The sequence below is a fragment of the Mesoplodon densirostris genome, chromosome 12, assembly GCF_025265405.1.
Source record: "Mesoplodon densirostris isolate mMesDen1 chromosome 12, mMesDen1 primary haplotype, whole genome shotgun sequence".
Lineage (NCBI taxonomy): Eukaryota > Metazoa > Chordata > Mammalia > Artiodactyla > Ziphiidae > Mesoplodon > Mesoplodon densirostris.
In genome coordinates this window covers 13305080-13377168 of record NC_082672.1, presented here as the reverse complement: position 1 = coordinate 13377168, position 72089 = coordinate 13305080, and the positions used below count along the sequence as shown (strand labels likewise).

Genomic DNA, 72089 nt, shown 5'->3' with positions numbered 1-72089 from the left:
ACGTATAACTTAATCACTTTGCTGTACACCTGAAACAAACACAACATTGTAAATCAACTGTACTCCAATAAAAAAATTTTTAAGTAAGAAAAAGAATAATCTTTATGTTCTTGAAAGATCACTCTAACTTCCATATGTATAACAGATCGGAGGAAGCAAAAGTAGAAGCAAAGATATCAACTAAGGAGCTAATGCAGGAGTCCAGATGAGAAAGATAGTGAAATACACTGAGGTGATCGTGGTGGTGGAGATTCAGAGAGTGGGTGACTGCATGTTCGGATAGAGAATTTGTTTATAGATGGATATTTGAGGGTAAGGGAGGGGAGGAATAAACCTTAAGTCTCAAGTTTCTGATTCAATGATTAAATCAACAATGATGTTGTTTACTGAGATGGGAAAAGTCTAAGTGAGAAAAAGTTTTAGAGGTAAAATCAAGAGTTCATTTTTGGGCCATTAAGTTTGTAATACCCAGGGGTTATCAAAATAAAGATGTTAAGTAGCCAGCTGAATAAATAATTCCGAGGAGGAGTTTGAAATGGAAATACAATCTTGGTAGTTATTAGAATTTAGGTCATATTTAAAGACGTGAGATTGGCTAAACTAGCTAAGGAGAGAATGTAATCAGGGGAACCTAAGACTTATCCTCAAGTATGATAGCTAATATTATATGTCAACTTGACTGAATCATAGGATGCCCAGATGTCTGGTTAAACTTTCTTTCTGGGTGTGATTGTGAGGAGATTTACAGAAGCGATTAATATTTGAATTGGTAGACTAAATAAAGTACATTGCCCTCCCCAATGTGGTTGGGCATCACCCAATCCACTGTGGACCTGAATAGAATAAGGAGGAAGAGGGGAATATTTGTCTTCTCCCTCTGTCTGACTGTTGAGTTGGAGCATTGACCTTCTCCTGCCCTTAGCACTTCTGATTCTCAGGCCTTCAGACTCAGAATGGAATCTACACCATTGAATCTCTGGCTCTCAGGCCTTCAAACTATATGACTGGTCTTCCTGGGTCTCCAGATTGCAGATGGTAGACCATGCGACTTTTCAACCTCCATAATCACTTGAGCCAATACCTTTTTGATAAATAGATGATAGATAGATAGATAGATAGATAGATATAGAGATAAGTTCTTTTTCTCTGGAGAACTCTAATACACCAATAAACTCCAACATCTAGATTTCAGGCAGAAGAAGAAGAGTGCCATAGAAGAAGGGGGGGAAAGAGGACAGAGTGATATCATAAAAGCCAAAGGAGGAAAGTGTTTTAAGGAATATAATGTGAGTAGGTTGAGGAAAGGCATGTGTCAATTAGTTTCAAGTGTCAATAACGCTCTTGTGAAGAACAGTTTTTATGAAACATTAGAAGTAACAGCCAGATTGAATAGGTTGAAAAGAGTTAGGAAGTGAGGAAGTAGAGACTGCATGTGTGACAAATAACTTGGGAAAAAATTATTTGGAAGGAAATCAGTAAAGTGGGGTGGTTAAGAGAGGGTGATATGGGGTTAAGGAAGGAGTTTGTAAAGACATATATATCTAGATATAGATATAGAGGTAGAGGTAGGTATAGATTTAGATATAGATAGATATATCCTTTCTCATTTTTCTTACTGAATTAGACCCTGAATATTTGTCCTGGTGCCAATTTGAAACATACAAATAAGTTAGGGGAAAAAATCAAAGTTACATAGCATCATCAAGGATGGAAGGCTTCATGGCAGTTCACTGTCCTGAAAGGTATGTGGAAAGCCACTATGTCTATCAATATTTGTACAAAGCGACGCATTTTTAAAACTTATTAGTATCAACATAATTTTACAAAACAACTATCCAACCAAAAATAGCCTTTCTGTTTAACAAGAAGAAATATTTTTGACACAGATCCTTGTAAAATTGCAGTAATTCATGTGATGTGTGTAGCTATGAAAAGTTTTCTTTCTCTGACTGTATAAAGCTAAGCACTACCAGACTTAAAACAGAGGGTTTGACCTCAAATTTAACTTCAAGATTTGCTTTTCCTGCAATTTTACTGCAAAAAGAGCTAAACTCACAGGATATTTCCAGCAAATATGAGAATTTTTCAGTTCTTTCCCCACATATTGTGTGAGTTATGGATAGGTGAAGAGTAGATAAATAAGCATAGATGAAGAAATGAGCAAAGCCCCTAATTGCAAGGGAGCAGTTTAGAAATTAGTCTTATTATTTAATATAAAAACATATAAAGTTTAAGGGAAGGGATTGTTTTTTAATTTAGTAGTTTCTATCCAAGAATGCCCAGCATAGTCCATTCATTCTTGCTGATCACAATGAGGTTGACCTTATTATTTTAATTTTACAGATGATGAAACTAGGTTTTATGGAAGTTAAACATCTTATCTAAGTATATACAACTAGTAAGTATCAGAGCTAGTGTCCAAGTCCAGCCTTTCCAAGTCCAAAGCCAATGTTTCCAAAGATATAGCATAATGATCTGCAGCAGAAGGAAGTGGTTAGGAATGTAGGCTAGGAACCAGACTGCCTGAGTTCAATACCTAATTCCACTCCGCTTTAATCTGTGAATTTGTGCAAGTTATTGTTATTTCTTCTGCTCTATCTCAGTTTTCTCATTTATAAAATGGGGATAATGATATTTACCTCATAGGATTTTTGTGAGAATTAAATGAGTTTAAACAGTGCTTGAACCATATACCTCAGTAAATGTCAACCATTAACACACTAACATTCTTTTAAGAAAAACGGTTCTTCTCTATTTGGTAAGGTTACCCTTTTATGAAGAGTGTTCTTAGTAACTAGTGAGCAAAGATGCTTCACAGTCAAATCACCCTAAACTATTTTTGATCTTATATCTGAATACAGACAACCAGAATTTTAATTTCAAAATTCTGACAAAATTGTCTTCGGTCCATCACTGCTTATGTATTTGCTTTTTGTTCAAGCTTTCGCTACCCCACCCTCCAGTAAGTCTTTGTTATCTTCCTGTAAAAAAAAGGACAGTAACTAAATCCAGCAGCACCAAAGCTGGGAAAGCTTCCAAGTTCATTTGCAGAATACTCCACAGAGCTAGAGATATGTGATCTGTCACAATATAGTAAGTTTGCACTAAGTCTGCATTCTAAAAACTCACTGGGTAAAAGGAAAGCAAACAGGAAGGAACAGCTGGGTCAGCGGGCTTCTCCACTCATTGCATGGTAATGACTTTGCCCACACTAATTGCCCATTTCTCATACAAACAATAGAATTCAGATGAGTAGATGTGGCAGAACTGGGTTACTCTAAGATGACAGAAAAGGACTCCTGTCTTTTATATAATTGTAGCCTTTTGGCCTTGTGGTTGTTACATGCAATAACTGTCGTTTTAAGAGGACTAGCCCTTACATCCCATCAAAATCTTTCCCGGAAACCTGGAGCATAGAACTCTGGTATTCTCTCATATTGTGACAGAAAAGCAGCAGTACAAGGCACATTACCGAAATAGCATGGTCCAAGGGAGGTAAAGCTGATCTGTTTTGTGGTAGAAAGCTTTTCCATTGAATTTGCTGGAAAAGCAGGAGGAAGGGCTACTTAGCACTCATCTTTTGAATATTATGCATCCTGCCTTGTCCCTGTGATGGAAGAGCAGAAAAATGAGGGAGAGCAAACAGAAAAAAGGGAAACAACAATCTGAGGATAAAATGATACTGGCGTGTATGTGTGCATGTCCGTGTTTTCCTGGAGTGGTTAGGGAATAAATGATATTTATGCCAAAGTATGGCTTTATAGAAATTATTTCAGAGTTCTTGTGGTTACTCTTAAATTTTATTACATATTTGGAAGTTTGATAAACATAGGGAAATCCAAAGCTCCTAGCTATGAGAATTAAATACTCAGAAAAACCAGCTAAAGAGAAAAGCTTCAACAGATTAAAAGTTTCACAAAAGTGTCATTTTCCAGTATAAATATAAACTACCTCATAATTGTCTGTGTGTTTACCCGTGTGCATATATGTGTGCATTCACACATGATCACACGCACAAAGAAGTTAAAGCCAAGCAATTTGAATTGAAATAATACATATGTCTCAATTATCTGGATGCTACAAGAAAAAGTAAAAATGATTCTGACCAGAATAACTTTTATAATTGTTTTAGTTTCCCATTTCAATCATGTGTAGACTACTTTAGAACAGTTTTTTTTTCTTTTTAAGAAATTTATTTGGCAACCATTGGAATGGAGAACAAAATAAGCCCATTTATTTATTTTTTTCAGATAGACTACTAATACAGATGGTGTTATTAAATTATGTCAAAGTAATGTTCACAGAAAAGTGAGATTTAAATTCAAATATTTTAAAAAGTTCATTCAGAAAGAAAAAGAGTGATACTTTGAGTCAAGATAAGACAACCTTCCAAATAAGTTATGCAATACTTCAACTATCAACAAAATAATTTACATTATTGAACTTCCTCTTCCAGATGTAAAAATTTAAGTATCTCCTACAATTCTTTTCATTATTCCATGGAGTCTTCATCTCAAGAACACTGGTAAAGGAGAGGAATAATTGCATTGTTAGCACTTGTTTGATGGGGTCTACTCAAAAATACCAGTGGAACTGACTATTTATAATGATTACTTCAGCAAATGGTTTCATATGGGCTAAATAATAAAAAATATAACAAGCTAGGATTTCTTAGAGATGGGCTTGAATATTTGACAAACTTCTGAAATAATCTCAAGCAAGTAAAACTCAACAGAAATAAACATTTGTCTTCTAAGTGCTGTCATGATAAAAAACTTTCCATAACTTATAAATTATTGAATTATACTGCTCAGACTGGAGCAGTAGGTAGATAAACAACCTTTGGTCTAGATCATAGCTTGGATACATCGCTTTCCTTCCTCTGAGTTGTTAGGTAGATTAAGACAGAAAATACAAATTTGCAGAGCTCCCACTGTTGGCAAAACAATGGCATATATGACAACATCTGATTTCCAGAACCCTTCTTAGGTATCATACTTCCAAAGGGTTAAAGTGGCAAATAATGCCACATTCTAGCACCTGTGAGCCAAGCTGGAATCTTACATTCAAAGTCAGATTTTTTAGTCAAGCTGGGTGTAGGTTTTTAATTACATTTCAATCAAGTTAAAATGTTTTTTTCTTTAAACTATTCATCCTCAGCAATAATGTTTAAAAACAAAAATAAGCTCTATGAAATATTTTCTAGAAATATATGAAATATGAGTAAACTTGTTTAGTAAAATTTATTGCTCAATATCCTTAATCATCTACACCTTTAAAAGAGAGAAGGAGAGTTTTCCAGTGTGTTTATCCTTGAACTCTAAACATTTTGGTTCCTGCCTTTTTAAGGCAGCCAAAAATCCAGAGAAAACAAGGACGATGAAGAGAGTTATATAAAGAGTCAACAACCAGTTGCAGTCAGAATACTTTCAAAGAATTGTGTATGAAATTCTAAGGAGAACTGAGAGACAGCTATGTACATTTAATTTAAATCACCAGTGCAAGTGTTTGTGAGAGAATAATTAGTTTGAAAAATTCTATTAACAATGTCATCCAAGTGCCTGAAATAATCAATGCATGTTGGCAAAGCTTATGAAAATAAGTTTTATGAATTTATTCATATAACAAATATTTATTGAGAACTCACATTATGCCAGAAAAATTCCCTGCCTTCATGAAATTAATATTAAATAGTAAAAGCCTATATATGTCCAAATAAAATATATAATAGGTTGGCTGGTGATAAGTGCTAAATAAAACTTTATTTTATGTAGTAAAATAAAGTTGCAATGGTGTGTCTGTTAGTTATCTATTACCACAATATTGCAGCATTCAGCAATAGGTGTTTATCACCCGTGTGTCAACTATGCTGATCTGGCTGGGGTTGGCTGGCTGTAGGATGATGAAGTTGATCTCAGGTGAGGTGATTGGGGCAACTCAGCTCTAATCCGCGTGCTTCTCAACTTCTGGGAGGCCAGTCTGAGCAGGTTCTCAGGGACTTAGAAGGGGTGTGAGGGAGCAAATGCAGACAGTCAAGGCTTCTTGAGACCTAGACTCAGAACTGGCACACTGTCACTTCTAATTCATTCTACTGGCTAAAGAAAGTCATATTGTAGAACCTAGACTCAAAGAACAGTGTAGGTCATCCCACCCACTGGGAGAGAGAACTGGAGAGTCAAGAGTAAACAGTATGGATACAAGGAGAGGTAAAAATGGGGCTAGTGATGCATTTACAGTGTGGAGGCTACTTGAAAAGAGTGGTCAAGGAAGGGGTTATTGATCTCTTTGATCCAATTGATCAGACACCTTAGGGAGGTGAAGGGGTGAGCCACTGGGATATCTAGAAGAAATACTTCAAGTGAAATGGCCAAGAAGCAGAATGGAGAAAATGAGAGGAAGTGGTAGAATATGGGGTTACAGAGGTGGTAAGGGAGGTGAAGTGGAGCAAAGATCCTTCAGGGCCTTGTAGGCCCTTGAAAGGTCTTTGATTTTACTCTAAGTAAGATAAGAAGCCATTTAAAGATTATGAGAAAAGGCAAAACATAATTTTATATTTAAGGGATTTACTGCAACTAATGAAATGCTGGGTAGGCTAGTGGTTGTCATGAAAATTGAAAGATTACTTGAGAGCCATAGACAGATATGCACTTATAGACAATAAGAGGAATTGGTAAATTCTACATGTATGATCCTGTATACAAAACTATGTATATAATACCTTAAAGGAAATTTAATGGTTATTGAAGGTAAAGTGATTTACAATCTGCTTATGCTGAATTTAGAAAATAGCCCAGCTAAGCAAAGACTTCACTATAGCTATGACCTTGGATGTATTACTGCTAGGCTTATTGAGCACAGATGTGCTTTACTTTATGTAGTATATGCATTTCTGAAAAGTTTTCTGGAGTTTTGGATTTTTAAAGTGAAGTAATTTCCCAATTGTTATAATTTAAAATATGTAACTGCATGCAAAAAATGAATTGAAATTCCCCAAAATAAAAAAAATTGCCATAAACAATAAGAGAATTTAATAGAGTAGCAGGTAAAAAAGTTAACATACAAAAAGCAATATCCTATGTGTATATAAATATAATCAAATAGAAGATTTAATGGAAATAGACCACATTTGCAACAGCAAAAATAATAGTAACAATAATATAAAATACCTAGGCTAAACTTTAAGAAGAAATATCCACACCTCTATGCAGAAGTATATAAAACACCCTTAAATGATGCAAAAGTAGATGTAAACAAATGAAAAGATATACCATGTAATTAGATAGGAAAAATCAACATCATAAATAGATCAGTTTTCCGCAAAGTAATCTAGAGATTTAATACAATACCACATGTTAACTAGAACGAAAACTAGACATGTTAACTATAAAGTTCATTTGAAAAGATAAACAAACAAAGATACTGAAAAAGAAGTGGGGGACTGGCTAGTTTTCTCAGTTATTAAAATACACTATAGGGTCTCATAACAGTGTTTCATAAAAAGACAGGCAAAAGGAACTTCTCTAGGCAAGAAACACAACAGAAGGAATATACCTACAATAACGAACCCAAAACAATTAAGAAAATGGGAATAGGAACATACATATCGATAATTACCTTAAATGTAAATGGACTAAATGCTCCCACCAAAAGACAAAGATTGGCTGAATGGATACAAAAACAAGACCCATATATATGCTGTCTACAAGAGACCCACTTCAGACCTAGAGACACATACAGACTGAAAGTAAGGGGATGGAAAAAGATATTCCATGCAAATGGAAATCAAAAGAAAGCTGGAGTAGCAATTCTCATATCAGACAAAATAGACTTTAAAATAAAGACTATTAGAAGAGACAAAGAAGGACACTACATAATGATCAAGGGATCGATCCAAGAAGAAGATATAACAATTGTAAATATTTATGCACCCAACATAGGAGCACCTCAATACATAAGGCAAATACTAACAGCCATAAAAGGAGAAATCGACAGTAACACAATCATAGTAGGGGACTTTAACACCCCACTTTCACCAATGGACAGATCATCCAAAATGAAAATAAATAAGGAAACACAAGCTTTAAATGATACATTAAACAAGATGGACTTAATTGAGATTTATAGGACCTTCCATCCAGAAACAACAGAATACACATTTTTCTCAAGTGCTCATGGAACATTCTCCAGGATAGATCATATCTTGGGTCACAAATCAAGCCTTGGTAAATTTAAGAAAATTGAAATTGTATCAAGTATCTTTTCCGACCACAATGCTATGAGACTAGATATCAATTACAGGAAAAGAGCTGTAAAAAATACAAACACATGGAGGCTAAACAATACACTACTTAATAACAAAGTGATCACTGAAGAAATCAAAGAGGAAATTAAAAAATACCTAGAAACAAATGACAATGGAGACACGACGACCCAAAACCTATTGAATGCAGCAAAAGCAGTTCTAAGAAGGAAGTTTATAGCAATACAATCCCACCTTAAGAAACAGGAAACATCTCGAATAAACAACCTAACCTTGCACCTAAAGCAATTAGAGAAAGAAGAAAAAAAACATCCCAAAGTTAGCAGAAGGAAAGAAATCATAAAAATCAGATCAGAAATAAATGAAAAAGAAATGAAGGAAACAATAGCAAAGATCAATAAAACTAAAAGCTGGTTTTTTGAGAAGATAAACAAAATTGATAAACCATTAGCCAGACTCATCAAGAAAAAAAGGGAGAAGACTCAAATCAATAGAATGAGAAATGAAAAAGGAGAAGTAACAACTGACACTGCAGAAATACAAAAGATCATGAGAGATTACTACAAGCAACTCTATGCCAATAAAATGGACAACCTGGAAGAAATGGACAAATTCTTAGAAATGCACAACCTGCCAAGACTGAATCAGGAAGAAATAGAACATATGAACAGATTAATCACAAGCACTGAAATGGAAACTGTGATTAAAAATCTTCCAACAAACAAAAGCACAGGACCAGATGCCTTCACAGGCGAATTCTATCAAGCATTTAGAGAAGAGCTAACACCTATCCTTCTCAAACTCTTCCAAAATATAGCAGAGGGAGGAACACTCCCAAACTCATTCTACGAGGCCAACATCACCTTGATACCAAACACAGGCAAGGAGGTCACAAAGAAAGAAAACTACCGGCCAATATCACTGATGAACATAGATGCAAAAATCCTCAACAAAATACTAGCAAACAGAATCCAACAGCACATTAAAAGGATCATACACCATGATCAAGTGGGGTTTATTCCAGGAACGCAAGGATTCTTCAATATACGCAAGTCAATCAACGTGATACACCATATTAACAAATTGAAGGAGAAAAACCATATGATCATCTCAATAGATGCAGAGAAAGCTTTCGACAAAATTCAACACCCATTTATGATAAAAACCCTGCAGAAATTAGGCATAGAAGGAACTTTCCTCAACATAATAAAGGCCATATATGACAAACCCACAGCCAGCATCGTCCTCAATGGTGAAAAACTGAAACCATTTCCACTAAGATCAGGAAGAAGACAAGGTTGCCCACTCTCACCACTCTTATTCAACATAGTTTTGGAAGTTTTAGCCACAGCAATCAGAGAAGAAAAGGAAATAAAAGGAATCCAAATCGGAAAAGAAGAAGTAAAGCTGTCACTGCTTGCAGATGACATGATACTATATAGAGAGAATCCTAAAGATGCTACCAGAAAACTACTAGAGCCAATCAATGAATTTGGTAAAGTTGCAGGATACAAAATTAATGCACAGAAATCTCTGGCATTCCTATATACTAATGATGAAAAATCTGAAAGTGAAATCAAGGAAACACTCCCATTTACCATTGCAACAAAAAGAATAAAATATCTAGGAATAAACCTACCTAAGGAGACAAAAGACCTGTATGCAGAAAATTATAAGACACTGATGAAAGAAATTAAAGATGATACAAATAGATGGAGAGATGTACCATGTTCTTGGATTGGAAGAATCAACATTGTGAAAATGACTCTACTACCCAAAGCAATCTACAGATTCAATGCAATCCCTATCAAACTACCACTGGCATTTTTCACAGAACTAGAACGAAAAATTTCACAATTTGTATGGAAACACAAAAGACCCCGAATAGCCAAAGCAATCTTGAGAACGAAAAATGGAGCTGGAGGAATCAGGCTCCCTGACTTCAGACTATACTACAAAGCTACAGTAATCAAGACAGTATGGTACTGGCACAAAAACAGAAAGATAGATCAATGGAACAGGATAGAAAGCCCAGAGATAAACCCACAGACATATGGTCACGTTATCTTTGATAAAGGAGGCAGGAATGTACAGTGGAGAAAGGACAGTCTCTTCAATAAATGGTGCTGGGAAAACTGGATAGGGACATGTAAAAGTATGAGATTAGATCACTCCCTAACACCATACACAAAAATAAGCTCAAAATGGATTAAAGACCTAAATGTAAGGCCAGACACTATAAAACTCTTAGAGGAAAACATAGGCAGAACACTCTTTGACATAAATCACAGCAAGATCCTTTTTGACCCAACCCCTAGAGAAATGGAAATAAAGACAAAAATAAACACATGGGACCTAATGAAACTTCAAAACTTTTGCACAGCAAAGGAAACCATAAACAAGACCAAAAGACAACCCTCAGAATGGGAGAAAATATTTGCAAATGAAGCAACTGACAAAGGATTAATCTCCAAAATTTATAAGCAGCTCATGCAGCTCAATAACAAAAAAACAAACAACCCAATCCAAAAATGGGCAGAAGACCTAAATAGACATTTCTCCACAGAAGATATACAGACTGCCAACAAACACATGAAAGGATGCTCAACATCTTTACTCATTAGAGAAATGCAAATCAAAACTACAATGAGATATCATCTCACACCAGTCAGAATGGCCATCATCAAAAAATCTAGAAACAATAAATGCTGGAGAGGGTGTGGAAAAAAGGGAACACTCTTGCACTGCTAGTGGGAATGTGAATTGGTACAGCCACTATGGAGAACGGTATGGAGGTTCCTTAAAAAACTACAAATAGAACTAGCATATGACCCAGCAATCCCACTACTAGGCATATACCCTGAGAAAACCATAATTCAAAAAGAGACATGTACCAAAATGTTCATAGCAGCCCTATTTACAATAGCCCAGAGATGGAAACAACCTAAGTGTCCATCATCGGATGAATGGGTAAAGAGGATGTGGCACATATATACAATGGAATATTACTCAGCCATAAAAAGAAATGAAATTGAGCTATTTGTAATGAGGTTGATGGACCTAGAGTCTGTCATACAGAGTGAAGTAAGTCAGAAAGAGAAAGGCAAATACTGTATGCTGACACATATATATGGAAGTTAAGAAAAAAAATGTCATGAAGAACATAAGGGTAAGACAGAAATAAAGACACAGACGTACTAGAGAATGGACTTGAGGATATGGGGAGGGGGAAGGGTAAACTGTGACAAAGTGAAAGAGTGGCATGGACATATATACACTACCAAACGTAAGGTAGATAGCTAGTGGGAAGCAGCCGCATAGCACGGGGAGATCAGCTCGGTGCTTTGTGACCGCCTGGAGGAGTGGGATGGGGAGGGTGGGGGGGAGGCGCAGGGGGGAGGGGATGTGGGAACATGTGTATATGTATAACTGATTAAATTTGTTATAAAGCAAAAAAAAAAAAGACAGACAAATAGAACAGAATCAAACATTCAGAAATAAACCCCATTACATATATATACACAGGTAAAATATAGAACACAATAAAAGGGACATCTCAAATCTGAGGAGAAAGATAAACTGTTTAGTAAATGGAATTACAATAACTGGAGAGCCATATGGAAAAAAAAGATTAAAATTCCATTCCTTATAACATAAATGAGAATAAATTCCAAAAGCAGATTGTAAAAATAAAACATCATACTAGAAGTCAATATGGCTAAATTCCTATAATCTGGGAGTGGGAAGTTTTTACTCCTTACTACTTAAAGTCCAGAAGTAATACAGGAAAATATGGATAAATTTGAATACATAAAATAAAAAGACACTTTTTGCATGGCAAAATATACCATGAGCAAATAAAAAAGATGAATGACAAACTAGGAAAAATATTAACTAAAGCGTTAACATCATTAATATATGAAGAGCTCCTAAAATAAAGAAGAAAAAAGACTAACAACTCTATTTTTTAATGAAATAGAAAACTGTACAGAGAATACAAAGAGAACTAAAGGCAAATGACTGAACTTTAAGGAAAGATGTTCAACCTCGCTGATAAAGAGATACAAAAATTAAAACTCCACTGACATATTCTTTCTCCACTACTAGAATATCCAAAAGGTTGAAACCACATTCTGTTGTTAAATCAATGAAGAATCAGGCACCCTTATATATTTCTATTATAGCTTAAAAATGTAAAATTCTTCAGGAGAGAAATTTAATAATATCTGGCAAATTAACATATGGATTTACCTTTTTTGTTGTTAACATCTTTATTGGAGTATAATTGCTTTACAATGGTGTGTTAGTTTCTGCTTTATAACAAAGTAAATCAGCTATATATATACATATATCCCCATATCTCTCCCCTCTTAGGTCTCCCTCCCTCCCACTATCCCTATCCCACCCCTCTAGGTGGTCACAAAGCACCGAGCTGATCTCTCTGTGCTATGCTACTGCTTCCCATTAGCTATCGATTTTACATTTGGTAATGTATATATGTCCATGCCACTCTCTCACTTCGTCCCAGCTTACCCTTCCCCCTCTCCATGTCTTCAACTCCATTCTATAATAGGTCTGCATCTTTATTCCCATCTTGCCCCTAGTTTCTTCATAACCTTTTTTTTTTTTTTTAGATTCCATATATATGTGCTAGCATACGGTATTTGCTTTTCTCTTTCTGACTTACTTCACTCTGTATGACGGACTCTAGGTCCATCCACCTCACTACAAATAACTCAATATTGTTTCTTTTTATGGCTGAGTAATATTCCATTGTATATGTGTGCCACATCTTCTTTATCCATTCATCAGTCAATGGACACTTAGATTGTTTCCATGTCCTGGCTACTGTAAATAGAGTTGCAATGAACATTGTGGTACAGGACTCTTTTTGAATTATGGTTTTCTCAAGGTATATACCCAGTAGTGGGATTGCTGGGTCATATGGTAGTGATATTTTTAGTCTTTTAAGGAATCTCCATACTGTTCTCCATGGGGGTTGTATCAATTTACATTCTCACCAACAGTGCAAGAGAGTTCCCTTTTCTCCACACCCTCTCCAACCTTTATTGTTTGTAGATTTATTTGATGATGGCCATTCTGACCAGTGTGAGGTGATACCTCAGTGTAGTGTTGATTTACTTTTCTCTAATGATTAATGATGTCGAGCATGCATTCATGTGTTTGTTGGCAGTCTGTATATCTTATTTGGAGAAATGTCTCTTTAGGCCTTCTGCCCATTTTTTGATTGGGTTTCTTGTTTTTTTGATATTGAGCTGAATGAGCTGCTGGTAATTTTGGGGGATTAATCCTTTGTCAGTTGCTTCATTTGCAAATATTTTCTCCCATTCTGAGGGTTGTCTTTTGGTCTTGTTTATGGTTTCCTTTTCTGTGCAAAAGCTTTGAAGTTTCATTAGTTCCCATGTGTTTATTTTTGTTTTTATTTCCATTTCTCTAGGAGGTGGGTCAAAAAGGATCTTGCTGTGATTGATGACACAGAGTGTTCTGCTTATGTTTTCCTCTAAGAGTTTTATAGTGTCTGGCCTTATGTTTAGGTCTTTAATCCATTTTGAGTTTATTTTTGTGTTAGGGAGTGTTCTAATTTCATTCTTTTACATGTAGTTGTCCAGTTTTCCCAGCACCACTTATTGAAGAGGCTCTCTTTTCTCCATTGTATATTCTTGCCTCCTTTATAAAAAATAAGGTGACCATATGTGCGTGGGTTTATCTGTGGGCTTTCTATCCTGTTCCATTGATCTATATTTCTGTTTTTGTGCCAGTACCATACTGTCTTGATTACTGTAGCTTTGTAGTATAGTCTGAAGTCCAAGAGCCTGATTCCTCCAGCTCTGTTTTGCTTTCTCAAGATTGCTTTGACTATTCAGGGTCGTTGTGTTTCCATACAACTTGTGCAATTTTTTGTACTAGTTCTTTGAAAAATGCCATTGATAGTTTGATAGGGATTGCACTGAATCTGTAGGTTGTTTTGTGTAGTATAGTCATTTTCACAATACTGATTCTTCCAATTCAAGAACATTGTATATCTCTCCTTCTGTTTGTATCATCTTTAATTTCTTTCATCAGTGTCTTATAATTTTCTGCATACAGCTCTTTTGTCTCCTTAGGTAGGTTTATTCCTAGGTATTTTATTCTTTTTGTTGCAGTGGTAAATGGGAGTGTTTCATTAATTTCTCTTTCAGATTTTTCATCATTACTGTATAGGATTGCAAGAGATTTCTGTGCATTAATTTTGTATCCTGCTACTTTACCAAATTCATTGATTAGCTCTAATAGTTTTCTGGTAGCATCTTTAGGATTCTCTATGTAGAGTATCATGGCATCTGCAAACAGTGACAACTTTACTTCTTCTTTTCCAATTGGGATTCCTTTTATTTCTTTTTCTTCTCTGAGTGCTGTGGCTAAAACTTCCAAAACAATGTTCAATAATAGCGATGAGAGTGGGCAATCTTGTCTTTTCCTGATCATAGTGGATATGGTTTCAGTTTTTCACCATTAAGGATGATGTTGGCTGTGTGTTTGTCATATATGGTTTTTATTATGTTGAGAAAAGTTCCCTCTATGCCTACTTTCTTCAGGGTTTTTATCATAAACGGGTGTTGAATATTGTCAAAATCTTTCTCTGCATCTACTTAGATGATAATATGGTTTTCCTCCTTCAATTTGTTTATATGGTGTATCACATTGATTGATTTGCATATATTGAAGAATCCTTGCGTTCCTGGGATAAACCCTACTTGATCATGGTGTATGATCCTTTTAATGTGCTGTTGGATTCTGTTTGTTAATATTTTGTTGAGGAATTTTTACATCTATGTTCATCAGTGATACTGGCCTGTAGTTTTCTTTCTTTGTGACATCTTTGTCTGCTTTTGGTATCAGGGTGATGGTGGCCTCATAGAATGAGTTTGAGAGTGTTCCTCCCTCTGCTATACTTGGGAAGAGTTTGAGAAGGATAGGTGTTAGCTCCTCTCTAAATGTTTCATGATAGAATTCGCCTGTGAAGCCACCTGGTCCCGTGCTTTTGTTTGTTGGAAGATTTTTTATCACAGTTTCAATTTCAGTGCTTGTGTTTTCAATGCTTGTTTTCAGTGCTTGTTTTCAGTGCTTGTTTCAGTGCTTGTTTTCAGTGCTTGTCTGTTTATATTTTCTATTTCTTCCTGGTTCAGTCTCAGAAGGTTGTGCTTTTCTAAGAATTTGTCCATTTCTTCCAGGTTGTCCATTTTATTGGCAAATAGTTGATTGTAGTAATCTCTCATGATCCTTTGTATTTCTGTAGTGTCAGTTGTTACTTCTACTCTTTCATTTCTAATTCTATTGATTTGAGTCTTCTCCCTTTTCTTCTTGATGAGCCTGGCTAATGTTTTATCAATTTTGTTTATCTTCTCAAAGAACCACCTTTTAGTTTTATTGTTCTCTGGTATTGTTTCCTTCATTTCTTCTTCATTTATTTCCGATCTCATCTTTATGATTTCTTTCCTTCTGCTAACTTTGGAGGTTTTTTTGTTCTTGTTCCTCTAATTGCTTTAGGCATAAGTTTAGGTTGTTTATTTGAGATGTTTCTTGTTTCTTAAGGTAGGAGTATATTGCTCTAAACTTCCCTCTTAGAACTGTTTTCCTGCATCCCATAGGATTTGCGTCATCATGTTTTCATTGTCATTTGTTTCTAGGTATTTTTTGATTTCCTCTTTGTTTTCTTCAGTGATCTCTTGGTTATTAAATAGTGTATTTTTCGCCTCCATGTGTTTGTATTTTTTACAGATTTTTCCCTGTAATTGATATCTAGTCTCATAGCATTGTGCTTGGAAAAGTTACTGGATATGATTTCACTTTTCTTAAATTTACCAAGGCTTGATTTGTGACTCAAGTTATGATCTATCCTTGAGAATGTTCCATGAGCACTCGAGAAGAAAGTGTATTCTGTTGTTTTTGGATGGAATGTCCTATAAACATCAATTAAGTCTATCTTGTTTATTGTATCATTTAAAGCTTGTGTTTGCTTATCTATTTTCATTTTGGATTATCTGTCCATTGGTTAAATTGGGGTGTTAAAATCCCCTACTATGATTGTGTTACTATCAATTTTTCCTTGTACAGCTCTTAGCATTTGCCTTATGTATTGAGGTGCTCCTATGTTGGGTGCATAAATACTTACAATTGTCATATCTTCTTCTTGAATTGATCATTTGATTATTATGTAGTATCCTTCTTTGTCTCTTGTAATAGTCTTTGTTTTTAAGTCTATTTTGTCTGATATGAGAATTGCTACTCCAGCTTTCTTTTGATTTCCATTTGCATGGAATATCTTTTTCCATCCCCTGACTTTCAGTCTGTATGTGTCCCTAGGTCTGAAGTGGGTCTCCTGTAGACAGCATATATATGGGTCTTGTTTCTGTATCCATTCAGCCAGTCTATGCCTTTTGGTTGGAGCATTTAATCCATTTACTTTTAAGGTAATTATCCACATGTATGTACCTATTACCATTTTTTTAATTGTTTTGGGTTTGTTATTTTAGGTCTTTTCCTTCTCTTCTGTTTCCTGCCTAGAGAGGTTGTATTTACCTTTTGAGCCAGAAATAACTCCAGGAATGTATCTAAGACACTCTGACAAAAAAAACATGTGAAAAGCACAGGGCTTTTTATTGCACTAGTATTTGTAATAGCAGAAGTTGGAAAACTCAATGTATTTAATGGACTGTAATGTCCAGTTTTATATATATAATTGTTTATGTAAAAAATTTATGGAGAAAACAACATTCTTAAAATTATTGTCTTTAAGTCAGGGAGGAAGAGAAAGAAGTGGTGGGTAGAGAGTTGTTAAACTTCTTTAGAATGCGCTTGACTTTGTATAATTCTTAGAGTGTATAAATCACTCTAAGAATTTAAATTGCTGGGCTTCCCTGGTGGCGCAGTGGTTGGGAGTCCGCCTGCCGGTGCGGGGGACACGGGTTCGTGCCCCAGTCCGGGAGGATCCCGCGTGCCGCGGAGTGGCTGGGCCCGTGAGCCATGGCCGCTGGGCCTGCGCGTCCGGAGCCTGTGCTCCGCGATGGGAGGGGCCGCGGCGGTGAGAGGCCCGTGCACTGCAAAAAAAAAAAAAAAAAGAATTTAAATTGCTGATAATACATATTTTAATGTTTTAGAACTGAATTGAAAAAATTTGTACCTAAAGTCATTTTCAAGTCTGTCAATTCTAATTCAACTTTTGTAACATAAAATTAAATTATATTATGCAATTAGTCATACATAACATATTTTGGCATGTGTGAAAGCAAAATATGTGTGGACCATATTTTCACTGGGATAGGTGCTGTATTTTACAGTGGAGAAGCCTCAGTCTGGTGGAGAGTTTCTCAACTGGAAATCAGGTTATCAGACAAAAATTTTATAAAGACCTTTAGAAATAAAAACTTTCATAGTTAATAATTGTATAAGAAAATAAAATTATTATTGGAGTTTATTCTCTTAATGGCTCTGTTCTCAAGGCTCAAATAGAAATGAAATTCCATATTTTAAGAAAGATATTTAGGCTTATGAATCACTTAAGCTAAATGCTTGGATGAATTATTTGAACGAGTTGATTGAGTTGGACTCATAGACAGCACCATCAGTTCCTTAAAAGAATCAGATTCTTTAGGGTTAATTCTATGATATTAAATAGAGCATAATAATTTCAATAATTCTTCTTGCTAATCTCCAAGCTACATACAACAAGACATAAACAACCAAAAGACAAAGGACAAATTCTTTCATACACAAGGAGTCCTGCAAAGACCTCTTTGAAATTGATTCTCATATTTTTATTTTACAGAGGAGGAAACCCAGTATCAGGAAGCATAAGTACCTTAACTAAGTCACAAGGAAGTAAATAGCAGAGCCTGGATTTTGAGCTGTTTTCTGATTTATCCCAGATGTCTCTGTCTCAGATGTCTCTCTCTTAAGTTTATCAAGCTGAGGTAGTTTTGAAATTTTTGTTTGTTTGTTTGTTTTATTTTTACCATGTAAATAAGGATATCTGTTCCATTTCACTGGATGTTTATGCAACAATACAGAGATCAGAATAATATTGTATTAAAATGCATTTATAGTCTCATTAGTTATACAAATTTCAACATTAAATAACAGAAAAATCTGTAAACAAATACATAAAATGTTCTTCTAGTGAAACCTTGGATGCCCCTTCTTTTAATGAGCTTCAAACCACTGTAAAAGTTTCATGTGTAGTATTTATGTCTGTATTCCTCATTAATAGCTGTTAATCATGTGTTCCATTAACAGCCACTCTCCAAAATATCAGGACTAAGCTATTAAAATAAGTGTGGGATGATGATGGAAGTTATATGAATAACTAAAGCCAATATATTTTGAAGTTCAAGGAAGAGGAGGGACTTTTAGTACTTGCCTAAGATCCAGCTAAGCTTTTACTGAATGCATTGCTTTGAAGCAAATATTTTTATGAAAAAATGTACGATATGGGTTTTATATCAATGGTAAATCTTGACTGATAGATAAGTTTTTCTTTCTTCAAATAGAAAATATAGGCTAAGCAAAAAATATCAACAAATTCGCAGATATTGCTAGTATACAGGTAACATAGTAAGGCTCAAGGAAACTAAAGGCTATATGGTTAGAATCCATGTTATAGAAAATAAATAGGCTTGTAATAAATTGACTTATTTATTTACAGTTCACCTCCTTTCACAAGAGACTTGAGGTTTCACGTAGACTTGAGACAACTCAGCTAGGAAATGTGCAATTATGGAGAAAAGGAAGAACACCTCATAAGAGTAACTAAGATATAATGTAAACTGGAGTTTCAAGTCTTTTTACAGAATATACCAAGTGGTATTTTTTTCTATAAAAGCTCTTTTCTGGGTTTCTCAAGGTTGTCTTGATATTTGAAAGAGAAATTAAATTTGTTCTGCATTTTCTCAAATTGGATATTGAATAGATGGTACATACTGAGATATAGATGTTAATACAACTTCAGGGAAGCCTTGTAATTGTGTCCAGAATATCCTGCATTCAAAACTGAGATAATAATTCTCCTTAATGAAAATTGAGAAAAGTAATAGAAAAGGAAAATATCAAATTTCAGTTAAAAATATATAGTTAAAGCTCAAATTCCTACTCCATAGGACAACTACAATTTTATAAAATAGAATGAAAAACAAAAATGTTTCTGGAGAAGGACAATGGAAACTGGATTGCTCTTTGACACTAGTTCTAGAAGAAAAGTCACATGGCCAGTTGATTTGTCTACATATAAAGTCCTGGCTGGTTGACAAAATATACTGAGTTAAAAAAAGATTAAAATGTTATTATTAGAGTATACCTGAAGCTTTTAAGCTGTGCCATTTAAAAAATCACTCAAATTATTTTAGATGACATTATTGTCTTAGTCATTTGGGACTGCTATAACAAAATACTATAAAATGAGTAACTTATAAACAACAGATATTATTTCCCACAGTTCTGAAAGCTGGAGGTCTAAAATCATGGCGCCAGCATGGTCAGGTTCTGGTAAGGGCTCTCTTCTGCATTGCAGACTGCCAAACTGCTGTCTTCTCATTGTACCCCCACATAGCAAAAAGGGAACTAGGGAGATCTCTGGGGTTTCTTTTACAAGGGTAATAATCCCAATCATAAAGTTCCCACCCTCATGATCTACTTATCTCCCAAAGACCCCATCTTCTAACACCATCACTCTGGGGGTTAGGATTTCAATACATGAATTGGGGGGGGGCACAAACATTCAGTCCATAGCATTTATGAAACATGCTAATTATTTTACAACTTTTTTTTCCACTGATGGGAAAACTGTCACTCAGCCAGGTAAAGTAACATATCCAAACTCCCTCAGCTAAAAAAGTTTTTTAAACGTACAAATCTAAGGTTCACAAAATGATCTGACTTCAAGGCAAGGGCTTATCATACTGTGCTTATTTGTCTTTCACATGAAGTAAGTTTAGACTGATTCTGTGAGTCCTCAAGAGATTGAATAATGGCAGACAAATTTCAGCTCAACATGAGTGAATTAATGTGCTAGCTCATAGGAGAATATGTGGTAAGGCATTTTTATTCATCTTTAGGAGATCTCTGTAGCTTTTTTTTTTGCTGAAATTATACCCTTCAACATAAAAAGATAAAAATAATACTGAACATTGGCAAAATCACCTATGATTAGTAGAGTTTACTGGTGCTATCTGTTTTCAAGACAAAAGATAAAAATAATATTGGAATTAAATGTTCTTACCAAGCTCCCTACCTCACCCCCGTCCCTGCTCCCCAAGAATATAGCTTTCTACAACCAACTGGGGATATTTAATGATAATGTTTTTGTTAAGATATATATACATAGACAAATATTCCCATGTATGGAAATGAGAATTGCTTCAGAATTCGTGTTAACTTTACCAAAACAAAGACAAACAAAACAAAACAAAACCTTACTCCTGGTTGATTTACAAATTTATTTATAAAGTAGAAACATTTGTAGATTTAGAGTTGAGTTATCAAATTTTAAAATGTATCCATAATCCTCAGCCTTGTGTGAGCCGTTCCAGTTCCAGATGTCTATGTATCAATAGTTTCTCCTGGAATGTCTACACTCGAAAACTCTGAAATAGTGCAAATGTTTGGTTTTCACAATCTTCTACTGAGAAGCACATGTAGGAAGTCTGGAGATAAAAACAATAGTTAATCATTCCAAACGTATGAGATTTATATATGGAATGTCACCGTTACCTTTCTTTGACTTTTCTGGACACCACAACTCCCTGATTTCTGTACCCAGTTCCCATGCCTCTTCCTCACCAGGATAAAAATCAGATGCAAATAAAGCTCCTACTCTAGGAGAAATAAGAGAATGTGGAGTAAAGGGAATAGGTTTGCTCTCTAAAAGTTTGTTTTTCATTTCTTTTTCAGAGAAGGAATCACTCTTGTTCCAGGCAGGTTTGAAGGGTTGGACATTCTCACTTGGTGTTAGGAAACACGCGGTTACATTTTCGCGGACAGGCGGGTCTGAGGCAAGGGGAGCTGAAGAAGAAGGTTTTGTGTACTTTGCCCCCAAATGACTGCTTAGGCAGAAAGGATGGAAGAGCGCTCAGAGTTGCATCAAGTCAATGTCTTTCCTGTCATGTTATACTGAGAAAACGGCGCTGGAAAAAGGGGCTGATGTCAGCCCCCTTTCTTATGCTTTACAGCCTCCAAAAACGAACTCTCTGGTTGTCTCACTCCCAACCCCTTCTCTCCGACTCCCTTCCTGGTTCTGCCCCTCCTTAGAGGTGTTTGCACAGACGAGCGCCGAGTGAGGAAACCAAGTCGTTGGATCCCTTTGCGCAAAATCCTCTTCTCTCTCCTCCCTCCTCTCCAGCCTCTGGATCCCGCACAGCCCTCCTTCCCCTCCCCCCAGCGGTGTGGGGGTGACGATGTGTCTGTGTACTTCTAAGGTGGGAGGGGGCTACCAGCAGAGGATACCGTCAGATGCTTAGCTCTCTCCTTCTGCCTGACGCTCCTCTCTGGCTCCGCCGGGGCTGGTCTATAAGAAATAGCCGGAGCTGTGGCAGCGGCGAGGGGAAGCAGCGGAGGCGCGTGGACCCTGAAAGTCCGGGCGCCCGCGGTTACTCGCAACGTGGTCCCAGCCAGCCGGCCGGCAGCACCATGGACAGCAGCACCGTCCCCAAGAACGCCAGCAATTGCACTGATCCCTTCACGCACTCTTCAAGTTGCTCCCCGGGACCTAGCCCGAGTTCCTGGGTCAACTTCTCCCACTTAGAAGGCAACCTGTCGGACCCATGCGGTCCGAACCGCACCGAGCTGGGCGGGAGCGACAGCCTGTGCCCTTCGACCGGTAGTCCTTCCATGATCACGGCCGTCACCATCATGGCCCTCTACTGCATTGTGTGCGTGGTGGGTCTCTTCGGAAACTTCCTGGTCATGTATGTGATTGTCAGGTAAGGAAGGCTGCAGGGCTCCGAGTGGAGATTTCAGTGGCTAATAGGGGCATAAGGGGTGTCCGGCGGGAGGGTTAGAAAAGGGAGGTAAACAGGGGGGAGTATGGAGGTGACAGTGGATGGAGTGGTTGCTGTTTGAGTACAAAATCCTACTTTTCTATTCTTCGCTCCGTTGATAAAGACATAATCCAAAATTTTGGAAACAGAGAAGTTGCTCTGGTAAAACTAGCTCTGGCAAAAAATAAAAATAAAAAGTCTATCTTCCAGCTTGCTTATACTGAGCCAAGAGGGCTCTTGAGCACAGTGTCCCACAGTCCCTTCCAAAGGAGCTGTGGAAACAATAATTTGTGAATAATTGAAGAGAAATTCTAGTTATTTCACCCCTAACTGGGGGGACCAGGGGCAGGTTTCCTGCTCAGTTCTTTTCAGAGATGAACCTTGGCAACTTTCCTACTCCTGCTGGTCCCAGGGTATTTTGCTGCACCACTGGCCCACCTTCCTCTTCCTTGGTCATAGCAGCCCTTATTCCACTCTTTCTTCCATCCTGAGGCCACACTCATAGAGGAAGTTTTTCTGGTGTCTTTCCACAGTAAATAGTGTCGTTTTGCTGTAACAAACATGACAGCTGTGTTGTCTAGACCAGTTTGCAGCTGGCAGCTGCAGATCTGCTAGGAGAGTCACAAACTGAATGGGAATAGGTAGGGTGGTTCAGAACTGCAGGACATGACAGTTTTTCAATGCCTCCAATAGCTGAAACTAGTTAGAAGGGACCAAAGGCAGCATAATTCTGGATTATAAACTATTACATAAGAAGTTGTAATGGTTGCTCTGGAAAAATTAAGAAGTGTCTTTATCCAATGAAATTATTTCAGAAGAGTTTGTGGCTCACTTTCTATTTGCCCAGATGTTCCAGGTTTATCTAGCAGAGTGTGCAAACTCTCAGCATTAATTGAGATTGATGTAAATAGATTGTGTTAGTGTTGATGTGCATATTCAAATCCTACATGTTAATATGGAATACTATATTTTCACTTCTGTTGAAGTAGATCATTATTTTAATACTTCAAAATGGCTCCTGATTTAGGATTTTCTTTCTACTAGGGGTTCTATGTATATAGCGAGCATGGCATTTTCATATTTGGCTACAATATTGGCTTCATCTATTCAGCAGGTATTGCAGGTTTCAATGGAGCTCTTTAATCATTTAACAATCATTTTCTCCATTATGCTTCCATTATCAGCATGCTGCAAGTTGCTTGTAATCAATTCTTTCTACTTTTATGTACGATTTCTTTAATTAATGATTGTTAAAGAGTAAAACTAATTTTCCTGATCTTTTGATGAGGAATAAGATAAGTAGTTTCTCTGAGAAAAGAGCACCATCTATTGCAAAGAAGGCTAATAACAAAAGGAAAAATGCAGGGAGAGAATCAATGGAAGAATTTATTTTTTAAAACATTACTTTATGTAATTCAATATAAAGCTTCATATCAAAGATAAAAACTATCTCTTTTGCATTTATGATAATAAAAATAACAAAGGTCTGCTTCGTGAAGGGAAAATGTTTCTCATTTCTTCTAAGAGAATTCATAGAATCATGAGTTTATAGGGCTAGAAGGGAAACTAGAGCTTTTCTAGGCTAGGTGATTAAAATGTGGCAGAGAAAATATAAATGATTTCTCCAAGGACAGATAATTCATTAGTTCAGTACCATGGAATTGCTCTTAGCCAATATAATTTTCTGTTTATTAGAGTGGCAAATCATGATTTGAGTTAATTCAACTAAAAGATTGACAGAGTAGGTTTAGATAATAATGTGGAAATAATAAATCAGTCCAAATTTATGTCTGTAATCCTGGAGAATGAAGGATAAATAGAAATTACCAAACCATCTTGATACCCTGCCATCTCAAACATAATCTTTTATGCTCTGTTATTGCTTCTCTTGGTATTTTCCTTCCTGACTTTTCTCCCCTCTAGTTTATGCTTTTCTATAAAGCGAGAGCCAATAGAGCAGCAGTTGGCTGTGAAATAAGCAGATTGGTTTTATTCTAATGTTTAAGAGATTACTACTTGGGTGAGTTTGTTTTAAAGGTATTAAAATGTAAAACCTCTGAACTTTTGATGACTTGGAAAAGGATGGTGACACTGTCTCTGAGAACATGATATTATGCTTTACTTTTCTGTGCTTAAAGTTTTAACAAAATACATTCACTTTGTTATACAACAGAAACTAACCCAACATTGTAAAGAAATTATACTTCAGTAAAGGTGTTAAAAGAAAAAAAAAAGGCACCCCAAACACCCACCTGTGGCAAGTCAGGTGTTTAATTCCAAGGTCAGGTAATCCTCTGGGTATATGACTGTGAAACAGAAAAATAGTTCAGTGACAAATGAAGTGATGAGGAAAGCCTCTGGGGAGTGAAGAAACTATATCTATTTAGCTGAGAAATTTAACTGGACTGTCTCCAGGCTGTGGTTATTTCACTACAAAATGATCAGTTTGGAGACATTATTGCCTCTGTTAGAAAGATGAATATAATGCTGCATCTATTAAAGTACTGAGGTGAAATGCTTACTTCCTGCTATTATTTAAAATTCAACAAATACTTTTGAATTTTCAAGTAGTTACGGTTTTCTAACCAGATTAAGATTACATTTATTAGAATGTCTTAACACATTGAGTGAACCATGAGGTCCGATGACTATGGCAACAAAAAACAACAACAAAATTAACAGGTAATATAGATGCCATGAATGATTAATGATTTTCAGTTCTGTATCTTAACTCCACCATCATCATAGCTTCATCAACAACATTATTAAATAATATAACTTAAGTAACATTCTTACACAGTGCTGTTCTAAGGAACATAAGGGAGGAAAAGACATACTGCTACATGATCTAAAGTTTTAAAATTCAGATGTTGAATGATAGACTGTTATAACTGTTCATTATCTGAAAGCTTTTTTGGTTTTAAAGAAAAAAAATGCTTGCATGGTAACTATATATTAAAAATTACCACAGTTATTCTGGAAAAATAAGGTGATAAAATATTACAATATGTGGCAATCATTTAAAATGGGATAATAGTATATTATTGTCAAGAATGTTTTAAAGGATAAAAATCAGTCAAAATAATACATAAAGTTATAGAAACCAGGAGTGTTTCACTTATTGAAAATATTTGACCAAAGCATAGAATTAACCATAACTGTAAAAACTGATATAGTCCCAGGTGTATTTATTTTGTGAGTTTTTTTAAGAGATTTGTCCATTTAGTTATGGTCTATGCAGACACTGTTGGAAAAAGTAAAGGGTTAGAAACTGTTAGATCTCTGGGGGCTCTGTAAGCCATCCAAATAAAGTTCCAATGAAGAGTGCCAAATTATATGGCCTTATTTTTTAAGATTGTTTCTTAACTTGACAAGATGAATTCTCAATATGACTAGCTATCAGATAAGAGCATTTAAATATATGCAAGATGTTATTATCTTTGATTTCACTAAGAAGTATTTCTAATTTTAAAACATGTCCTATGATCTCGGTGTATTAAATATTATTAAATATTTGATTCAGGTTTAAAGTACAGAATGATCAGTGGAGAGCTCCTAGTAACATCTATCACAATGTGAACTGTAACTGCTGTTTCCCGTACAGGTGCTAATTCTGTTGGGAACACCTCTTTCTCAGTGTGTCCTGACAACACTAAATGGTTTTTCATTTCCTCCGTTGTAAGCTATGTCTCTGTCATTTGCATAGAGTTATCACTGAGTTTCTTTTCCTTCTCTCCTTTCATGAATGAGCTATCTTATACTTTATGAAATATTTCCAACATAAAGAAATGTATAGAGAATAATATGATTCTTCACCTTTAAACATTATATATAATTATGATAATTATATATACCTCTAATAATATATAATATATGTTCTATTATATATAATAATATATATTTATATATACATAATACACAATTATATATAATTTACATATTTTATACAATACATAGTGTAATATATAATACATAATTGTATATATATAATAATATATAATATATATAAGAAGCCATCTCTCTTCTCCCATTATACTCCCTCCCCTGAAACTACCACTATTGTAAATTTGGTGGTTATTATTCATATACATATTTTTAAAATTTTATTTCATATGTGTGTTTCCACAAAAGAAGGGTAATCATTTAAACATGCTCTTCAAACTGCATATATTATTTATATTTTAGATTAATGTTGATATACATAATTTCACTATTTGCCCAGAGTTGTTCTAGTTCCAGCAGATCAAGGATAGAAACAAATGTCAAACAAAACAACATAGGGGCTGGCCGTCCCTGGTGGCACAGTGGTTGAGAGTCCACCTGCCGATGCGGGGGACACAGGTTCGTGCCCCGGTCCGGGAAGATCCCACATGCTGCGGAGCAGCTGGGTCCGTGAGCCATGGCCCCTGAGCCTGCACGTCCGGAGCCTGTGCTCCTCAATGGGAGAGGCCACAACAGTGAGAGGCCCGCATACCACAAAAAAAAATACATAAAAGCAAACAAACAAACAAAAACTCAGATCATTACCTCTCCTATGTCCTTTTAATTTATCTTTAAGGATGTGTTTTAAATTAATGTAAAGATTTCTTTGTGTTTTCCCATAGTGACAAATATTTCCATGTTACTTATCTACAATATTCAAAAAAATGTTTTCAGCAGCTGCTGCAACAAATATATCTGTTCATGAATATAACCCAGGCATAATTTCTCCACTTCTAAGAAGGAAATAGAAATAATTTCTGACTACTTCAAAATGTCATTCAAGATAAATACTGGCAATATTTACTTTGGGGTTTTGTAAGCCTTGGAGGACCCCTTACACATAAAAGCTGAAATGTTATTTCATCTAGTAATGCACTTTAGTTATGGATTGAAACCAAATTGTTTCAGTCAGCAGGAAAAGATAAACTCATTTCAATAGATAATAGCGGATTCACTTTGTTATAAAGCAGAAACTAACACACCATTGTAAAGCAATTATACTCCAATAAAGATGTTAAAAAAAGAATACATATTTCTTAAGAATCCTGTCTTATAACTTCTATTCTAAATCTTAGTTATAGAATTGTCATCATATAAATTAAAACAAGTTGCTAAACACTAAAAAAAAGTAGTATTTTAAAATATATTGATAAATATGAAGACTAAATGTTGAGTGGAATTTTAAAATATGAGACTGTCGTTTTCTCCTAATTCACAGAGAAATTACCTGAATATTTGCCTTCAGAAATTAAACACATTCTGGATGTTGCATTGCAAAACTGATCATAGAGATAGTGGCTCTACCGAAACTAACCAAGTGAAACTTTATAAGCCAATGGGTAGGGCAGGTAGGGCTTTTACACATGATGAAACACGTGATGGGTTCTATCAGATGAGAGAGAGAGATCAATCTATTCTAGATATCAGTTTCTGTCTAGGCAAGAATATTATCAAGTACAGTTTGCTTTTTTAATTCAATCATGTACTAATTTATCAGTTGCATATATTTAAACTTCTGTTTTTAGAAATACAAGGGAATCAACTTAATTTTGAGAATTTTATTTCAATATGTAGAATTAAATGGACCACATAAGTTTTTAAATTGGGGCGCCATACCTAGGTATCTAGTGACAGACTGATAATTGAAACATATGGACATCCATTTTGTTTTCAAGCTATTCCCTCTAATTTTGATAAATGATAATACAAACATAAAACTTGTCTTCATGCCATGAGCTCACTGTCATATTTAATATGGAACTTAGCTTGTGGATTTTCTTCTTCAGCTGTTTTTAAAATATTCCCTTGATTTGCAAATGAAACAACTGGCAAAGGATTAATCTCCAAAATTTATAAGCAGCTCATGCAGCTCAATAACAAAAAAACAAACAACCCAATCCAAAAATGGGCAGAAGACCTAAATAGACATTTCTCCACAGAAGATATACAGACTGCCAACAAACACATGAAAGGATGCTCAACATCTTTACTCATTAGAGAAATACAAATCAAAACTACAATGAGATATCATCTCACACCAGTCAGAATGGCCATCATCAAAAAATCTAGAAACAATAAATGCTGGAGAGGGTGTGGAAAAAAAGGAACACTCTTGCACTGTTGATGGGAATGTGAATTGGTACAGCCACTATGGAGAACAGTATGGAGGTTCCTTAAAAAACTACAAATAGAACTAGCATATGACCCAGCAATCCCACTACTAGGCATATACCCTGTGAAAATCATAATTCAAAAAGAGTCATGTACCAAAATATTCATAGCAGCCCTATTTACAATAGCCCAGAGATGGAAACAACGTAAGTGTCCATCATCAGATGAATGGATAAAGAAGATGTGGTGCATATATACAATGGAATATTACTCAGCCATAAAAAGAAATGAAATTGAGCTATTTTTAATGAGGTGGATGGACCTAGAGTCTGTCATACAGAGTGAAGTAAGTCAGAAAGAGAAAGACAAATACTGTATGCTGACACATATATATGGAATTTAAGAAAAAAAATGTCATGAAGAACATAGGGGTAAGACAGGAATAAAGACACAGATCTACTAAAGAATGGACTTGAGGATATGGGGAGGGGGAAGGGTAAGCTGTGACAAAGTGAAAGAGTGGCATGGACATATATACACTACCAAACGTAAGGTAGATAGCTAGTGGGAAGCAGCCGCATAGCACAGGGAGATCAGCTCGGTGCTTTGTGACCGCCTGGAGGGGTGGGATAGGGAGGGCGGGAGGGAGACGCAAAAGGGAGGGGATATGGGAACATATGTATATGTATAACTGATTAAATTTGTTAAATAAAAAAAAAGAAATAAAAGAAATAAAATATTCCCTTGAAGAATGTTGCATATGTAGTCCACCTTCATTATTCATAGATTCTGTATTTGCAAACAAGCTTACTTGCTAAAATTTACCTGTAATCCTAAAATCCATATTTATGGGCTTTTGGGGTCTGTCACAGACATGTGCAGAGTTGCTCTGATGGGCAAATTCCCAGCTGAGGTCAAATGAAACAACACTCTGCCTTCCTGTTTCAGCTCTCAGAGTGTAAATATTTCCTTTCTGAGGTCTATTTAGGGCCACATTTTTAGCGTTTTTGATGTTTTTGTTGGTGGTGATTTCACTGTTTAAAATGGCCCCAGGTGGATTGACATGTACCCACTGTTATATTTAAAATAGACAACCAACAAGGACAGTTTCCTGTATAGCACAGGAAACTCTGCTCAATATTCTGTAATAACCTAAATGGGAAAAGAATTTGAAAAAAATAGATACATGCATATGTATATCTGAAACACTTTGCTGTACACCTGAAACTAACAAAACATTGTTAATCAGCTATACTCCAATATAAAATAAAATTTTTTAAATGACCCCAGGTGTAGTGTTGAAGTGCTGTGCAGTGTCCTAAGCACAAGATGGCTGTGAGATACCTAATGGAAAAAGGAAGCGTATTAGATAAGCTTCATGTGGGTGTTATAGGGGTGTTGGTCATGAGTTCAGAGTCAATGAATCAACAATATATATTAAATAATATGCCTTTAAACAGAAACACACACAACAGAACGTTATGTATTGATTAGTTGATGAAAATGTGATTGGAGGCTCACAGGAACCTCCCCCTGTATTTATTTGCTCTAGAAACAAAGCTTCAGTCTTCTCTAATTTAGTAGGTAAAGTGAGTCTATAGAACAAAACTACCATGAATAATGAGAATTGAGTGTAATAACTTTTTATTTTTTCACTCTTTAAAATTTTACTTTCTATGTTTAAATTATAAGAGTAACAATCCATTTCCCACTCAAAGTTTGTGGACTTATGTGTAGGTTTATATGTGTTTTATTTGAATTTATTATTTGCTGATATCAATCCACTGGTACAGCTCAGTTTTCATAATTTTGCATATTGAAATAAAATTCTCAAAATTAAATTGATTCCCTTATATTTCTAAAAATAGAAGTTTAAATATAATTGGGATTATGTAATAATCCCACGTGAATGTCTAGATTATACTTACAATTTAGGATTTAGTTCAGTTGTCTGAAGTTTTACGCTTCTATTTCTGGTGAAGCTCTAAACTCCAGAAAGAAAACTTTCACCTAATAAGTAGTATGTAATTGCACTATAGTCATACAATCACAACTATTACTTGAAATTCTTTTTTGCTAATCACTTTATTTTTAAAATTTTTATTTTATATTGGAGTATAGTTCACTTACAATGTTGTGTCAGTTTCAGGTGTACAGCAAAGTGATTTAATTATACATACACCTATATCTATTCTTTTTCAGATTCTTTTCCCATATAGGTTATTACAGAACATTGAGTGGAGTTCCCTGTGTTATACAGTAGGTCTTTGTTGATTATCTATTTTATATATAGTGTACTTGATACTTTTACTCAACAAACTTTGGAGTAATTTTTAAGCCACAAAATTCTTACTCTAGTTTTCAATAAGAAACTAAACTGCCTACAATTTAATGGCTCCAGATGTGTGAATTAGCCTGGTCCCTCCACACTGAGAAGGGTGAGAATGCTCAAATAAAGTAGGGATGTAATCTGGAACCTAAAAACCTACTTTATACCAAGATGTTTTCATGAACCAATGTAAAGTTTGGATTTAAATGATTCCAAGATAAGAATCTCACCTCATTTTACTATATTTAGGTGCACATACAGCTCACACCCATCAGGTGAAAAGGGATCACCTCTCAGTCTAGAACAGGGGGTGACAAATGTTTACTGTAAAGGGTCAGAAGGTAAATATATTAGGCAACCACATGGTCTCTGTCACAATTATTCCACTCACTCTGCCATTGTAGCCCAAAAGTAGCCATGGACAAAATGCAAATGAATGGACATGACTATGTTCCAATAAAACTTTAAGTAGACACTAAAATTTGAATTTCCATATAATTTTCACATACCTCAAAATTATTTTCCTCAACCATTAAAAAATATAAAACTACCTACAAACTTATTTTTGTTTTTTGATTATTCTAACTGTGAAGATGTAAAAGGCAGACATGTAAAAACTTAGCTCCTAAAATATTTCTCATTCATGATAAAAAAAAAAGATTGATTTTCTAACTAGCATTTGTTAATAATTTTACCTAATCTTTTAGTTGACTTTTATGAAAATCCATACATTTGATTATCAGGAAAATAATCATGCCGCACCTTCTTTTGTTAACTCATTTTACAAGAATGAAATGATTCTTCATTCAGTACAAAAAAATGCAAATCTTCATTTTGGTTTACTTGATTATACAATGCAAATTATTCCATAATAAGTGTTACCAAATTACTTCCTTGTAGCAGCCTCATACCAAAAACAGCCAAACTAATTATTATACATATAAAAAAATTAAAATACAAATTAGAATGTAAAACCATTCTTAGCTGACAGATTTGGCCCACAAGCTGTCATTTGCCAAACTCTGGTACAAACATGCTAAATAAAACTTAGTGGCCATAAAAACGAACATAACTCCTTCTTTGGCAAAGTTGATTGCATTTTGTTGTTTACTAGTTGGAAACAAAGCATTTTGTAAAAATAACCTAGTACCACCTTGCAGTATTTTTCAACATGAGGAAATATCAATACAAAATGAAGTTTAACACAAATCAGAAAAGCGGTCATAGATTTTTACGACAGAGGATACTGCTTTTCTGAAACTGAAGTTGAAGTTAAAATAGTTAAAATAGTAATCACACAGGATCATCTCCATGTCACCCCAGGTGTCCATCTTCAACCCCCAACTCTTCATCCGACCCAGACAAACCGCAATATTCATTACCATTCTTGACCAGTGATTAAGGAGTAAGTGCTTAGAAAATAGCAGTTCTTAAAAATTTCCATCTATTAAATATGCTTTGTGGTTATCTTAAATCAGTGCAATTTTCTAGGCCTTTCCACAGTATTTTCATTTTCAATCATTTGAAGCTTTCAGGAAAAATTGAAATTGCCATCTGTAAATTCACATTAACTTCTTAGCAAATATGAAATTTGTCCTCAAAGACACCTATGCCTACACACACACCCACTCCCATGCACCCAGATGGTGACTGGCAGCTTCATTGCCCTCCACCTCTCTTTAGGCCCTTTGAAGCACAAAAGCTCATTGCTTGGATTTTTTTTCCTCTTTTTTTTTGACTTACATAACTTGCTCTTTTTTTTTTTAATTTATTTTCTGTGGTTCTCAAAAGTCGCTTTGAAAAATGTTATTCCCTGTGTTTTAGAACTTAGACTGTTCAGCTGCATAAAGAGGACTAGGGTAAACCTAGGTGTTCTGTGGTATTTGTAATCCCTTGACTTCCTGCCCATGGTTTCCCTCAATCATTTCCTAAAACTCACTGAAATCTCCTCCCTGCCTGATTTCTCATCTTTAATTCAGTCCCCATCTGTAACCAAATGACTGTTTCCTTGACCACTTGTGTTCAGAGAAAACTTTCTAGCATGTACACGAATTCTTTAAATCAGCCAGATGGCCACCAGGTACAAGTTTGCAAGGAGAGCCTAGTTCGGGAGAGTTTTAACTGGGTGATAAATAGTCCAGCTGAAGAATGCTACAGTTCCCAGAATCTCTTAAGTGAGATTTGGATCTAACTTCTAGCAAGAAACCCAGACAGGATAAAATGAATAATCAAATATGAATTTCCTTCCAATTAACTCATGGAACATCAGAGCTATTGCATAAATCCTTGCAATGCACTTAAGAGACAAAGAAGGAGAAGACCTCCCAGATATTCCATTCCAGTGGTTCTCAATCTTGGTTGTACATCAGATTCACCTGGGAAGCCTTTAAAAAAAGAAAGAAAGAAAACCCACTTCCACCTAAGGCTAATTAAATTAGAAACTCTGGGCATAACTCCTGGGCCAAGGTAAGTCTAAAAGCTCCCTTGGTGAGTATAATGTGCAGTCGAGATTGGGGCACACAGATCTGGACCAACCTACCTATTTCATGGATGAGAGAGCAGTCCTGTTTGACAAAGAGGTTTAAGAGATCTGTCCATGTTTCATTTCTCTGTACATTATGAAGCTGCTTGTAGAATAAATAGTAAATTACACTACCTCCCAGAAAAGCTAAATCTTAGGATGTTTTAACAATTTTCCTAAAGTTGACCAATCATCTCCCTTCATAGCAGGCACACTGGCATGGAAACAGTGCTAATTCTGGAATGAGGAATACTAATCATATTCAACCTCACATAAATTTTAGGTCCAAATTAGATAAGATATATGGAAATGGGTGGTAAATTCTAAAAGTGCTATATGAGAGAAATAAGGTTTGTTATTTGCTTCCCTCCCACTGGGAATTTCTTCCCTTCCCTCCCACTGGGCTCACACCATCGGCATGCAAGATCTCAAAATTCACCCACTACTCCTGCCTTACCATAGATCAATCATATTATTATTCTTACATTTTGAAATGTAGTTTATCATTTTGGAATCACAGTTTCTGCAGAGGCAAGGCAAGGCATTGCATGGGTGTTACTGTTGTCATTCTTTGATTCATTCCAATGCACTAGGTCACTCCAATATCATTTTGTTTAGCAACCATGATGATGGGAAGAGAATTCTAAGGACACATAACTGCAGTTTACTTAGCTCCCTATTGATAAGTCTTTCTATATTATATGATAAGTTAATGGAGAAAAAAGACGCAAACCAATTATTTTTTTCGAAAAGGAATAGCTATTTTTAACTTAAATATTTCACATTCAAATTGGTGTTATAGTCCAAGTGTCTAAAGCAGAATCCAAGTCTAAATACTGACTGCATATAATGAAACTCCTTTTTACTCAGCAGAGTAGTTTACTTGAATTAAAAGAAATAACTTATAATAATGGTGTCCTTTGAACACGAGCTTTGGAAACTCAGGAATTTAACATACCATCCCTGTGAAAAGTCCTGGCTTCTGTTATGAGTCTGACTCACTAATCACAGTAAAACTGTTCAAAAAGATGGAGGTCTTCATGGAGGATGCATTTGTGATGGTACAGTGAGTCCATGTGAATGTCTATTCCTAACACCTTCATAATGGATTTTTCCAGGACTTGCAAGGCAATGCCTGTCAACTTTTAAATCAGAGTAGTAAACTCTATAAATAAAGCAAGCACAAGGTAGAAAATAATGTCCTTGAGACCTACTCAAGAGAACTGAGAACTGAGAGTTCTCTGAGAGTATTCCAAGTACAGAAACTGTGGAACAAGGAGATCAGTGAAAGAAAAGGCCTTTGCTTCTGAGCATTTTTTCCCTGAAACACTGGGTTCAGTGCCACTGAAAGATTGAGCATTTTGGGGGGGACTATTAATGCTCATTGAAAAATGCTGCTGGCAGTATAACCTGAACGTCAGAACTTGATTGTGCCTGCCAAGAAGAACAAGGGAAATTTTTATCAACATTATAACTTAACGCTTACTCAGCCCCATCAGCTCTAAAGAGAAAACCACATGGGTTATATATGAGCATGTTTCTGATGATGTTGGTGATCCAAGGCCACGAAAATAAGAGGTTCTATTAAAAGCAGACAATGTTCATTGAGATCCTTCAAACAGTCATTCCTTCTGATGATAAAAGGAAGCTTATTTAACCACTTTGCAAAATAAGCAAAATAGATATTTAAAGAATAAATGTAATGCCTTAAAATTATATAGGACTTTACTTTTTTCATTACATTGAATAATTTGATTTTGTAAAATTTTTGTGAGTTTAAACAAGGAAAAAAAATTGTAAGTCAAACTAATACTAAAGAAGATGAAACTGAAGCTCATTTATTTGCTATGTTTGTTCAACACTACTTACAAAGCACCCTTCTAGAAGCTCCAAAATCTACCACTGAGCAAAATAGACCCAGTCCTACCTCTCTCCAAAAGTACAGTCTAGTGGAGAAGAAAATTAAATCATTTCACCAGCTGATAAATGCCAAAGATAGGACTAGGAAAACTAACCCAGTGTTCTTCAACCACACTATCAGACAAACACTATTCCCAAGGTTTATTACAATTACTGTAGTTTATCTTCCTCCATCACCAAGCCTAGCAATGGGAAACATTTTGATTTAAGTCTTTATTTAATTTTCTGAATTTCGTTAAAGGTATTATTTATGTTTCAGAGACAAGATAGAGAAAAGTGAGTGGAGAGGGCCTTGGTTAATTTTCATAGAACAATGAAACAGAATCCTATTGACCAGGATTTACAAGTATTTCTCAAAGCAGATGTTATAAACATTCCACAAATACTAAGGATAAAGCAATGGAATAGTAAAGTCTGGAATGAATGGGATTCACAGGAAGAAAATCTCAAGAACCATTGCTGTAAGACATTCATTAGTGTGTCACTACACTGAAACAATGTCCATTTTATTTCTGAATACCCTGTCATTCATAAACATAGGCAGCAGAAATCTCAAGTTAGAAGTCAGACCCAAAACTTCTGTTCTTTAAAATTACTACCCATCTTGTGGAATTTAGGATACAAGTATCAAAGGAGAAATTGATGCCATCTTTTGAAAAAGGATCATTACTCCGAAAAAATGTAGACGTTTCCTGCCTGTAAATAAATATGTCACATCCCCACAAAATACATTGGTACATTGGTACGAGTCAATGCCACAAAGCATATATTAAAATACAAACCACGCCAATGATAATTTCCACAAGAGTACTATTTTCTCAACACTTTAGAACTCAAAAATAAGAGCATATGAATGAATGAATGAACGTGCCCATCTACACACCCTTGCAGACCTACTAGAGAATGGACTTGAGGATATGGGGAGGGGGAAGGGTAATCTGGGACAAAGTGAGAGAGTGGCATGGACATATATACCCTACCAAACATAAAATAGTTAGCTAGTGGGAAGCAGCCGCATAGCACAGGGAGATCAGCTCAGTGCTTTGTGACCACCTAGAGGGGTGGGATAGGGAGGGTGGGAGGGAGGGAGATGCAAGAGGGAAGAGATATGGGAACATATGTATATGTATAACTGATTTACTTTGTTATAAAGCAGAAACTAACACACCTTTGTAAAGCAATTATACTCTAATAAAGATGTTTTAAAAAATGAAAAAAAATAAAGCATATTTTACATAAAGATATATGTCCTTTATCAAAAAATGTACTCTTCTGGAATAATAATAGAAACCATGCTTTGGTGTAGCTGAGATATTTTGTCCACACAGTAGTCTGAAGTTAAGATGATATTTGAAACATAATATATTGGTCAACTTTCTAGTTAAAATAGATGAAGAGGTGGAGTTTAACATACCAAATCCTTGGGTGGGGGAGATAATTGGTGAAGGAAAATAGCTGTGATTTTAGAACAATCTAGGCTATGATGCATCAGTTATCTTTAGCACACATGAGAAAGCATGCTAAAAAAATTAATATAAGCAGAAGTAACACTTTTATAAGTATAAACATTTAAGCTGTGTCATGTCAGAGTATAATATCTGCCTCATTAAATTTGAAACCCATGAGAGGCATCATCATCATCAACATCACCTTAGCTAACATTTATTGAAAGTTACTACAAATTAGACTCCAAACCAATAATCCTTAAATATACTATTTTAAAATATTTTCATGTTAACACCAACCATTTAAGGAAGACACCAATATCCTCCAAGTTTTACAGATGAAGAAAATAAAACTCAGAAAATTTAATTAATAAGCCCAAATTTGGGCTTCCCTGGTGGCGCAGTGGTTGAGAGTCCGCCTGCCGATTCAGGGGACACGGGTTCGTGCCCCGGTCCGGGAAGATCCCACATGCTGCAGAGCGGCTGGGTCCGTGAGCCATGGCCGCTGAGCCTGTGCGTCCGGAGCCTGTGCTCTGCAACGGGAGAGGCCACAACAGTGAGAGGCCCGCATACCGCAAAAAAATAATAAGAAGAAAAATATAAGCCCAAATTTGTCCAGCTAATAAATGATAGTAGTAAGATTTGAATCAAGATCTATATGACCCTGAAACTTAAGGTCTTTCAAAACTGCTATATTTACTTGCATCAAGGTGAGATTTTCAAGCTAGTTACTGAGGCTTCACTAGGATAGCTGATTAGCCTGTTATCTTACCTTACATATCATACCTTCCGGAATGTTCCCTAATTGACAACCTGTTCATGATTTTTTCTTTATTGATAGCCTGTACTCTCACTGAAGTGAGAATAAAGAAAATAGGAAACTTGTCTTTTCACAGGTCAAAATCTGGAGTTTTTCCTTCATATTAGGCCATGACATTTTGAATTGAACTTATGTCTCTGGGTTAACTGGATTCAGGTCTCTGAGTCTACCCTTCAACCTGGAAAAAATAGAATCCATTAATTATTTATGGAACTTCTAACTACAGAAACTCAATTGTGATATAAAGGTACTCTTATACTTTATCCCCAGCAGCATAATTTTATGCTGTGACCAGTATATACGAATAATTCACACTAACAAACTGATCAGGAGACAGCCAGAGTACCAGACTCAGTGCTGAGAGTGACAGATCAAACAAGGCTTTCTGGATCTGTTATTCAGCCAAGCACCTGTAAGCTCCTTGAGGATGACACTATCTTTTGTTTTTTAACATTCTCCTATCCCTGAATTTAACAGAATAACAAATGGTAATAGGACATAATGTAGCTGAAATGTTTCAGTACATTGAATATACTGATTATACTGTTTTGTTAATGCTGTATTTATTTCAGCCCTCTGTGTTTCAGTGTCCCATTTCTGGTTGGCAAAATAAGAACTTTTAGAACATTGTTTCTCTGAGTGTTCCTAGTTGAAAGAAACTTAGAATTCCCAAAAGTAAAATTCTTATAATACAAGTATCTTTTGTTTAATTTGAGAGCAAAAATATTTTCTGCATTCAAGTTGAGACGAGCACCTGAGTCCATAGAGTCCCTGCCTTTTCCTTCTTCAACTTCATTGTCTGCAGGAATCCAAATGAGAGAGGGGTTATAAGGAGATAATAGTGACAGAAAAATTAGATCTGCAAGAATTAGTTCTGGAAGAATCTGAGAAGAATTCATGCCTCTGTCTGTCTACTGAGCAAAACACCAGACAAACAAGTAAGGGGCAAGTCAGCTGGAATTACTGCCAAGTGAAAGTAACCAGGTTTGTCAGTGTTACTCCAGAGAGCCCAAGTAAGGTCAACAGATGCCTAAAGTACTAAAAATCCTCCCTTCTCACTCATGACTCTCACCTATAAATTTCTTTGCTTCTCAAGTGTTTATGGAGTCACTTAGGAAAAGTGTGGAAACCTATCCTATTCATCTTCCATGCCAAATGCTTCCCATAGACTCTATCCCAGTTCATTTCCCATTCCATGCTTTAAAAGCAGATTAGCGAACGTGAGGTATCTGGGGAGATCACTAGTACATGGAATTTTGCTTCTTGCATCAACATGATAAAATGAAAACTGACAGACATTGGGAGAAGAATTCTCAGTGGAGAGATTTTTTTTCTCCCCGAAAAATCAACGGACATATACCTCCCCAGGAGAAGAAAGACGGGGTGACAATAGCCCTAATATCAGGAGAATAACAGGAGTGGGGTTCTTCTCAGGACATAGAAAGAGAGAAATCACAAGATAACCTGTGACTAAGGAATCCAGATCCATCTCAGCGATGTGTCACACAAGAAGTCACCCTAGGTGACTAAAAGAAATTTTCTGGTCTCTGCTATGGACAAACATTTTCACAGACATTTAGAAGTACAAAGTTTCGGCCAAGTAAAAGACGTTCTACTTCACTGAGCAGAAAATAAACTGGTAAAATTTGATAATTATTCACTATCAGTAAAATGGTAGTAAAATTTGCCAATTTAAATGTATTTAACAGAGGTTTGTATTTGTTTCTGGAAAACAGGTACATGATAGACTAATTGGAGAAACTAGATTTACATTTATTTCTGGAAAACAGACAATAGATAGACTTATTTGGGGTCAACCTTCCACTAATCCCTTCCTGTCACCATCAGAGACAAAATCCTTGGCAGCCTGGGCCCGTCATATAACTCCGAGAAACAAATTTAATACTTTCACGGACACTGTCCATGTGATGAAACAAATGTCGAGCAGTTGCAACTTTCTTGAAAACTAAATACAAGTTTAGCACTTCTTTCAACATCGCCATATCACCCATTACCTTGCCATAATACCTAATATACTGTTTGTAAAGCACTTGGTTCTGGTCTCTCACCAGACTGAAGGGCCCTCCAAGATAGGTCTCAGTTGAGGACCACTGCCCAGCACAGTACTTGGAAAAAATAAAAATAAAAAAATGTGTTAAATAAACATATGCTTGACTCAGTGTTGACACTTAGAGGGTTTTATGATGGAAAAAGTCATTAGAAAAATACAAATGTGAATTTTTTTATTTATGAAAATTAAAAACATGCATATAATTCTTAAGATGTTCTATTTAATACATAAAGTCCAAAATAATTATTAAGCTATGAGAAATGTGAAATATAAATTTGATCACAGGGTTAGAGCATTAAACATACAATGTTATGAGTTTATCTCTACCTATTAAGTTCATGGTGGTTTGTATTTTACTTTTTATATTCTTCAGATTCTAAACAAATTGCAGTGCAGTGATATAATGAGGAGAAGCACAATTAATAATATGAAAATAAAAGGGGAGAAAATTTCAAAAGTAATAGATGATCCTGAAAGGTAATAAAATATTGCATTTGAGAGTTTTTTCACTAAAATATAAATCAAGGTCATGTTTGCAGTTTTCCTATTTAAAATACTGTTACATACATTAATTTGTGACTAAAAATGTTGTCAGTGCCAAGTGATTCTATTCCAAGTGGAAAACAATTCTATATTGATTTAATAACCCTTATTGCACCATAAGCCTAAAATTTCAAACTTTAAAAATTAAAGGGACTTCCTTGCTTTGCCAAATTACTGGTTTATTCATGAATCATATTTTCTCCTAACAAGTGCTGTTGAATTCTCCACAAGGGAAGGAAAAATACGTTCCAAAAAATCTCTCTGCCTGAAAATACTTCTTTAAAAATCTCAACAAATTGTTTTTTGTTTCCTAGAAAAATCCCAGGTCAGCATGACAGTTAAGTTATAAAGGATTATATAATTCTTGAATGGAAAACAGTTATTATAAATACACGATTTTATGTATGCCAAGATCTACAGGCACTAATTGCATTACTTTTATTTTTTCCTTCAATTAGTCCTAAAAGATTTTTGGACAGCTTCTGCTGCAGGAATTAATTGAATGTGAAAATATTTAGATATCAGCAGGTGCTATGACACATTAAAAGGGATAAATAGGGAATGCTCATCAACAGTTCTGACATAGAATTTGAAATTAAGTCTTCATGGATCTTAATTAAATCTCTGTTGCAAAACCCAGGAGCAATGAGAACATTCTTATTTCAACTCCCTACACAGTATCCTAATGTATAATTCTCTCCAACGTGTTGTGCTCATATTAAATGCTGCTAATGGTTCAATCTACAGGACACACACACACACACAATAAAATATCCAACCTATCCAGGCATTTAGTTTTCATAGCAGCAAACACCCAAGTATTTCAAATTTACTATGTTAAGCATTTTTGTCCTTGACAGCTGTTCTGAACCTCAGTTCTCTTTAAAACCGGGATAATACTCATAGTTGTTTTAGCTACTAATAGGATTTTTGTGAGCATCAGTTTACACAAATGTATATATAAGTGTTTGTAAACCCTACTGCACTTTATAAAAGTTATTATTTATCATACAGAGAGCTTATATTACATGGTGCATACTGTAGTAGTGTGAGCATAAACTATAAAAAATAGGTGTGACTTAAATTCTGCCTCTGCAACTGTTGTTCTTGAGCAAGTTATTCAACCTCCATAAAAGTTGGTTTATTCATCTACAAAAGAAGTGATAATGTGCAACTTATAAGTGTGTTACAAAGATTAAGTAAGAAAATTCAAGTGAACTGTGCATAGTACCACCTAGTACAGAGTGAGCACTCAGTAAATGTTGGCTGCAGTTGCAATGCTCAAAAAACAGCACCAGGGCTTCCCTGGTGGCGCAGTGGTTGAGAGTCCGCCTGCCGATGCAGGGGATACAGGTTCGTGCCCCGGTCTGGGAAGATCCCACATGCCGTGGAGCGGCCAGGCCCGTGAGCCATGGCTGCTGAGCCTGCGCGTCCGGGGCCTGTGCTCCACTACGGGAGAGGCCACAACAGTGAGAGGCCCGCGAACCACAAAAAAAAAAAAAAAAAAAAAAAAAAACAGCACCTATGACCATCATCATTTAATTTGTTTTAATGGTAATTTTTAGGGGTGATATAATCACCTCTTTACAGTTGTGGAAATTGAAGCTCAGCCACGTGGCCAAGGTCACGAGACATAGCACTTAGACCTATGTATCATACTTCCAAATCCAATATTCTTCCTACTAGGCTATGCTGGAGAGTTTTACTCCTAACTTGATTAAAAAGCCAAATTGGGAGAAAATTAACAAAATCAAGGTACTCTTAGTTACTCACTGCTGTGTGGGTTTATAGCATTTTAATAGGGTTGGCCTTGCTCTTAAGATTAAGTAAACATTGGTATGACTGGAGAATTGTCATAAATGAATGGTCCTGCCTTGAAAGGTAAGATTTTTTATCTTTAATCTCCTAACACATAAGATTTTAATTAAGGGAACATCAGATAGTCATTTTAAAATTCAAAATACCTCTAAAAGATATTGAAAATAAGCACAATAAATATAAACCAGATGACTACAATTGAGCAAGCAGGTCTTTGCTTTGATGACTTCTAGACCTAAAGATGCACATTCAGCAGTACTTGAAGGGATGGAATGCATAATAGGTGAGGGGAGTTAACCTGCGGCCTGATGAGGATGCAGCTAAGGATGCAGCGCTGGTTGTAGCCTCTGAAAGAGGGAAGCAGCCCTGAAAAAAGGGGTGATAGTATCGAATGTGAGTTTTCACAGCCCCCAGTTCCACCAGCAATAGATTCTGCCTGCTACAGATAGACACTGGGTGAATGTATTTGCCACGATTCCAGTGGTGCAGGCAGATTTTGTGGCCACCATGCCCTCTAAGTGGCCTGTACCCATCTGTGGACACCACTGGAAGATACCTGATGCTTCCCGTCAGTCGCTGATTGCTGTTGGTCTGCTGCAGCTGGCCCCTCCTGATGCAAGCACACTCTACTATCAGTGCTCACCAGCCAAAGCCACCAGGAATACTCCTGGGAACAAAATTTGGCTTATTGAGTTTGTTACAACAAGGAAAACAACATCACAGGAATTTTAATTTATATTTGGTGATTTAGAAGAGGATTCAAGGAAGCAGAGTTCTGTTTAGATAGGTCACTCTTTCAAAGCAAGAGGAATTTGATACATGGGCATCAAAGATTTTTTTTTTTATCTAGAAGACAGAATTAATAGAGTAGGGCTAGAGTTGTCATTGAATAATAAACAGCGGTCACTTAATATTAATCAGGAAAGGGAGATGTTTGTTATTTTTATGGTTATGGGTGACCTTGGTTTTATCTTTGATCATGCATGATTATAGAGTCCACTTGTTTTTGTCTTGTGGCATCACGGTCATGAAGAGTCTTCATCTGAGGTTGATATTCTGTGGAATTATGTTCCACTAAGGAATATCACAACCTGGCTGTTAGCAACTAGACTTGTTCCCTAAAAGCTCTCAGGGGCTTTTTTCTTTCTCACCATTACTCAACCTCACTACTCTCACATGCCATTCCCTCTTCTCCTCTGGCAAGAGGGGAAGAGTAAAAATGTAGATCAATGTGAGAATGATAAGATGACATAGGATGGGGGGTATGATTTATTCTTTGGGGTAGGGAATGCTTTAAGAACATGAGATGAATAGGAATTTCATATTTAAAGAGATTATATAAATGTGGGCATTAGGGTTAGGAGAATTGATCTTGTCATTCAGACAAGTACGCAGCAGAGTACAGATTGATCCTGGTCTCTATACTCCACAGGCTTACAAACAAAACAACAAAACAAATAATACTAATATAGTCCACACATGTGTTACATTGCACTAAGATTTCATGTACAAGCATACAAAAGGTTGAAATTTTTTCTCAAGTTCATTAATAGCACAAGATTGGCCTTTATTAAATACTCAAACTAAAAGTGAATATGAAACAATCTTTCATTTTCAGGATGATCGAGAACAGGCACAAAACTTTACTTCTGGCCTCTGAACTCCAGAACATCTTTCAGAAATTATCTTTTAAAAGAACACAGATTAAATCAATAAATCAATGAAGAGCCATACATAAATTTTTGGAAATGATAGAGAAATTCTCGGTAGGCAATATGAATGCTTAAACAGCCTTTTTAAAGTAGATTTATTACATTTTATTTATTTTCGGCTGCGTCAAGTCTTTGTTGTTGCACACGGGCTTTCTCTAGTTGCGGCGAGAGGGGCTACTCTTCGTTGCAACATGCGTGCTTCTCATTGCGGTAGCTTCTCTTATTTGTGGCACACGGGCTTACTAGATGTGGCTCACGGGCTCACTAGTTGTGGCTCACGGGCTCTAGAGCTCAGGCTCAGTAGTTGTGGTGCACAGGCTTAGTTGCTCCACAGCATGTGGGATCTTCCCCGACCAGGGATCGAACCCATGTACCCTGCATTGGCAGGCAGATTCTTAACCACTGTGTCACCAGGGAAGACCCTAAATGGTCTTATTCAATGTCAATCCTACTTTCTCTGCTGATGTTTGAACCAACTGAGAGATAATGCAAAATGAATCAGCAGAGAAAAAAAATGTCAACTGTATTACTGATAAATACTTTGCTGATGTGACATAGCTGTACAGTAATAATGGCTTCTTAATTAAATCCCAGAATGAAATACACTAACCCACAGTCCTGGACCACTAGCAACTTCTCCATATGGGGACCAGCTCCTTTAAAATTTGGAAGCTGGAGTAGTGGGATGTAACATGCATTTCCTTTGAGCAGCTGAATCTCAGAAAGCAACAGGAATAGGAGCAGAACTGTACATAACCAACACTTTATCCTAAACATAAACTAGATAAGTGATTCCTTCTTTTGAAAAGAGTGAATGATGCAACAGAAAGATCAATAATGTTAAGATCATAATAATGTTACTGACGACTTTACTCTCAAATTATGAATTCAGAAGAAAGGAGATTCTTTCACTTCAGATAAACTAAAATGCCAAAAGAATGCCTGGGACAGAGAATAGAGAGTATGAGCCTCAGGTTGGGGAGGCCCCCCTGAGGGTTCCATAATGGGGTAGATGTCCACAATGGTGGAGGCCATGTGGGTTGACCCTTGTGTGTTTTCCAGTTAGACAGAAGCAATAATGTCCATTTGAAAACTGGTGCAGTGCTTGGCGCAGAGATACTAGGCTGCGCCTGGAGACCAGCAATGCTCTGGAGGATTAGAAGGTAGCCATTGGTGTACTCTGTCAACCTCAAGCCCACCCCATCCTCCATTCTTATTGAGAACAGTATGGCACACAAGCCTCAGGAGCTGATTCCAACTCTTGTCCCATCAGTGAACAGTCTAGCAAGGAATATTAACTTTAAGGGTCAACTCAAAATCAATGGTCATCATATTGTTAATGAGTGACTACACTATGAAAGAGATGGGAAAGGGTGCACAACAAACAGAAGAATTTACACTTGAGGAAACAGAGTTAAAAAGTAATCAGATTATGACTTTAAAATAAGTTATATTTAATATCTTCAGAGAGGTGAAAGAAAGTATTGTTTCCATGAAACAAGGAGAAGCTGTCTGAAAATAAGAAGAGATGATTATTAACAAGCAAAGCATAGCAGCTAAGGACCCAAATAATGTAAGCTCAAACCCTGCCTCCAACAATTGCCAGTCAGGTGTCCCTAGGGCAAATTACCTAACCAGTCTGTGCCTTAGTTTGCTCATCTGTATAATGGAGATAATCATAACACTTACCTAATTATTTAACAAATGTAGAGCACTCAGAGCAGTAGCCTACATGTAAGTTTGTTACATAAGAAACCACATTTTAAATTCTGAAGATAACAGCCACAATATTTGACATTCAATATTCTATGGGTAACACAAAAAGAGGGAAGATCAAGACTATGTTCGTGAGCTGGAAGAATGTAGTAAATGAGATAGAAATGGAAAGGATGAAAAAACAAATGCGATACCAGAAGTGGAGACAGAGAAAAGCTATCCATTAGAAGTAAACAAGAGAGGGAATGGAAGAGAGGCACTATTTGAAGAAATAATAGCCCCACATTTCCCATAACTAAAGAAAGTGATGAGACTTCAAACTGGAGGGACTCTCTGAATGCCAAGCACAATCAATCTTTAAAAAAAGTCTCATCATATATTAATGAGATTCAAGAACATAAAAGAGATAAAATTGCAAGACAGAGAAGGGATAATTCGTTGCAAAGGAAGAAAATCAGAATTTTCCATCAACACCATTGGAGTAAAGAGGAAGACGGATGGAATAAAGTGAGCCAAACCATTGTGAATGTCAAGCCAAAGTAGATATTTCAGAGGTAACTCCCTCAACACACTCTAGAAGCATGTTATTTAGAGATATTGAAGTAAATATTAGATAATCAGTTACAAATACTGAAAATGACCACATAAGCAAAAGGAATGAGATAGGAGAAGAGGAACTGACATTTTTCATCACAAGGATGAAATTATGTTCAGGTATTTCTTGAATACAGATTAACAGTATGAACAGTATGGAGGTTCCTTCAAAAACTAAAAATAGAATTACCATATGATCCAGCAATCCCACTACTGGGTATATATCCAGAGAAAACCATAATTCAAAAAGACACATGCACCCCAATGTTCACTGCAGCACGATTTACAATAGCCAGGTCATGGAAGCAACCTAAATGGCCATCAACAGAGGACTGGATAAAGAAGATGTGGTACATATATACAATGGAATATTACTCAGCCATAAAAAGGAATGAAGTTGGGTCATTTGTAGAGACATGGATGGATCTAGAGACTGTCATACAGAGTGAAGTAAGTCAGAAAGAGAAAAACAAATATTGTATATTAACACATATATGTGGAAACTAGAGAAATGGTACAGATGAACAAGTTTGTAGGGCAGAAATTGAGACACAGATGTAGAGAACAAAGGTATGGACACCAAGAGGGGAAAGTGGCAGGAGGGGTGGGGGGGTGATGAATTGGGAGACTGGGATTGACATGTATACACTAATATGTATAAAATGGATAACTAATAAGAACCTGCTGTATAAAAAAATAAATAAAATTCTAAAATTAAAAAAACTAATAAAAATTTTTAAAAAAATTTTAAAGATTAAATATATATTTTAGATAACCAAATATAACAAGCATTTTTGAGTATCTCCTATGTGCTGGGCTTGGAAGAGTAACAAGACTCAAATTCTACCTCTGTGACATTCTGATACATTAGAGGGGGGCAGCATGGAGCAGTGAACAGACCTGAGGTAACACCAGTTCTGTCACTTATGAGCTTTACAACTTTGGGTAAGGTAGCTGATCTCTGAGGCTTAGTTTGCTCATCTGTAACATGGGGATGATGAAGTGCCTCTCCCTTCAATTTTGTAAATTTACTTAGTGCAATGCCAGGTCAGTAGCCAGTATAAATGAACGTTACTCTTCTCATGTATAAGAAGATGTTTAGAAGGATGTTGGCCAAAATGCTATCTCCAGGTGGTAGAGTTCCAGGTTTCTATTTCTTTTGTGCTTTCCTGTATTATTTATTTTTACAATAAGCATGCATATTTTTGAAATTAAAAATATATTCTGAAAAATCTATATTTTAAATTATTAAAAGGAAATTTCGGGCTTCCCTGGTGGCGCAGTGGTTGAGAGTCCACCTACCAATGCAGGAGACGCGGGTTTGTGCCCCAGTCCAGGAAGGTCCCACATGCTGCAGAGCGGCTGAGCCTGTGAGCCATGGCCACTGAGCCTGCACATCCAGACCCTGTGCTCCATAACAGGAGAGGCCACAGCAGTGAGAGGCCCACGTACCACAAAAAAAAAAAAGAAAGGAAATTTCAGTCACATTTTAATAACCTCATAATAAGAAAAGCCTTTAATGAAAAATGGGCACACACGCACACATACACACACCATCAAAGAGGTTAAAATTCAATAGTTTTAAGGAACAGCAAAACATGGTGGAAATTTTTAAACAGTAGCAGTCTGAGAAGAAATATTTACAGTTACAGTAAACATTTTAATCTCTGACAAGTCAATAAAAAATGAGCAAAAATGAGCAAAATATAAAAACAAGAGGCAGTATAATTGACCAAGGAATGCATAAAATTATTTTCAACCTCTAGAGTAATTAGTAAAATGTTAATTAAAATGACAACATATTACATGTTATTCATAGATTGGTAGATATTTTCAAGTTTTTTAACAATTTTGCATTATCATTTCTTATAGGTAAGTGGAAAATAATTTAATTTTTCCTCTAGCCTAGTTGATCAAGTTTTATTTATTTTTATTAGGACTATAGAAAAATGTCTTTCCATTCTACAAGTTTATATTGGGATTGTAATGTAAATTTTTAAGATGATCAAATTTGGGGAAATTTCTATTGAATTTCTTTCTTATATGAGCTATAAGATTTATAGGGAAATATGTATCATATAAGTAAGAAGTGATCTAATATATTAGAATATATAAAATATATGAGTTCACATATAGACATACTCATGGCTGTGGTACTGCTACAAACTTGTGTTTTCAAAAGCAAGAATTCTGATAAATTCTATTTCAAGCAACTGCCATCAATGTTATAGTCTATGAATAATTGCATTTTACATTGTATAATCAAATATAGTCATGATAGAAAATAACTATTATTTTGGTTACTGATAAAAATCAAACCTCCCATTTACAAAAATGTATGTCTGCTGATTAGAAGAGTTTTCCACAGAAAAGCTTCTGGCTCTGACATTTTACAACTCATTTCTCTCCCGTTCACAGTCTGAAACATCATGTATAACATAGTCACACCTTCTGTCTCTCCCTTGTTCTCTCCTTCTCTTCTTTCTGTCCCTTTATGGAACTTTGTTCTTCTCTGATTTCAACATTCTTCACATTTTGCAACATACAAAAAGGCAATCTCATCCACTTGCATGACTGGAATTAACACCTAGAGGCTGATGACATAAATAAATTGCTCCAGCTGAACTGCAAACATATATTTGGGTACTTAATAGTCATTTTCCTTTTGTCCCACAACATAGTATACTCAAAACTGAACTTTCTATCAACACCAAAACTGCTTTTCCTCTCTTCCTTCTCTGTTAAACAATGATATTACCATCTGTCCATTCTTCCATGCTAGAATTTGGGAGTCGTATTTCACCCTTCCTTTTCTACTCCCTATTTCTAAAAAATTAATTAACTCTTGTCTTCCTAATTATCTCAACTCTCCATTTGTTACATCTTCTTCAATGATGTTATTGATTATTTTGCTATTGTTGATTGTGATGATGGTGATGGTAGTGTTGGTGGTGGTGGGTAAGAAAGAATAAGTACATTTTGACAAGTATTGCATTTGAGAAGTCAATAGCAGATTACAGATGTCCCAAAGAGAGTTGGAAAGGCATTCATGGAATTTGAGAGAGAGGCTGTGTGTCAACTACATAGAATTGATAGGCTTAAATCATGGATTGGGAAAGAGTAAAGCAAAGGAAATGCAGCAAACTCAATTCTCCTTTTAAAAATATGATTCTGTTACAACATTCGATATAATGAGAAAATATCTCAAAATTCCCAAGATATTCCCAGCATGAACATCTTTGAAAAGAAGATTAAAAAGCTTTGCATGCCTACCTTGCTTTAGCTATACGGTGGGTTGAGTATATCAACAATGAACATCCAGAAATACACATGGCCCACAATGCAGTTACAGCACAGAAGGTACATTTCTGTTTTAAATGAAGCTTAGGGAGATGAGGGGAAAAGATCTCAAACATTCATACGTCTCTCTGTGCTTAGTTTCTTCCACCATAAAAAAAGGTGATCAGACTGTGTGGTCTTGAAAGCCCCTTTCAGATCTTACTTCTCATCGTTCCATGACCTTCTATGACCAAAGTTCTTTTTAATTTGACAACAAAATGACAAGGCAAAAAGGAATATTCCCTGTTTACTTCAAAAGCCACGGGTTCCCTAAAAAAAAAAAAGGTTGTTTCATCTTATCATAAAGAAAAATAATTAAAATCCAAACCCTTCTTCCTGTATTCAATTCCATTTACTGGTGATAATCTTGAACTGGATTCTGTTTTGAATGGATAGTTTACTTATAGCTTTTTAACTTTTCTGTTCATGCTATCTTTCATATTATACTTGTATTGAGTGATTAAATGCACATCATCACCAAAAGTATAGATGAAATCTTAAATTTGTTGCACTAAGTGCAGTAGATAATAATTCTACTCATAGTCTACTCTCTCTAAAACTTTATAATCTACAGCATACACTTGAGCTTCTTCAGAAAGCAATTTTCTAATATTGACATTTGTAGAATTGTTTTATTATATTTTGAAGTTTTCTCTTTTGTTCCTTCAATATTAAAGAAATACCTAGGGTATATTATTATTTGATGTTAGTGGTAATGCACATCTGATTATTTTTTACATTCAGAACTTTCAGATCCTAAAATAAAAGGAATTTCCTTTTCTCTTAGAACTCCTAAATTTGGAAGCTAAAGTATTTCTTTTTTTTCTTTTGGCTGTGTTAAGTCTTCATTGCTGCTCACAGACAGGCTTTCTCTAGTGCAGCAAGCTGAGGCTACTCTTTGTTGCCGTGTGTGGGCTTCTCATTGCGTTGGCTTCTCTTGTTGTGGATCACAGGCTCTAGGCATGCGGGCTTCAGTAGTTGCAGCACATGCGTTCAGTAGTTGTGGTGCATAGGCTCAGTAGTTGTGGCTTGCAGGCTTAGTTGCTCCAAGGCATATGGGACCTTCCCAGACCAGGGATCAAACCTGTGTCCCCTGCATTGGCAGGCAAATTCTTAACCACTGCATCACCAAGGAAGTCCCTAAAGCATTTCTAAATTTTAAAAACCAGGCTTTTAGAATAAAAATAAAACATTGTTATCTAAGAAGCAAAAGGCTGAGACAGATATTCTGATGCTGTTTTTGAAGTAATTTGGTCTAAAGAGATAAAAATCTATATTTCAGGAAACAAAAACCTAAAGTCACAGATAAGAATATTTCACCGAATTATAATGGTTTACGTACATCAGAGGATTTAGCATGGTAATATGTTTCTATAATAGGTAAATGTTATTTATCACAGAATACAGGAATCAAGGAAAAAACATTATTTTTTTCATATAAACTTCTGATGAAATAAATATCCTGAAGTATGTAAAATTTTCAGAAATCAAATAAAGCAGGAAACAAGCACTTCCAAAAGGTGTAATGCAAAAACTGGTCAAGCAAAGTCTCTTGGCCATAATGGAAGAGTCTCTCTTTTCATTTCCTTCCCTCTCCATTGATGTGTGGCCCTGTTCTCTCCCCATCCTCCACCTCAGTTCCCAATTCTAACAAGAGGATTTAAAGAGCCTTACAAAAATGCATGCAATAAAATAAGAAAAGTAAAGAAGAAAATAGACAAATTGGAAGCCAAAAGAGAATGAAATGATGAGGTTAGCAGGATGCTCAGTACAATAGAAGTATATTAGATTCTAGTGCCATTAGAATTCTATGGAATTATTAAAAGGAACCACACATTTTATTCTGATTTTTTCTAGTGCTAAATGAGAAAATAAAAATATGATCAGTTACTAGTTTTGCATTTTCTATTTATAAGGTTCATCCACTGCTTGAAGAAAGCAGAATTTTGTCCTTGTTCCATCCGAAGGCTATTTTTTTTCATGAATTTTCATTAATGGGACATGGAGTAGGAGGAAAGTAGGAATATAGAGAAAAACAACAGCAACAAAAAGGCAGTATGGATGAAAAAAAAAGAGTACCACTCAACGAAAAAGACTCTGATGGTTGTTACACTCTGGTGGCACAGAGACAGAAAGAGGTAATTGACCTCTGAAAGGAGGTGCCTCTCTATTTAATTTCCTGTAAACCTCTCTCTGTCTTCTCTTCTGAGACAAATTAGTAAACAATAATCACTTTTCTGTCTGCAGGGCTCAGAGGTCTCAGAATACTACTTTCTCCTTTTGCTAGTATAAATTCATTGGAAATTTGGTCACTGACCACAGAAACCACTTTGAAATAAATGTAAGTAAAATGTTTTAGAATATTTTATAGCAAAGTGAGAAATCCCCTGTTCCCTCCACTAAGCTAGTTGAGAAGATAACAGAAAATAATAAACCAATATATGGTCTCTTTCTGTGTTAATACCTAATGAGAATGTATCATAGGTTTTGGTTGTTTTCAATCTCTCTCTCTCTCTCTCTCTCTCTCTCTCTCTCTCTCTCTCTCTCTCTCTCTCTCTCTCTCTCTTTCACACACACACACACACACACACACACACACACACACACACACGTTTGCCTGAGACAACAGAATGGAATGGATAATAAAGGAGAGATTCAGGTAGGTACTAATTTGACCATTTTCTTCATCTAAATAATAATCTGAAATGTAGGACAAGTGCCTTTATTTCATCGGATTTATCCAATTAATCATGAGTATTAAAAGACAACACTCTAAGGAAGTTTTTTCTCCATTAAAAATGTGAATTTCTCTATGTGAGGGTAACTGGATATAAAAGTCGTGACAGATGTGAAAAAGGTATCTTTCCAAGCACAATGCTGAACATATAAAAGGGGCTCATTGAATCCTTACTGAGTTAGTCATCTTTCTTCTTCACTGATATTAGGAAAAAAAAACTCCATTTGGTAAAATATCAAAGGGCAGAAAATCAACCCAAAAAGAGGCAAAAATCTTCTGTACATCCCAGCTGGTTCTATTGTGAACTCCTAAAATAGGTAGAGAGCCATGTGAAGCACATGATGGGGTACAAACTGACAAGCTGGATTCTGGAATATGTTTTTCCTCTTTTCAAGCATCCTTGTTCCATTTTTTTTCTGGACAGAGATAGGGTCATCACAATTCAAGAACTAACTCAAAAGCAAAATAGAACAACAACAACAAAAGGTTTACAAAGCCTATCCCATTGGTATATGAGAGTAATTTATTCAGTTTGGCTTCATGTAGCACAAGTGGGTCAAAAATCAATGATGTTTTGGTAAGTGGTAATATTTGGAGAAATGGAATGAAGAATGCATCTGAAGATAAATAGTAATTATAACCACAAAAAAAGGAAGGATACTTACGAACAAAAGGTATGTATGGAACACAGGAGAATAGGTGAGCTGCCAATGAAATGGGCTTATAAAACCTCTTCCCCAACACAGCATCTGGAAGCTTCATAAAATCACTCTAATGGGTCAAGCACTGAAGGTCCTGAGAAGAATATTTTTAATAGTTGTATTGTAATTCATTTGGATTCATATAGCAAATAAACTACTGGATCATTTAGAAAAATTTTTTTTAAATATATACTGGGAAAACTTCAGTGGGCTAACTAGAAAGGAAAAAATAGCTTGGCTCACCGCCTAGAGGAAAAGATCCAATTCAGTGAGCATAGCAGGAACAATCAATATCAAAAAGGTCCTGTAGTACAGGTGAGACACTCTGAGAATGTGTCACCTATCCCTCCCAGTTTGTTTTGCCCACTTTGCCACTAAACTCATCTATGACACAGTAAGAACCCATAGGTACAAAAGATGGGAAAAGGATTGTGTGTTGACATCCAGGAGTTCTACTCAGACCCACCCAGGTAAACTGAACCCAAAGGTAATCCTTCCTCTGGCTCACCTCTTTGGCATGCTTGCTAACTCTGGTTCGTATACTCCTATAACTTATAGTGTGACTCTGATTGTTCCTGTAACTTTCCTGGAGCAATGTTCATACCACCATGTCAGAACAGAACAGAATGAAAAGCTCATGTTTGCTGGACTGCATGACCCCTTTTCTGGTCAGACTATCCCTTCAGATTGAAGCCTTTGGAGATATGCCAGAGGCAAGTGGAATTCCCAAACCTTTAGTCTTGTATAATTATTCTCTTCCATATATTTTGGAAACTGCTGAACCCTCTTTTATATGTTGCTGTGATTCAAAGGGTGAGTAATTGGGATATGAATACTGGCTATCTTTAGAAGAAAGCTCTTAGGATAAATGGAGAAAAACAGCATTATTCCTGTAAAATGCCAATTGACATAGCTTTTACAGATAAATATTCACTTTTCCTTTTGTGATGTGGAACCCTAACCTAATTTTGCTTCACAAACATCTTATTCTGGAGGAGGAAAGGATTTTTTTTTAATGAAACAATCATACATCCATAAGTACCTGGTGCTAAGATGAACCTGAAGAAAATGTTAAAAGTATGATGAGTCATAAACTGACAGTAAAGAACGTGATTATTTGACATAAAACATTCTGCTAAAGACAAGATGTGAAATGTAAGGTCTGCTGTCTGGGAAGGTGACTAATGCTGTCGAGTGTGCCTTTACATCATGCAGGCTTTAGATATGGGTTTCTCTCTCACTCTCTCAGATCCACATGCTATGGGTTAAATCCATTTTCAGACAGGCTCTTCCAACAACTACATACCTTGCATCCTCTTAGGTTTAATTATTTAAAAATAATATACTCTTTCCCTAGAATTCCCCCCAAAATCTCACTGGCTCTAGTTGAGACATGAGACCATTGCTGGGCATTCACTTTAAATCTTCATGCCTTGAACTAGCAATGGAGCCCATCGCAAAGTACATGGACTGAGAATGGGAAATGAGTGGCTCCTTAGAGTGAAACTGAGGTCCTGTTACCAACAGCAGAGCAGATAGACGTGGAGTGTCAAATATATTTGACAATTTGACAATATATTTGCAAGATATTCTTCTACCATCAAATATAATTCATTAGTGTCTCACCGTACCTGTTTGTCTTCTACTTGGTAGTTCTAATCTCTGCAGCTTTGAGGACACATAAAACTCCTAAATACTTATCCCAGAGACAGAAAAACATAAGTCCATACAAATACTTGTACAAAACTGTTCATAACAGCTAATTTGTAATATCTAAAAAGTGGATGCAACCCAATTCCCATTAATAGGTGAGTGGATAGACAAGTTATGGCATATCCATACAATGGAATACCACTGGACAATAAAAAAGAATGAATCATTGATGCATGCAGCAACATGAATAAATTTCAAAATAATTGTGCTGAGTGAAAGAAGCTAGACAAAAAAGAGTACATATTGGGTGATTCTATTTACATAAAAAGTCTAGAAAATGCAAACTAATCTATAATGACAGAAAGGAGATCAAGATCAGTGATTGTCTATAGAACAGTAGGAGTAGGGGTCAAGGCAGGGAGGGGCAAGATGGAAAGATTAAAGAGCTGCCCAAGGAACCATTGGGGGGGGGGTGATTGACATGTTCATTATTTTGATCAAGAGTTGGCATTTTCTGCTGTAAAGGGCCAGATAGTAAATATTTTAGGCTTTGCAAGCCATATAGTCTCTGTTGCAACTACTCAACTCTGCCATTGCATCATCAAAACAGTTAGAGATAAGAAGTAATTCAATGGGTGTGAGTGTGTACCAATAGAACTATTTACAGAATCAGGTGCAGTCTAATTGAGTGTGCAAGCCAATCCCTGCTCTTGGTTACGGTGATGTGTTCAAAAGTGTGTACATAGAGCAAAACTTATCAAATTGTATACTTTTATTATATGCCTCCATAAAGTTATTAAATAATAAAAACAAGACAAACAAGCTTAGCTTCCCCATCACAAAGTGGATAAAGTCTAATCTTCTTACCATGGTATACAAGTCCCTCTATGAACTGGCCTCTATATTCCTCCCCCATCAGATTCATTGTCATTCCTGCTGGCATTTTTACTCTTTCAGTGCCAAACATACACATCATGCCATTTCACCTCTATGCCTTTGCTCAGGCTTTCTCTCTGTCTTGAATGACCTACTCCTACCAACCATAAGATTAAACGTGTGCATGTACACTCCCAAGATGCCTTCCTTCTTTCCTTATGTTACCCCTACTATTCCCTTTGCCCCATCTCTATGACTCCATAATAGCCTGTATATTTGTGTGTGTGTTCTTGTGTGTGTGTATACACGTACATATACATACACTCTTTCACGATTACATTGTTCCATAATTTTAACTATATAGCTGAAATTTTTCTCATATATTTAGAATTAAAATGTATTATTACCCCATGTCTGGATACTTGACTGAGTGCTCCCTGGGTCTGTTACACCTATCAGTGTCCGGCACATTTTTTAAAAAAAACAAATAAACCAATAAACCAGTATGGCAGCTGTTATTATAAATTTTTTACAGATAATGAAACTGATAGGTAAAGAAGTTATATATACAGCCCATAGGCACATGGTTATAAATGGCCAATCTAGCCCTGTGAAAGAGTTCCTCTGTATCTAACCTCAAATGCTTTCCACTAATCCTTGCAATTGTTTTTGCTTTGGTTTGGGGGGGTTTTGTTTTGTTCTGTTTTTTTTGTTTTTTAGTTTTTGCTTTTTAATTGAAAGCTTAACTATATTTCACCCTGATGGTTTTATTTTTTTCTGGCGGTGCCACTGCTCTTCCTTCATCTCTTAGATACACCAAAATGAAGACTGCCACCAACATCTATATTTTCAACCTTGCTCTGGCAGATGCCCTAGCAACCAGTACCCTGCCCTTCCAGAGTGTCAATTACCTAATGGGAACATGGCCATTTGGAACCATCCTCTGCAAGATTGTGATCTCCATAGATTACTATAATATGTTCACCAGCATATTCACCCTCTGCACCATGAGCATTGATCGCTATGTCGCAGTCTGCCATCCCGTCAAGGCCCTAGATTTCCGCACTCCCCGCAATGCCAAGATCGTCAACATCTGCAACTGGATCCTCTCTTCAGCCATTGGTCTGCCTGTGATGTTCATGGCAACAACAAAGTACCGGCAAGGTGAGTATGGCTGCAGGCCTCAGGGATAGAGAGAATATAGATAGATATATTAGTGAAGTCATAAGCCAAGTAGAAATTATGGAATGGTCCCATGCTGTAGACAAACTGTAATTTTAATGATTCTTTTTAGCAAAATACTTTTGAATATTTTGAAATAGGAATTTTCCCCTATAATTTTAAGTCCAGTAAACATTTGAAATAGAAGATAAACCATAATCTATTGGTTCCTGATTTCTCTGCACTTACTTCATCAAAATGATGGGAAAATAAGAACACAGCTCTTTCAAGAGTAATTAGAGCTTAAACCCAAAGAACATTAAGTGGAGCCTTGTTTTAAAATCTCAAGTGGCTGCCTACATGACAAATTTATATTTTTAGACTTCATTTCAGAATGATAAACCACCCATCAAAAAGTGGAGTTAAGGGGGCTTCCCTGGTGGCGCAGTGGTTGAGAGTCCACCTGCCAAGGCAGGGGACACGGGTTCGTGCCCCTGTGTGGGAAGATCCCACATGCCATGGAGCGGCTGGGCCCGTGAGCCATGGCCGCTGAGCCTGCGTGTCCAGAGACAGTGCTCCGCAACGGGAGAGGCCACAACAGTGAGAGGCCCGCATACCAAAAAAAAAAAGTGGAGTTAAGGGAATCCCCTGGTTTTCCAGTGGTTAGGACTCAGCACTTTCACTGCAGTGGTGGCCGGGTTGGGGAACTAAGATCTCGCAAGCCACATGGGTGGCCAAAAAAAAACCCCAGAAATTGGAGTGAAGACATCCATTAGCTGGAAACTCCTATAGAATCTGGACAGTGATTATATTTTTATATCAACTTAGACCCCATAGAGGATCTAGCTCATGGTGAGAGATTCATAATTGTTAACTGAATGAAAGCTTAACGTCATCAAAGTGGACAACTTAAATGACGTATTTGGAAAAAAAATAACTCTCCCTGAAAATCAAAAGAGAACTGAGTTTCTTCCATGATTTCTTTAAATTTTCCTTTTCTGGCTTGTGTAGTAATAGCCATAAGTTAGCTCAGGTCAAGGTGATAAATTAGAGAGCAAAATGGCAATAGTAACACCTAATGACATCATTAAAAGTTGCTGCAAATTCTTCCTTATAATTCTTTTCATCTAGGTTCCATAGATTGTACACTAACATTTTCTCACCCAACCTGGTACTGGGAAAACCTGCTGAAAATCTGTGTTTTCATCTTTGCTTTCATCATGCCTGTCCTCATCATTACGGTGTGTTATGGACTGATGATCTTACGCCTCAAGAGTGTCCGCATGCTCTCTGGCTCCAAAGAAAAGGATCGGAACCTGCGAAGAATCACCAGGATGGTGCTGGTGGTTGTGGCTGTGTTTATTGTCTGCTGGACCCCCATTCACATTTACGTCATCATCAAAGCCTTGATCACAATCCCAGAAACTACTTTCCAGACTGTTTCCTGGCACTTCTGCATTGCTCTAGGTTACACAAACAGCTGCCTGAACCCAGTCCTTTATGCATTTCTGGATGAAAACTTCAAACGATGCTTCAAAGAGTTCTGTATCCCAACTTCCTCCACCATTGAGCAGCAGAACTCCACTAGAATGCGTCAGAACACCAGAGACCTCCCCTCCACGGCCAATACAGTGGATAGGACTAACCATCAGGTATGCAGCTTCTAGAATTGGGTATACCTCCTGGGGATGACAGAAAAATTATAGAGCTTCTTAAAATCCAAGATTTGAGTCCATTGGAAAAGGATCAGTAACCAGGGGATTGAGATCAGTTTGAGGAGGTGGGGAGGAGGGGAGCAAATTGTGATCATTGTGACTGAGAGGCACTTCGTTACGTAAGCTGAGCTCTATGTATTGTGTACATATTCATTCAGATAGAGAGACATTCCAATCAGATATCCATAAATATACTGTCTTCACAGCCTTTGCTTCTATGCAAAATTAATGACTTCAGCACATTGTGGAAGCGACCTTAATCTAGAATTCTTCTCATTGCCCCCAATGTTAGGTGTTCCATGCATATCACTCCAATGTCCCTGTCACTTCTCAAAAGCCAGTCCTACTCTGGATCTACAGTTACAGAGAAAGTGTCAGCACTTTGCCCACTGTAGTGATGGGTGACGATGTTCCCAGCAACTCACTGTCACACCAAAGGAGAAAAGAGGATTCAATGGCCCATCTTTAACTTTGTTAAGTCACTGATTTATAAATTTGTATACCTGAACTCTAGAGAAAACATCAAACTTATTACTTAATTATTAGAACTAAATTAGTTTTGCAACAGTCATCATACCAGTTGAGGTTAGTATAATGAGGAGTGACTATTTGTTGGAAGATATATCCCTATGCACAGAAGAGCACAGATGGGAGCCTGCACAGAAGATGCAAGGTTTGCACACAACAGAATAATCACATGAGAAATCAAAGTGGAGGAAAGAGGGAAAAAAAATCTATCTCTAAGTTAATGTTGCCTTGTTAAGCCACTGGTTTGGAAAATTTGGAGTCTGACTTGTAAAGTAAATCAATCACTTAATTATTAAAATTAACTTAAGTAAGTAAATTTCTGAATGATGGTGCCAGCATCCAAAAATCACAGCCTGTGTAATTTTATAACACAGAACTCAAATTCAAACTCCCTGTGAAAGTAACCCCTCATGTCAGAATCTTAGGTAAAGTTTCTAGGGTCAGGGAGCAGAACAGTGGGGACAGATGGCTCCCTACAAATGATCAGGACGTCAAGTCGCAGAGCCAGAGAGAGAGCCTGGTTCCCTTAGGATGCAGCTGCGTCCTCTTTGCTTCCTGTTCCCCACCCCTCGCTGTCCCTTGTGACTGCCACTACTGCCACCCAACCCAGCCCAGGCTCACCCCTTCTAATTGACCACAGGACCAATGTAATATGGCCCAGAAGGATCTGCCATAGCGACATGAATCCTCATACTCTTGATAATAAATAATGCTAAAATGAACCCAGGAACTCGCAAGCCCTTGGGAGCATGACGTAATGATGGCAGGCCTATTTCCAACCAAAGGGAAATTATTAACTTATTATGTCTCACTTCTAATTCCATTTCAGAAACAAAAGCCAGAAAGAACAGTTTTTCTACTCTGCTTCTTTAATTTTTTTTTTTTCACATCAAGACCTCTAAGCCTGCTCCTTTTACTAAGCAGCTCTCCTTCTCAGTGACTCTGGAAATCTTGTGAATAACTTAAAGAGGGTAGGAATTTAAATAGATTTTTCTCTAACCTGAAGATAATACGTTAAAGAATGCAACTTAAAACCCTCAGTCCTAAACTAAGGTTAAAATATTTACCATTGGAGCAAAACGATGACCATTGTAAAGGATTCGTTCTCTCTCCTTAAGCACCTGTTTATACCCTCCTTCTCCTTTCAGGCGCTTTGGGGAGTGGCTGCCAGTATTGTACCCTGTACCACTGCCAGGGTCTCTTGTCATATCTGATCCTCTCAGAACCCTTCACCTGCCTTGCTTTCCTGGAAACTCAGCTCCCAGCTTGTCTGGTGGAGCATTTTTCCCGAGTTCAGCATGAGTGTCCTTCAGCTGCCCCGACACTGCCCTTGACTCCCCTCCAAATCCAGCAGTTTCACAGCCGCATGTGTGGTTCTTGCACAGCCAGAGAGAGGAGAAAGGAAGCTAACTGGGGAAGCTCTGGTCTAAGTAACTAAAAGGTTTGCTTTAATAATACATCCAAATGGGGCTTATCTTCATTGCTGCCTCTATGAAGCAGCATCACTGTCAGATAACAGCAGAAACACATTAGTCCTGGAATTGGCTGCTTTCCCAAAACGCCCAGCTGGGAGAGCTGGACACAGAAGAGTGGATGCCAGGAAAAGAGGAAAAGACACTCTGACATATTTGAAAATTAAGATAAATCAAATATCCCTTTCACTCATCTCCACTGATGTGTCATCATTAGAATCAAAGCAGTTACACACAGACATCTGGAACAATACATAAGTCTTTGGTGATCTTTTCACTAATATATCAAAATAATAAAATTATTTGGGGGAAAAATTGGAGACTTTATGGCTGTGTCTATAGGACATTGATTCGTTTACAAATTCAGTATGTGACGGAGAGGTGTTTTGTTTTGTTTTGTTTTTCTTTTCTTTTTAAGTCATGAACCGTCATGTTAGGAAACAAAGCTAATTGGATTTGCATTAAATGTTTAACTGCTCTCTGTAACATTGTAGATGTTTATGTCCTGCCTATCTATGTATTTGTATTTTCTCCAAGAAATATGTTGTACTGTATGTGTCACATGTCAAGCACATTAGTCAACTTCATATTCTGCAGATCAGAGATCCAATATCAAACCTTCCCAGGGTGTCTGTATTCTGAAACTGTACACTGAGATCATGTCCATGCAACGCAAAGTCAAGTGGAGAGTTGGCAGTTATCAAGGTAATTTGATCATATAAGAAAATTATGTGCCCAAGATAAACTTTGAGTCATACTTACATAGCTAAGGGCTACTTGGTCAGCTTTTGCTGCATAACAAATCATTCCAAAATTTAATGACTGAAAGCAACCATTTATTTAGTTTACAATTCTATAGATCAGTAATTTGGGCTGGGCTGGGCTGGGCTGGGCTAGACAGTTCTTCCAGTCTTAGCTGGGCTCACTCTGTGGTGAGCTGCTCTATCGGCTGTCAGCCAGCTGATCTAAGGTGGCCATAGCAAGAATGGCTAGCTCCTCATGGATCCTCATCTTCCATCATCTGTGTTAGCCCAGGTTTGTTCTCATGGCCATCACAGGTTCTAGGTTCAACGGGTGGGAAAACAGACTCCACCTATTGATGGAGCTGCAGTCACATTGCAAAGGGGTGTGGATGTAGGGAGGAAAGTCACTGTGGCCACTTTTGCTAACCATCTACAGTAGGCACATGGTGCATGGGACAAGTTAGCCTTAGCTTCCTGAGAGCACAAATTATATCTGCCTTGCTCCTTCTTGTATCTCCAGTATCTGCCTAGCACAATAAAACGTACTCCAAAAACATCTGTTGAATAAATGAATGATTGAATAAATATCTTTTGATATTTCAGGAGATCTGGAGGGGGTAGGAATGACCCGTTTCTTGCAACTGATTGACAAGCTAAAGGATTGTGTAATACCCTGATATTATTTCAGGCTTACCCTTCAGTAAAAAAAAATATTCACAGGAGAGATTCTTCATTTTTTCTCTCCAGGCTTTAGTCCTCTGATCCAAAGTTACACTTTTCAAAATTTTTCTTACATTTGTGCTTGCCTTCTAATTATATTTTTAATAAGTGCTATTGATAAGGAGGTCAAGAACCAGACTCAGTGCCCTAAAGAGCTCATATCCTGGCTCAATGTGGGAAAAAAAAAAAAAAAAGATGGTCTCATATTCTTTTATGCATGCCAGGGGCCAGCATACTTCTCCATCTGTAGTGATCCATGCCTGATTTATGTTCAGCTTGTTGTCTTTATGTCTTCTAGATCTTTGGTAGGTAGACTTAGGCAAAGGCATTCATTTTCCATCTGCTCTCAATGCAATTTAATTTCTTTGTACCCTGTTGTTGTCCTCATTGGATTCCACTTGGCTTCAAAACACTTCTATCATTTGCTCAAATCAGTCCAGGTCCAACTCAGACCTGAGATGCTGGCCTGCCTTCACTGCTTGGTTTCCACCCTGATCATGTTCTCTAATGTATTTTTAGTTTTGACGCCTAGATTATTGTTTAATGTATAACATTATATGGGAAAAGAAAACTCTGTTATGTCAGGTTATTATTTAAAGAGTTTGTGTTAACTATAACCATAATAATAATGTTACCTTACTCTTATATGATAGCATGCAGATTCAAAAGTGCTTTTATCGCATCAGCTTCCTATAATAACCCTAATGGGTAAACATGAAACAAAAAATGTTCAGGGAGGTTACATGATTATACAAGATCAAACCACCAGTAAGAGGCAGAACCCAGACAAATATCTAGACTTCTCATATTAATCCAAAACTTTTCTCTGCTGTCCCACAAAATACCAATTTGCACTCAAATATTACTGTATGGTCTCAGGATCTCAAGCTTTACAGTGAGCTCCAGAAAGTGTAACTTTTGAGGAACTCTAAGAAATCTGGTTCATTGAGTCAAAGTAGGGTCCAATAATCTGAATTTTGAACAAAACACTAAACTGAAAGCTGACTTAAAATGTAACTTCATCCAAACACTACCAAAGTTACTGTTGTGTCTAACCTGAGTAACCCATTCGGTCAAGCTGATTGATACTAATTTTTTTCACCAAATGAATCCTGTGTTTAGCAAAATAATGTAGTTATCTTGTGACAAAGCCTTAACTTTCTAATATATCAATCAGCGAGTCTTATAGAACAAAATAATATAACAATGATAAAGCTAACATGATGGTACCTTCTGCTAACTCCTGATCAATACGGCAAGCCCATTCCTAAACCCTTGGGTTACTATTTTTTAAGCAGCTTCTTGACATTTTGATCAAAGTAGCAGGTCAAGAAATGAGGAGATGCTTTGCATTTGTGCTAACTAAAAAACTATATTATCCCCAGCTAAACTAAAAGCAGAAGCCTAATTTGTCAAATCACTCTCAAAAGTTGACTCTCGACATTTTTACAAGACATCTGTGGAGAACCAGTTTGAGAAGGAAAAGCATTTCAATTCCATGACAAAAGTCCCAAATGAGGATAGCTCACAAAATTACCAGGTTTGACCACATTAATGCATATTTTGTGAATGAGACCAAAGTGGCTCTTCTTTCAATTCTTTGGTTTAAAAAGAAAACAGTTCCAGTTAGGAGTGTGTGTGTGTGTGTGTGTGTGTGTGAGAGAGAGAGAGAGAGAGAGAGAACATACACATGCATGATATAGGCGTGCTTCTATGCATGTGCAGTACTAGAGTATATCTAAGTTTAAAATGAATTATCCCTTTCATAAATATAACAGAAGAGCTTAATATATTTCTGTAAATTGGCTACAATCTGGGATGAGAAAATATTGTTTACTTGGAAATATGTTTATTGCCACAAAATATTTGACTATTAGTAATAACAGACCTAAATAGACATTTCTCCAAAGAAGACATACAGATGGCCAACAGGCACATGGAAAGATGCTCAATATCACTAATTATTAGAGAAATGTAAATTAAAACAACAATGAGGTATCATCTCATACAAGCCAGGATGACCATCATTAAAATGTCTACAAACAATAAATGCTGGAGAGGGTGTGGAAAAAAAGAAACCTTCCTACACTGTTGGTGGGAATGTAAAATGGTGCAGCCACTGTGGAGAACAGTATAGAGGTTCCTTAAAAAACTAACAGTAGAGTTACCATATGATCCTGCAATCCCTCTCCTGGGCATATATCCAGACAAAACTCTAATTCGAAAAGATACGTGCACCCCAATGTTCACTGCAGCACTATTTACAACAGCCAAGACGTGGAAGCAACCTAAATGTCCATGGACAGAGGAATGGCTAAAGAAGATGTGGTACATATATACTATGGAATATTAGCCACAGAAAAGAATGAAATAACGCCATTTGCAGCAACATGGATGGACCTAGAGATTACCATACTAAGTAAAGTCAGTCAGAAAGAGAAAGACAAATACCATGTGATATCACTTATGTGTGGAATCTAAAAATATGATACAAATGAACTTATTTCCAAAACAGAAACAGAGTCACAGACATAGAAAACAAACTTATGGTTATCAAAGGGTTTAATGGAAGGGAGGAGATAAATTAGGAGTTTGAGATTAACATACACATGGTACTATACATAAAATAGGTAAACAAGAAGACCTATTGTATAGCACAGGAAACTATATTCAGTATCCTGTAATAACCTATAATGGAAAAGAATTTGAAAAAGAATATATATATATACGTATAACTGAATCACTTTGCTGCACACTTAAAACTAACACAAAATTGTAAATTAACTGTACTTCAATAAAAGATGGTTAAAAAAAGGAATTACAATATTTGTATTGAATACATTTAGGTTTATGTAAAAAAAAAAAGACTGTTAGTAATAACATTTATTGACTGGTTTGTATCCAGTATATCTTATTTAATCATATGAGGTGTGGATTATCTCTGCAGTTGAGGAAACCAATGTTTAAGGAATTAACTTGCCTAAGGTAATAGGTAAAGAGCAATGGCTGAGGAATGAACACAGTTGAATTTGATATTATAACCCAGACTTTTAATTAATGTGCCCTACTATCCCCCTAGTCTGGTTTTCACTACACTCAGTGGTGCCTCCTAGAACTAAATTTTAACATTTATATACTGACAGTCTGGATGCCATAAGGCCTTTATATGGGCTTGTTTAGATGTATTCTTAGTGTATTTGCATATCTGTATATAAAAGTAAACACTCACATAGATTAATGACTATCACGGGGAATTAGAAATCCAGTAATGGGGATCGTGGTTACCATTATATGAGCTCAAATTATTTGACTAAAATCTGTTGCTGTCAGTAAAGTCATATTGACTCTTACTGAATGATAGAATTTTCTTTTCCACAGTTAAAATTTTTCATTAATGTCAGAGAAGTTCATTTAATATTTTCATAAGCTGACCTTTAGGATTGTGAGTCTAATCACATTTATCCTACTAGAGAAGGCAGCTTGGCGGGCTGGTGGTGCCAGAGGGACCAGGACAGTGAGTCAGTTGAATGTTCTAGCTGTCATGCTGTCACTGACCAGCATGTGATGGAGGAAACCCTTCATCTTGCAAGAACTCAGTCTTTTCAGCTATCACCTTAGTGGGCTAACCCAGAAGATCGTTCTGTACAGCAGAACAGTACAGTGGACACTGATACATGAATTAGCTAGAGTTCTTCCTGACTGAATACTATGAACTTTTAGGGAGGTTGAGTTTTAAAGATTGGATTAACTAATATAATTACTGCAGCATTTTCTTGTGCTTGTTATTCCAATTAATGTAACTAACTGATAAAATATGGCAACACAGTTTTCTTTAAAAAGTTAACTCAAAATGATGTCATTAATTTAGCAACCTTAAGTGGTAAATTGCTATTTTATAAACATTTATCATGAAAAAGTCCTTACATTGAGATTTAGTGTATTGGAACATGTTAATCTTCTTTTATTTTTTTAAAACTTTTTATTTTATATTGGAGTATAGTTGATTAACAATGTTGTGTTAGTTTCAGTTGTACAACAAAGTGATTCAGTTATACATATAAATACATCTATTCTTTTTAGCTTTGGGAGCCAGCTATGAGAGGCAGATTCTTTTCTCTTTTAACTTTCTACAACACATGTATTCTTACTTCTACGTTTATGAATTTGAAATGCAGTTTTATAGTATTTTTTGCTTTTATATTTTTTTCCTCACTTCAAACAACATTACCATTGGAATGAAGATGACCAGCCACTAACTTTTGAATATCATTCTGATGTGTTTATCTTTTGGTCAGTTGCAATAAATATTTACAAATCATTACAATTTTTAAAAAATTATAAAATTATTTTGGGGGTGACATTTTGAGAACTATAACTTTCTAGAATAAAATCTGTCTTAATATTTCCTTCTGATTATTATCTCCCTGGAAATCAAGAACCTGGAGCCATAACTTTTGTCTGCCTTGTCCCTTTACAGTCAAAAATTTCTTTCTTACACAGTAGAGTTCCTAGCTTTGAAATGAGTAGAAATTTTTCACGATGAAAAGAAATATTAGAACCGTATTGCCTACGATTTATACTTTTACTGCAATAAAATAACATATATATAAAATAAATAAAATACCATATAATATAACATACCAATACCAATAAAATACCATATAAATAGAATACTATATATATATATATATATATATATATATATATATATATATACACATACACACACATACACACACACACACACACATATATATATATACACACACACACATATGGTGTGGGTAAGTGGAGGTTAGAAATAGGATTTATTCTGAGTGCTAAAAAATTGTAATAGTACTTTTTCAAAACATGAATGGCATTCCTGATACATATCCAAAAGATTATAATGCCAGCTTTCAAGACCCCATGTGAGTTTGGTCATCCTCATTGTCAATGATGTATGCAGAAGGAATGAATATCTGGCAATATAAATATTAACCATACCTGGGTGGGAGATTAGTATGAATTTAATTTAGTGTTTGTTGCTTCACTGTGAATCAAAGGAAATGAACCACTTTTTCTTTCTATAACGCCTGCCTTATTAGGAACACATGCAAATAACTTGCCTGATAAATTAGTTCCATGTAATTACAAATATCAAATAAATATAAGCTGAAAGTTTCACTATAATTTAAAATAATGGCTCCCTTGGTCCAAGAATGAGAATGAATATGTAGAAAAAGAATTCATGCTATTTGTCTGTATAGAGTGCAGTATGTATTAGGAAGGAAGGAAGAAAGGAAGGAAGGGAGAGAAAAAAGCTGACTCACAGAATATATTTTATGTTAGAAATTAGTCACATTCTTCCTACTATTCTGTTTTCCATATAGACAATAGAAATTCAGGGATACTGGAAATCTACAAAATCTATCAAGCCCTACTTATTTCCTTTTTTTTCTACATACATTATCAAATCTTCATAAAGATTTAAAAATATTATATATAAATTATATATATAATCCAGAGTCCCATATGATATGTCTAAGTCCCTTAAAGCACAAGAAATGAATAAAATTTTTCTTGTGATAAAATAGGTACCTCTAAGACATCTGATATGAAAGCAAAAAAATAAAGTCTATGGAAATTCACATTAATAAATAAGAATATCTTAAGAAAAGTCAAATTACTAAAAATAAACTTAACAATGAGAAAATTCAGTGAATAGTGGATGTGAAATAGAGTATGGCCATTCTACATTTCACAATGCAATCACCAATTTAATTCATCCCATAATTTAACAACTTAGCAAAAATATCTCACTCTTGTTGTTCTTTCTTTTTCTCTGTCATGTCAATAACATGTTCTTATACTCAGAAATCCTCAAATATAGTTACATGTGAGCTCATTCAAATTCAAAACATCAACTTTTTAAAAATGCTGTCTTTGAGATACTCTTTGGAAACAGACGAGATACATGTCACTCCTAGAACCTTAAAATGCTGCAGATAGAGGCTTGCAGAATGGCTAGTATGCACTTTAACAGCTGAAGACTTTTCTGGTTATTTCAGAAATTCAGTGGAACAAATAACCTTTCAAATGGTTACACTGTAAGTAAATATCAACATCTAAATCCCAATAATGTGATTGGATTTATCAAGAAGATGAAAAATATTCACAGTTCTTAGAATATTGGAACTGAAAAAGTATATAGATCATCTAATCCAAACCTCCTGATGTTATAAATGGGGAAATTGTAGGCCAGAAATGTATTTTTTATTGTATGCTTTTTTCCGAATATAAAATATATAATTGTGAGAGTCTTTTCAAATGCCTAGTTTCCAAATAGAGTTTTTAAAACTTGTGACTAAAGAAAAAGATAGATAATTATATTTTATGTAAACTCTACTATGTGTAAATTTAATTTAAAATATCAGCAGATAAAGGGAAACTTTATAATTCAGTAAGAATAGCAAATATAATATAAAATCTTAATTATTTAGATGGCTCATTTATTTGGTCAGATCCTACCACTGACCAGCTGAATTCCCCTGTGGAATTCTCTGAAACTGTCTATACTTCAATGTCCTTATATGTAAGAATGGTCGTAACTATAGTGTCTAACACTTATTTTGATGTGAATGTGATGCATAATTATCCATGTAAAATACATAGCACAGTGCCAGGAAACTGGCTAATAATACTAGTGTAAGCCACTTAGTGAGGTTTTACTGTTTTCATCTCCTCTATTCCCTTTCCCCCAAGAAGTTGAATTATAGCTCTTGTAATGAAAAGTTTAAACGAATGAACTAATGCTGCTAAAAGGGATCGTAAAGCTGGTCTATCCCAACATTTCTCAACCTTGGCTCTAGTGACATTTTGGGCCAGATAATTCTCTGTTGTGAGGGGATGCACATTGCAGGATATTTAGCAGCATCCCTGTCTTCTACCCACTAGATGCCAGTATCACCCACCCATCTCCAGTTGTGACAGCCAAAATATCTCCAGACATTGTCTCCCCAAGTAAGACAATCAGTTGAAAACCATTCGGGTAAATATCAGTTGAGAACCACTGATCTAACCTGACCAATGATGTTTAATAGATGAAGAAACATCAAGGTCCAAATTAGTCATGTCCTTAAAGCACCACCTGAGAGTTGGAACTAGACCCCAGGTATTCTGACTTTAGACTAGATCTCCTCTGAAATATCACACTGATTTCTCAAATAAAGCTTTAGTCTGCACTGTTAACCAGTTACAAAGAATAAGACTCAATATTAAGGGAAGACAAGAGGAAAGCAAAATTCTCCAACTCTGATTTTATTTCAAGCTTCTCTTTCAGAGAAACGATCTTCAGCCTGAAACATTATTAAGAAAGAATTGAAGACCAGTAAAGGTGAAGATATTGTTAGAGAACATTCAGAAATGAGGTCGAATCTCCTGGAGATCTTAAAACACTAAGAGAACTTGTAAATGAAGCACAATTAATGAAACACAAATCATAATTTCAAAGGCAAAGGACTTATGAAAACTACAAAGACTGTAGCTTTGCACTAATTGTTTTTAGAACCTAGATCAGATTATTAAAGTGTATTTTGAGAGCACTTAGAAAGGAAGCATTAACCTCTAGGAGGTGAGATAAGTTCTCAAGAATTAGTTACAAGACAAATTTTATTTTCTTAGAGGACAGAGAAATCAGGTACCCCAGTATCAATAGTGTTTTTAACAAGAGATTTGATGAGCTCTTGTTAATTTCTACACTTCTATCCTATATTGAATTATGATCTGAATATAATGGTACAGCTTTGATTCCCACCTGAAGGGTCCCAATCAATGGAGAAATGCTCAATAACCTATGATGGGGTAAGGAGTCAAACGTACTAGAAGAGTGAGATAAAAACAAAAACTATAGTAGTTACTAGAAGAAAAACTTTAGTCCAAAAATCCAATTATAGAAAGATAGAATGTGAGTGATAACAGATGTGAAAAAAGTCATAAAGATTTTATTTCATGAACCAACAATATGACCACATATGACCATAATATGGCCATATCAACTCTTGCAATTATAAATAATCACATCAATAGAATTTTGGTTTCTAGAACCAAAGAAATATTAGCCTCACTCTAATAGACAACACACTTCAGGAATGAAATAAGCAAAATAGATTGTGTTCAGAGATGAGCAACCAAGAAGGCAAAAGGAGTTAAAATTCCTTAATATGACAAATGGATGAAATAAGTGCACATGATTACCTGGGAAATGGAAGGCTCAGACGGCACAAGATAGTTATCTTCATATACTTAAAGGGATGTGAGCAGGGAATTGGACTTACCAATACGACTCCAATAATTAAAGCCAACAGGTGGAAGTTACAGGGAAAGGGATTGCAATACAACCAAAGCAAGAATTTTCTAAGCTTTGAGATACTAGGATTCCCTTGTTACTGGAAGTCTTGAATGTCCAAACATCAGCATTTTGCCTACATAAAAGGGGATGTTACAAGAACTCAAGTGTTAAGATTTGATGTTTAGGGAATCAAAACAAATGACTCTTTCATAAGTTTTTTAGTTTTTACAAGTTCTACTGAGTTCCTATAGAAAGTGCTAAGATGTGGTCCATTAAAAAATATCTTTTAGACAAATGTTCAGAAATGTTGCATATCTTATTTTGGTCATGGGGACTGATACTTGGATCAGCATTTTAAAGGCTTTGAAAAGCCCTATTATATGTGTGTGTGTGTGTGTGTGTGTGTGTGTGTGTGTGTGTGCTGCAGTTAGTCCTGTATATATACTTGCATCTAGTCCTTTAAGCTAAAGTCCTCAAATTTATCTGAGCACAGTTTCAGTTTTTCAAGAGACACGTTGTAACATCTCACAGAATCGCTTCCTCTAAGTATTTCAAAAAGCCCACTGTAGATCATTAGTCCCAGTTATGGACAAATCTTTTCCAAATCCAATATTTTACTAGAATAAATGACAATGTCCCATTATTTCAGGCATTAACCAGACTTCTAAAATTTGATTATCAATCTCTTATTCTCACTCATTCAAAATATATGGTCTAAATACAAACAAGATATTGAAACTTCATATCTCTGAAAATAGAACAGGTTGTGTTTTGTTTGGGTTTTCATTTTTGTTTTGCTTTGTTTTGAAGCCTGTCACTTTCTGGTTACAATCCTAAAGGAGAAAATCTTTTAAAAGTGATCTATAGTCAACTGTGAGAAGCATGCCAAAGGTTAAATAATTACAATCTTTCTTGTGAAAGAATGCAAGATAGAAGCCAAGCCACCTGGGTTCTGGTGCCAGGCTGCTGATAACCAGCTGTGTGGACTTGGCATCCCATGCTAATGGCTGCCAAGGGGACCTCTTCATAAGCAGGACTTTCCCAGCTTCTGTCGATGGCCAGTGAATTAGGGCTCATTTCTGGGCTTGATTAATTACCCTTATTCAGAGTCTGGGGGCTAGCTTCTTGCAGTGAACAACAAAAGTAACCACCAAAGCTTCCTTTTGTGAAAGAATGTATTATATTGAACAAAAAATTCATATTAAAAGCAGAAGGAAGCATATGGCATATTGAGTCTGGATCCTTTGAACGACCAGATTATTCCACCTCTCCTTGAATTCTCCTTCACTGAAGTGTGACCCCTTGTTATACTCTAGATCCCAATACATTTGATTCTGGCAATCGAACCTGGAAGAAGGGATGAGTTCTCCATTATTTAGGTAAATGGAGATCTTTACCTATGAGTCATCCACTCCCAAAGTTTTTTTGTGTGGCTCTGTTATTATGGCTTCTGTAATGAATGGGATTTTGAAGTCTATTACTGGCTGAAACACTAATCAGCTTCAGAAGTACCCAAGTCTGGTACTGGCTTCAACTGTAACTTTGGATGACATCACAAATAGGACAGAGAAAATGGAAGTGGAAGAGAGTGCTGCAAAGAGCAAAAATAAAAATATTAAATGGGCTTTTCTCAACCGATACTCTTGGGCCTGTCACTTCCCCTCTCAAGACCTCTATTTCCTCCCATATATTAATGAAATGGGAAAAGGCAATCTTTTAAACTCCTTCCAGGTATAGGAAGCACATGTCAATCATTGTATGGATAGAGATTAAAAGTGTTTTACATAAGCTTCAGTTTGAACCTAAAAACTTTTCAAAACTTTATTTTTCAAAATAGGCTAAAAAATAGCCCAAGGGGATTTACTAGTGGACTTTCTGGGAAAAATAACAGTTTAAGAAGCTCTTGAAAAAATTGGAAAGCTGATGGTAGATGAAAATATTTTATCTATGTCAAATGTTAAATTTACTGAATCTATAATTGTACTGTGGTGCTGTCAGGAAAGAAGCCCAGTCTTAGAAAATGGCAGGGAGTAGCAAGTTTCCAAAAGAGTTATCTCAGCAACTGAGCAGTTCAGCTTGTTAGGACTCTCTTGGTGCCAAAAATAGACAATGTGACCCAGTGGTTCCGAGAAAACAGTTTACTACTCACAGCAGAGCAAACAGTAGGAGCATCAACACAGGAGTGCTGGTTCCCTTGCCCCCATGTCCCATGGAGTGACACAATAGACCCTGATTGTCACTATGCA

At 36.1% G+C, this 72089-nt stretch overlaps 1 protein-coding gene across 1 annotated transcript; it reads left to right on the top strand.

Annotated features, from left to right (window-relative positions):
* The first annotated feature begins 21568 nt into the window (after positions 1-21568).
* Positions 21569-60693, top strand: OPRM1 (opioid receptor mu 1). The gene is made up of 5 exons (XM_060114333.1): positions 21569-21691; positions 21769-22230; positions 55987-56339; positions 57468-57988; positions 60649-60693. The coding sequence occupies exons 2-5, from the start codon at positions 21938-21940 to the stop codon at positions 60691-60693; spliced, it is 1212 nt and encodes a 403-aa protein (XP_059970316.1). The 5' UTR covers positions 21569-21691; positions 21769-21937.
* Positions 60694-72089: the final 11396 nt, after the last annotated feature.

Excerpts from the sequence above, each read along its gene's own strand:
- OPRM1 (XM_060114333.1), top strand. The coding sequence starts at position 21,938 with ATGGACAGCAGCACCGTCCCCAAGAACGCCAGCAATTGCACTGATCCC. Across the intron at positions 22,231-55,986 it reads GTCATGTATGTGATTGTCAG|ATACACCAAAATGAAGACTG; the intron begins GTAAGGAAGGCT and ends TTCATCTCTTAG. Across the intron at positions 56,340-57,467 it reads AACAACAAAGTACCGGCAAG|GTTCCATAGATTGTACACTA; the intron begins GTGAGTATGGCT and ends CTTTTCATCTAG.